The 72,089-nt window shown below is 42.0% G+C and overlaps 1 protein-coding gene across 2 annotated transcripts; it reads right to left on the bottom strand.

The window, feature by feature from the left end:
* Nucleotides 1-37,642: 37,642 nt before the first annotated feature.
* lrrc4.2 (leucine rich repeat containing 4.2) lies at nt 37,643-42,954 on the bottom strand. Of its 2 annotated transcripts, XM_049573883.1 has the most exons (3): nt 41,654-42,954; nt 41,440-41,566; nt 37,643-41,291 (listed from the first exon to the last, which is right to left on the bottom strand). In XM_049573883.1, the coding sequence occupies exon 3, from the start codon at nt 41,168-41,170 to the stop codon at nt 39,170-39,172; it is 2,001 nt and encodes a 666-aa protein (XP_049429840.1). In that variant the 5' UTR covers nt 41,171-41,291; nt 41,440-41,566; nt 41,654-42,954; the 3' UTR covers nt 37,643-39,169. The 2 variants fall into 2 exon arrangements, with proteins under 2 accessions (XP_049429840.1, XP_049429839.1); XM_049573882.1 differs by having other exon boundaries at nt 41,440-42,954.
* Between the last annotated feature and the right edge of the window lie 29,135 nt (nt 42,955-72,089).

The raw sequence follows: 72,089 nt of genomic DNA, 5'->3' as shown, positions 1-72,089 counted from the left end.
AAAAATGGCCCAAAAAATATCTAAAAAAAAGTTGTGTTATGGACTGACACCGCCTGTCCGCGACAGGTGCCGTCCATCCAATTGGCAGCCTATCATATCGCAGCGAACGGCTACGTCCAGCCACATTACATACTAACGCTGCATATCATAGCACCGCCAATGATGGCTTTTGACATCAGGTGTCTGACGCCGAAATCACTGACAAAGCAGCGGTATTTCACAACTCCAGAATAACGGGCTGACTGTACACAAAAATCTTAATTTGTAACTAGTGACTCAGCAGTCACATAACCGTAGTGAAGTAAAAAGTAGAATATTTCACTCTGAAATGTAGTGGAGTTGAAGTATGAAATGGAATGAAAAACAAAGACTCAAGTGAAGTACAAATACCTTAAATTTGTACTTAAGTACATTACTTGAGTAAATGTAATTAGTTTGATCAGCTTACAATGACAGATCTAAGAGACATTCCTTATTTAAAAAGGACATTTGTGGGCCTGTGCAGACCACAACCATGGCACCAACACTTGTGAATAAAGTGATTTATTTGCCTGTGGAGCCAAAAATAGATCATATTTCACTGTGAGATGCTTCAGATTAAAGCCTCCTCTAAATGGCTTACATTATCATAATCATCCAATGTTTTCTTACCTTTCATTGTTTGTGAATAGTGGAGACACATAACACATGAAAGAGTGTTTGTTTTCTGTGATCAAACACATCATTATTTAACAAGTAATAGCTACAAAATGTCTTCAGATACTAAGAATGTTAAGGATGTCTATACCAATGATTTAAACTGGTGCATGCAGTCAGACACTTCTAAAGTAGACTCTGAGAAGTCACCAGGATCAGAGTGACTACAATTTAACATAGTCTGTACCTGCAGACCTGGTTTGAGGCTGAATCTATATGTCCTTCACTCTGTCTGGTCTTTGAGTGTGTGCGTATGTGCACAAACTCAAAAGCCTATTGACCTGATACGTTTGTAAACACCGTCTACAGCTTTTTGTGTTTGTGGGTGTGGAAATGTTTGTGTTCGAGACAGTGAGCATGTGTGTGTGTGTGTGTGTGTCATTGGCAGAGGTCGTGTCGGGGAGGTGATCTTTATCTACTTGTGTGTCTGCCTGATCATGTCCACTTGCCTCTGTTTCTGTGTCACGATTCCAGATAGCGCCTATCTGAGCTAAGGAAGACAATGTGGCTTGGGCTGCATTTATAGATCAGAGAACAGAGGACACTTCAGATTTATCAAGATTTATACAATTACGTAAGCCAACGTTTAACCTTGTTATGTTTGACGTGACAAAACCGGGGCCTAGGGCAGGAGAGAAACATTCTGCAGTTAACGGTTCAGACAGTACATCACAACGGCGAAGCTGCTCTGAGATTGAAGAGTTGTCCCGGGAACACACACACACATGCACACAATTCACAACTCCAATAACAAAAAACAGCCCTCTCTTGTTGGAGGTGTGCCTGCGTGTGTGTGTGTGTGTCTGTCTGTCTCAGGGGTTCTCATGTCCTTGTTAGCAGTAATGAAGAGTTATGAGTGTGTGAGTGGCAGTAATGACTCGCCTACAAACATGGATGTGCTATTAGGCCACCAAATGACCAAGTATAATATGAATACAAATACAGCCATCAGCCCCTTGTTGCCACAGTGTTATGATAATAATCATATTACTACTATATTAAAGAGACAGCAAGCTGCCCTGTCTTCATCAAGCGACCGCTCTCAATGACCAATGTGTGCGGCGGGAAACTCATTATTATTCATAAGAGGAGAGGTCAGCTGGGGCCACAAAACACTATTGAGAAATAGATAGTGAGAGTGGGTGGCGGGACAGAGAGAGAGAGAATGTTTTGAATGAAACAGAGAAGCTAGATTGCAGCTGAGCCTTAGAGTCTGGTGAGTCATATATCTAGACAAATACAGCAGGAGAGAAATGAACAGGGGAGTAAGACAAGGAGACTAAAAGGGAGAGGGAGGAAGGTGGGAGGGTGGAGGTGAGCTGGGGGAGGAGAGAAACCCTATGGACTTTTTAGAAATACAGGCACAGGATTGTCCCTTGGGCAGCATGCTGTAGCAGCGCTCCTCATTTCACAGATCCAAATGGAGGAAACAGTCAAACAAATATGCAAAATGTAGCTGAATTACACACGAGGAGGTTTTCCATCCAAACGGCGTATTTTTAGATCACTGGAAAATAAGATATCTGCTTTCTGTATTTGTTTACTTGTCACAATTACATCCATGCCAGCTCGTACATATTGGAATTATTCAGACTGCAAAACTATAACAATTCACACAATCAAGAACTGGGCAGAAAAATCAAACAGCATTTCATCCCCTTTGAAAAATACAAATAGTAATTGGCAGTTTCATACATGTCATTAGCCCCGTTTGCACCCAGCAGTATGGTACACTACACTTTAATTCTGCATGCATTTGTTACATTTCCACTGTGAAAAGTTGTGGATGGTACCAATGGACCCGTTCTGTACTGTCCCCATTTTTGGTCCCCCCTCTGTTGGGGTACCTAGCACACAGATCTGGTACTAAAAGGTGGAGCTGTAAACACTGCAGTGCGTTGATTGGTCAATAGTGAACAGTCACTCTGCTCAGGGCTGAGTTGTGGCTGGTTATTAGGCTTAATGTAACCACTGCTCATACTGTGGAGAGTTTTATTAGTAAACTGTAACTATAAAATGAAAGGATGTTTTGCTGCCTCTAGCAGCAGCTGGAGTTGGAGAAAAAACGTAATTCACCGGACCGACTGTCGGCGACTTTTAAGGTGGAATGCTATCTTCAGTCAGTTCACACACCTTAAATTACACTAACAACTTTAACCATTACTTTAGTTTTTATATGACATACACTCTTTGTAATGAGTGGATCTTCAAGTGTTTATATTAATTTCAACCGCGTTATGTGAACTGCATATAATCTTATCCTCATTTGGAGAAATAAAAAGCGCCGCAGAGCATTGTTCCTGTGGGCCGCAGCAACACTAAACCCCCAAGCTTGTCTTAGAAGGACCAAATGCACAAGAGAGACTCTCACTGCAGCCTGTTTAATTTTGTTTTGAAGATGTCAGTGTGCAGTTCCATTCTTTGGACGATAAACGAGGTGCAGGCTTCCATCTTTGTCACTGGTAATGAGGAAATACAGTGAGTGCTGGACGCAGCAGTGAGCGACAACAACCCTGCCTACATGAAAGAGTATGGTTTGCAGTGGAAACGCTAAGCAGACCTAGGGTCTAGGTACCATGTCTGCAGGGTTACCTTTTGGTTCCAGTGGTACCATACTGAAATTATTTGGTGGAAACGGGGCTATTGAACAGTTGTTTGTTTCCCCCCCCTGCCAAACAGCCAAAATGCACTCAGTTGTAGCACAGATAAAAGGATCAGGCACAATGCTTGGTCAAGATTGTAAGAGCTACTTCCCTTAAGTTGTTCTGACCAAGCAGCTGGATTTGTGGCGCAGGAGGCACACAAAGTAGTGGTGGGTGAGGAAATACCATCAAATGACCACAAACATGAAAAAGAGCAACAGACTTCTAGTTTTCGATACGTTATATGTGACAATTTGGGGAAATGAGCAAAAAGCTATGACTTCAGGTTTAAGAAGATGACAGGTGAAGTTGAAACAGTGGTTAAAAATATGTCAATAAAATACGTCAAAACCTGTGTCAAAGTTGTGAGGTCACAAGATTTTAGAGCATAAACTGTTGCATCAAATTGCCTCAAAACATTTTGCAGATTTGGTATTTTAGGACTGATACTTAAGAAGGAGTAAATCTGTGTAAAATGTATTCAAACAATAAAGTCACTAACTAACACACAAAGTCTGACAAATGAAATGACTCATCCGTAGTCATTAACTTCAGGTTTCCTGCAGATCACAAGAGGTGCAGTTGAGAGATTTAGACTTCATTCTTTTGGAGAAGGGAGAGAAAACAAGGTAACTGCAGGATTACATTGACTTTGCCAGCAAACATAGTTTGCAAATTGCCAAACTGTGAATCATTTTGCAAAACAATTACTTCACTTGGTTCCAGAAATTTTCTCCCATGCTACATTTAAATTTGCTGCATCACAGAAATATGCTAACACTACAAACTGTCCCTGGTTCCAGGATTTTTGACATATTTTGAGATAATTGTGTAAGTCAGGGTACAGTGGATGCTACATATTCCCCCTTCTATTTCGTTGTCAAGTAAGTTGACAGAATAGTTTCTGTGATGATTATCTTATTGTCAAAGCCATTTTATACAATCATCCATCCCAGAAATGTCCTTTGATAGGAACAAAACTTTGGTTTGGAGTGTGCAGGTGTTTTCTCTTCTTTCTCTTTTCATTAGTGTCGTTATCAAAAAGCCCTGCACCAGACTATTCCACTTCTTGACTTATAACCCAAATCACTGAACCACGGATATGTTGCATTTGCACGTGGAAACTTTACATCTCAACAACACTCAGGTTAACATAGTTAGGTTTAGACACAAAAACCAATGAGTTAAAGTGAGGAAAAGATCGTGTTTTGGGTTAAAATACCCTGTTTGGGGGCACAATCCGGGCAGGAAAAGCAGCAATGAATCTGCTCTTATGTCTGGAACCTCCTGTCTACAATGGGCTTGAGACGTGCTCTTGTCGAGGACTTGACTCAGATTCTGGAGTTAGCCTCTTATCCTGAAGCCTCCTTAAGGAATCTGACCCTGTTTTATTCGGTGGAGGGAACCTCTTGCGACTGTATGCCTTTGCTGACATTGATCCCAGCAGGATTGGAACCCTGGACCTTCCGCATGGAAGACAAGTGCTCTTACCACTACACTAGGGATGCCCCAGGAGAGGCAGCAATGCAATGCACAAAAAGACTTTTTTCTTTTCTTTTGTGGCACTATCCCTGCCGATGATTCGCTACAAAACACCCACGCTTTTCTACCTCTATCTATATGAGTCTATTTTGTGACATGGAGACAGCAACTGGATGCAGGTGACATCTGTTTAGGAAATGAAGTGTCTCTCGATCCTTCCCTCCCTCGTCCTCTCTGTTGATGCTCTGTGCATAAATAAGATCAATAACCTTAATTAACAAAAAGATTTAAATCATTTTCCAGCACTAGATTCATTTGAAAGGCCATGGAAAATGACATTTTAACTCCCCGCTCAGAGATTTTTAATTGTTCTAAACTACATGGATTAAAGCCTGCTTGATACTTTTATACTCATGTTATAGTTTTGTGTCCTGTGCTGCAAACCTTTCAACCTTTGTAGATCCGGTGCTTTGTGCAAAAACGTTAATGTAAAGCCTTGCTATTTATTTTTTATAATTTTTTATCTCAATGTGGTGCAGCTGTATATTTTCAAACAGTGAAAAAATCCCTATCTTTGCATTTTATTTTGATCACAACCTGTTTTTTTAACGTGTGTGTGACTAAATGTGGCTTTGCCTTGCAACTGAAAACATGCTGCCCATTTCGTAGAATCTACCGAGATATATATCATTTATCACCAGTCAGCCTGTAAATACCGAGATACCAAGGATTTTTGACCATATCGCCCAGCCCTAATGTGAGCTTGGCTGTTTTGACTCCGTAAACAATATGGCGGCCAGCTGGTAACAAATGATCTCAAATTACAGATAAACAGTACACTAAAATTTGTTTCTGAATACAGTTTAGCCAAGAAATGCACATCACAGTAAGGTGCGGGTCTGTCGCTTGGTCCGCTCTTGTACTCTGTGTCTGTGGTGGTGGGCAAATAAAAGTGCAGAAGCACAATCTGAAGCTGGAGCAGCAGCCCTAAAACCACCGAAAATCTGATTCGGATTGGAGCTGAGAGAGGAGCAGGGAGGTAAGATGGAGGAAAGTTAACCACAGTTCATTTACACATATTGTTATGATACAAAGTTAGTTGAAAATTAGCAAAATATCCCTTTACCTGACTGCATTCAGCAGCTGTTCATCAACCTGGTAACTTTAGAAAAAGACAAATTGTTACAATTAATAAAACAAACAACTGTAGTGTTCCTCAACTCTGGTTCCTCTTAGCATCAATTTTATCTTCACGATTCTGTTCAGAGTTTTCAAGTCCACCTATTTTTACACACAGCGACATAGCTGCAGCACAGCTCAGACTAGCTGACAAATTTTTATAGACTTGGGCTGAAATATTACTTTGAAAGTTTTATCCTGTGAGTTAAACTTGACACCCAGTTTACTGTAGCACCTAGAAGGGAACCACACAGAAAAATGTCCCAGTATAACTTGGTTTGTGTGTGTGTGTGTGTGTGTGTGTGTGTGTGTGTGTGTGTGTGTGTGTGTGTATATGTGTGTGAGAGAGAGATACTATACTACTATAACTTAGGAAGGTTTGGCCACTTGGTAGGACAAATAGCAATTTATGCCTCCCCAAGATATATAAGTGATATATGGGTGAGAGTTACTTTGTGCTCTCCCATCTCTCTCTGTCTCCCTCTCTCCCGCGCTCCCTCTCTCTTTCCTCGTGATCGTGACTGTACTGACAAAAGCTCTCATCTGGGGAAGTTGGTTGCTCTCCATGTGCAGACACCCTGGTTGCCGGGGAAACCAGTCTAAAGTTGTGAGCAAGAGGCGGCGCAGGCCTCTGCAGTGCAGCAGAAAAACAGCAGCACAAGCCTGAACTTGGAGTGACGGCATACACAGCAGCACTCATCACGATACACACACAGGCGCACGCTTCTCCAAACTCTGCGTCAGTGTCTCTCTCTCTCTCTCTCTCTCCCTCACTCCGTCTCACCTGAAGAAATAAAACACACACTCAACATCTCTGGTCGGTGTGTGGGAGGGTTTCAGTGTGGCTGGAGCTGTTTGCTGGTTAACATCAACAAGTCACTTGGAAATCAGAGTGAGAGGAACTCCTCGAGTAACACTTGATGTTCACCGTTCAGTGTGGAGCTGGAGCGGAAAACGTGCTATTACACAAGAACTAAGCCAGACACAACCTGACAAATATACCAGATAAATATATTTATCCAAGACAAATTGAGCAGCACACAAGAGCAGTTATGAGTTACTTGCTTTGCTTTGATGGTAGCTGCTTCCTGGACCAATTTTTCACACTTGCAGGGAGCACAGCAGGGATTCATATGTACCAACATTCCAGGTTGTACACACAAACATTTATCCGACAAAAAATTATGCACCAAAATTCGTACATATCTGACCTTTTTTGAAAGGTTTTGTCACGTGACCAATGCGCTAACGGTAGTAAACATGGAAGCAGCCCCGAGTGGTCTTGTAAGGAGGCAGGTTGGGGTGGTGGATAGGTACAAAAACCCAAAGTTTCCTCCTCCGGGACTTCCCCCCAGAGATGCATGTTCGGAATAGTGAGAACTTTAAGTCATTTAAAGGTGCGCCCTCACCATGTGTCTTTCCCTATACCTAACCTCCACAAATTTCCGTTAACAACCTAACTGTATGTTCGTTGGGCACGCACGTTGGGTGCATGCATTTTTTGTAGGATATCATACAAACCGTTCTATGAGAATATGTTGCAATATCCAGGTATCGACACTGTCTTGCACAGAAAGACAATTCTCACAACCTCAGACAAGAGCCATAGGCGCAGTGGTGCTTTGCGTCTGCATGCTAACATGTTCACAATTCCAATGCTAACATCGTGATATTTAGCAGGAATAATGTTCACCATGTTCACCATCTTAGTTTAGCATGTCGGCACACTCGTATTTGCTGACTAGTTAGTTAGCTGGTAACATAAGCAGCCAAGTAGGGATTGTAGGGACTTGTAGCTGATGACATAAAATGCAGGCTACAGCTTTCAGAACAGTAATGGTGGCAAGCGCTCTAACATTAGTAGAGTAACCACAGCATAACTGAAGTTATTGCAGAAATAAAGTCGGTAACAACTATTAAACAAGAATAGCAGCATGCACTTGCAGAGTTTTTCAGAGAAAAAGATGTTTTCACTGTTCTTCTGACTGCATTTTGAAAGGCTTGATTTATCAACTGGCTCCACTGGTGATGAAGATGTAAACTCTCATTACGCCTTCGCGCGGCGTATTTAAGGGCGAGGAGAGGGGCTCATGTGATTGGTGTGATGTGAATCGGCTGTGTAAAACCCACTCCACGCCTTCTCTCCACCCTCTTTCCGACTTGCGCAGGTAGGAGGGACGGAGGTGGGAAAGAGGAGTAGCTGCGCCAGCGCGCACGGTGTGCCAAACTTGCAAAATCCGCCTGGCCACACCCAGTTGGCGAAGTGCAGGTGCGCTGCGCCCCCACCTCGCCCGGTCTGCGAAACTAGAGCCTTGTGTCTCATTCTCTGTATCACATTATCAGGATGGTCTTACCAGGATACCAAAAAAACAAGTATTAGAAAAAAAATAAATAAAAAAAATTAAAAAATAAAATTTTAATCTGATAATGGCACTAAAGGAGGTAAAGTGACTATAAAGAGACAATGATGAGGGCAAACAGTCAAAGACAACACAATTTAAATGACATTAATACAGTTAAATAAATATTAATTTAACATAACAGCTATGTGCAATGTAAGAGCATTGCCAGCAGCAGGATTTTTTCCCATCATGTTGCCAGGAAAAGCTTGACCAATATGTTGGGGTGCTAAGAAAATAGTTAATTTTAAGACTTCATCACCACCACACCCATGCAGCCACGATTAATAACGTCACAATACATCCAAACTTGGTGATGATGTTACAGGTTAAATAACTATCACAACGTCAGAAATGAAACGTCAGTGCAGCCAGTACGAGAAATGCAATTACACCCTCTGCCTGTTAACTCTGCACACATGGTGTAAAACAAACTGGCGATCAAGCATGCAGCCAGGGATCGCACTAGAGACAGAACAGCTGAATTTAAAAAAAAAAAAAAAAAAAATGCCAAAATGCTTGAGGGGGCTTAACTGGGGCTACGCAAATTTTTCAATGTGGCTGTAGCTCCAGTGTAGCCCCATGCCTGTGTGAGAGGAGCCCCAGAGTTGGTGCGAGATTCACAAGATCACCAAAGAGAGTAAAATTTCCCCTCTAGGGACGATGAACAGTGGTAAAAAAAAAAAAGGTCAAAGCAATCTATTTAGTAATTTTTTAGGTATTTCGGTCCAGACCAAAATGATGATGATGATGATAAAAATGTTCAAATGTTCCGAAAATTACAACAACACATCACCAGTTGGATAAAACTAACCTGCAGGCCTATGCAACTTTGTCCTGTTGCTCTGATGGACAGCAAACACATTCATCATATTTACCATTCCAAATGTGCAGACATGACAGCCATTCAATAAACTCTCAGACGCAAGCAAATCCATCCATGTAGTATCCTTATACCCACTTTCTGCGTATTCAAGTATGTTGCATCATAAAATATCATATTGATCTTATATTCTAGACACTCACACTCAGAGCACGCAAGCATATTCACCCAAACATGAATCACTGATCTTTTTTCCCTGTTTCAATCCTAACACTTCACAGTGTACAGTAATGTGTGAATAAGTTATGTATACAGTTTATATTTGGTGTCTCACCAGGCTCAGCACAATGGACACTGGAGCCCGTGTGAGATAGAACCAGAGGGTTCAGGTGGCTGCTTGGATGAAGGAGGGATTTGTCATGTATAATGACCGACAGTAGCAGCACAAGTAAAAGCAGTGTGTGCAAACTGAAGCAGCAGCACAGGCATGCAGATTAAAAGAGTGAGCAGCAAATGTCAGCTTTAACAGACCTTATTGCCAGTCGCATACCTGTGAGTGTAGCAGAGCAATTCCAGTCGTCTCCTGAACTGGACTCGCAGGCTTTGGTCCATTTATTGTTGTTTGACTGCACACACACAAACCTTGTGTGTGTGTGTGTGTGTGTGTGTGTGTGTGTGTGTGTGTGTGTGTGTGTGTGTGTGTGCAAGTTCCTGTAAAAACTGTCATCCTTTTTCCTCACAGAGTGTGATGGCAGTAATGGTTTCAGAGAATCATGTTTAATTACACCCTGAGGCTAGATGCATAAATAATATATATGCACAAAAAACAAGCGTGTGCCTTTTTTGACACATAAACTGGTATTAAAAATGTGCGCACCTCACGCAGACTTCAGACCAATCGCACACATGCTTTTAGCTGAGATGACTGCAGGTGAGATGATAACGACAAGATTAAATATAGGCTATGCTGAGAGATGGATAATACTACTTGTTTTTTTATTGTCTTATTATTTTGTAAGCTGCACATCATTCTGTGAAATGTCATTCAAAGACGCATTTATAAAGTTAATTTTTAAATTATTTTTGAGTGATGAATGTCATCATTCTTCAAAACGAGTGCTATGACTTATTGATCATCCTTCTGACGTTTAATAATTAAGATTGACCGCAATGTTTGCAGAAATGTGATGAATTAGTGTTACGGACGCTACAAATTGCCACAGCGGTGCATACCGCTGAAGAACTTCACCGATGCAGCATAGTTGGTGAAATTATATTTTCTTTACCTTATTTCTCATGAACAGGTTTAATGAATGGTGGAGGGCCGCAGGTAACGATATGCAAATGAATGTTTAAGGGTGTTAATACATCCATTTATGGCAAACTGTGAGAGTGGAAATGAAGCTAAAAAGAATGCATATGCATATTTCTGCCTTTGTGCGTGCACAGTTTTAGTCATGAGTCTACACAGACTTTTAAGCATCTGGCTCCTGATGTGTGAAAATGTGACTAGGTAACTCTTAAATTCAGCCAGATGAGTCTTATGATCCTGTGCAGTCATGTGGAATCTAAATGTCCTACTTAGCATTTTCTCAGGTTTCCAGGTTAACTTCGCAGCTTTGTGAGAGACAGTGTACTCCAGCTGACCCTCTCTGTGGAGAACAATACTATTCAATGCAATATTGTGTATTTCTTTTTTTGCATTGTGGTACACAGTATTGGAGAGAAACCAGACACATGTAACAGCATTCTGTAAGTAAATTACAAAATACATGTAATCTGCTACAGTTACTGAGGAAAAAATATGTAACTAAATAGCAGTTACAAATCAACATGATGGATGACATATGGGTTACAAAAAGCTTATACGTATGTAAACTGTGTTTTGTTGCTTTACATCTTCTCATCAGGCAAGAAGAACAACAAAGGTCTGCAGGCTGTTGGGACAAATGTGAGTGTAGCACCATCAAGTGTAGGATGGCTCAAGAGCTGTGTCTACATCCAGACAGGCTCCATTCATTTGGCAGTGTGCACTCACATATTGAGCTTTGTTTTTGATTGGTTCTCTTGTTGAAGTTGCACCACCTCTTGTCCGCCAATCAAATCAATGCACATTGCTCTAAAGCCCCATTTCCACTGAGCAGTATGGTACAGTACACTTTAATTCAGTATGCCTTTGTTACATTTCCACTGTGAAAAGTTGTGAATGGTACCAATGGAACCGTTCCTAACCGTCCCCATTTTTGGTCCCCCCTCTGTTGGGGTACCCAGCACACAGATCTGGTACTAAAAGGTGCAGCTGTAAACACTGCAGTGCATTGATTGGTCAATAGTGGCTGGTCACTCTTGCTCAGGGTGGTTTGGGGCTTATGTAACCACTGTTTATACCATGGAGAGTTTTATTAGTAAACTGTAACTATGAAATGAAAGGATGTTCAGCTGCCTCTCACAGCAGCTGGAGTCTGAGAAAAAATACTTAATTCACTGGGTGACTTTAATAGTAGAACATTAACTTGTAATGCTACTCTATGCATGAGTTGATGACATGAATCCACCTACACACCTAACATTTCAATGTGACCATTTCATTAGTTTTTTTTGTCTCTCTTGGATGACATACACTTTTAGTAATGAGTGGTTCTTCAAACACTTATGCATATTAATTTCGACCAGGTTACGTGAACTGCATATATTCCAACCCTCATTCGGAGAAAAAAAAAAAAAGGATCGTCGAGTGTTGTTCCTGTGGGCTCTGGCAACACTAAACCCCTGAGCTTGCCTGAGAAGGACTAAATGCACAAACCCACAATTTTTAAATATCCCATAGAGAGACTCTCACTGCAGCCTGTTCTGTTTTGTTCTGAAAATGTTGGCGTGCAACCTTGTTCTGTGGACGCTAAATGAGGTGCAGACTTCCATCTGTGTCACCGGTGATAAGGAAATACAGAAGGCGTTTTATGGAGCAGTGAGTGACATCAACCGTACTGTTTGCGGTAGAAACGCTAGGGTCTAGGTACCATGTCTGAAGGGTTGCTTTCAGTTCCAGATACCATACGGAAAGTGTGTGGTGGAAACGGGGCTTAAGTAACCGGAGTTTGCCAGGCCTGCCTGAGGTCAGCTGAACACGCCAAGGCAGGTGGCCATCTCTTCAGACAAGAACGCCTTTCAGTGCTGTAAACTCAACAATATCCTCCTTCTGAAATCAGAAAAGGGACGCTCAGTGTCAAAACTAAAACATCTGTAAGAAAAGTAATGAAGACGTATACTTTTATGAAGTACTTAATAGTAGTAATATTTATTTATTAAATTTCCAATAGGGTAATTATTGCTCTGTAAACTATCACATATCAAAAGTAACCTTCCTAACACTGGTGGTGCACACCTAATGCAGCAAAAATAATGGGCTTATTAGATGTAATGATCTATCCCATTCACTCCCATTGCTTCCTACTTCATCCCTACAAGGCTTTTTTGTCAGTTACACAATTCTCTTTTTTTAAAAACATTTCAAATCTACTGTCTGAGCAACTAATTGCACTTGTCTTCATCTCTCCTGTCAGCGGTGCATCCACGGTGATGTTCCAGTTCCCCATTACGAAGCAGAAAATCCAAAAAAATATCTCAGTTACAGTAGCTTAGAGATATTGTGTCAGCTAAGACTCAAGACCTCCTCTCCTCTGCTCTCCTCTCCTCCTAATGTCTCCTCCCTCCCTGCCTATGTGTGTGTGTGTGTGTGTGTGTGTGTGTGTATGTGTGTGTACATTGTATTGGGCTTTATAATGCTGACGGGCAGAATGAGAGCAGAGGGAAGCTCAGAAAATGAGAGAGAAGGAGAGACAGAAAGGAAGAGAGGGGGGAGAGGATGCAGGGAGGCTGGGTCGCCTGTCAGTCAGAGCCAAAACCTTATCATTTACAAAAAGAGTGAAAGAGAAGGAGTGTGTGTGTGTGTGTGTGCATGTGTGTGTGTAAGTAGGTGAAAGGGAAATTAATAACAAGGCAAAAGAGTTGCATCTAAATTAAGTCTATTTGTCAGCAAATGCCAGTCATTGTGTGTGGCCCCTGGCATTGTTATTGTGAGCAGTGCTGCTTTGCATATTTTAAGCTGAGATTGATATTGTTTGTGGTGATTGAGATACATGAGCCTTGTTAGCAAGGTTGTCTACATGTGGTGCAAAGTTCTGCCTGCCTCTCTCCTTTTCCTTTCTCCTGACGTGATCATACGGTGAGACAACGAGGACTGAAAATCAGACAGCAAAAGAGAAAACTCCAGGCGTGATAAGATAAGAGGTGCTCTTAGCTGGCTTATAATAAGTTGTGTGTGCGCTTTGATTGCTGGATCATGAAACTCAGACATGTATCAGCACTTTTTTTTATTAAAGAGGCAAAGCTATGCACAGTCTCCTCACATTGCTGTTTACAGCAGCCGAAACTCAGGCTTGAATCTCATCCGAGGTGACTAGCCATTTATGTACCTGCCACGCTTTCTTTGCATGCATGCGTCTTACAAAATCTGTGCAGTGCCTGGCTCTTGTTAGCAACTGTTAGCAACTGTCGTCTCTGCTGAAGGTGGTTTGCGGCCTAAGCAGCACATGAGTGTCTGTCCTTGACCTTTTCTTGCCTATTAACATCCTCTCCTCCTCCCATTAAGGGCAGGGGAACGAGATGGAAGAAAGGGCAGCTTGGGGGAAGAGGTTGAGGTGTGGGCGGGTGTGAAATGGGAGACAGAATCAGTGTGTGTGTGTGTGTGTCCTGCTGATCAGCAGTGTTCACTCTGTAGGAGTCCAAAGTGAACAGCGTTGCCTTCAGGAGCAGAGTAATATATTCAGCTGATGAGCTCTGCTGTGCACTGTAAAGTTTTTCCCTCCGACGTGCTCCTGCGAGCTCTCCCAGGGTGCTACATGAATAAACACTCTCAGGGCTCCCATGACTCTTCCTCGCAGAAGCTGAATATTTTATGCTGTGTTTTTAGGAGGGGTAAAATGCTAATCTGATCAGCTGCAGTTTTAGAACAATAAATATTGAACGTAGTAACTTGTTCAGAACAAGTGGGTGAAACGTGTGTTAGCTGTATGGATGTTGCGCGTGTGCATGTGTGTGTCTGACGGACAGACAGACAGACAGACAGAGGCGGACACAAAGGGCTGGCTGTGTTTCATGAGCTGGTCCTTATTTCCTGAAGGTGGCGAGCAGCAACTTGGAATATCAATGACGCTGACTGCAAAGAGAATGAGTTTGTGTGTATATACGTGTGCATGTGCGTGTGTGTGTGTGTGTGTGTGTGTGTGTGTGTGTGGTATACTGTACATTATTCAGCTCTAGCCTGCAGTCTCTGCCCAGTTGCAGCCATGGGCCAAACACCAGTTTACAGTTTATAAACAAAATTACACACATACACACTCTTGCTCGGGGCGAGCTCTTAAATTGGATTGAGACTACAAACTGATCAAAGCAGTTTGTAGCAGGATTGATGCCACTGGGAGTCCTAACCTGCTTATAAGAAAGCTTCCCAAACTCAAACCCACCTCCCCTTCTCCCCAAACACATACACACACACACACACACACACACACACTGTTTGCTAGAATGTTCTTTTCAGGACTGTGTTGGCGTGTGATTCATACACTGTCTGAGCAAAGACTCATACGGCTAAACAAAGAGGGGGTGAGTCTGACTCCGTGTGTGTGTGTGTGTGTGTGTGTGTATGGACATGGTTATGATTAATACTCAAATCAAGCAAGCTGATGTCTGACGCCTTGGGTGTGTGGGTGTGTGTGTGTGTATGTGTGTGTAGGCTTTTGGCTCCATACCTTGGTACACATGTTCCTGATGGATTGTGTTTACATCTATTAGGCTAATGCTTATCTAATGAGGGCATCTGCTTCGTTACCAAGTTCAAGAATCAAACCGTCATTTACATTAAACATTACAGCTGGATAATTACGTATATTATAGACTAATATAAGATGAGCCTCTAGTATTAGTGATGATCTGCTACCATTTTTCCTTCTCGATACAGATTCGAACACCTGGACTTGCATATCAGCTGATACTGTTGCGCTGTATGGAGCTGAAACGATAGCTATCATTGTTGCCAAAGAACTCTCTTTGATCCACGGTGAAATATTGTCGCCAGGGGTGTAAATCATCAGTTGTATTACAATACGATACGATATGATGCGATATGATACTATATGATACAATACCGATTCTTTGGACAGTGATACAGTATTTTACTATATATTACTGTATTATTCTAATTCAATGTGATTTAAGGGCCTGCAATCGATATGAGACAATATCATCTGCCTATTTAACACAATCTGTTACAGAAGACGCAGCTACCCCTTTCGTTTTTAGCTTTCGGCCATAAAAGATAATGACACATAAAGAGAAAGTCCTTTCCGGAATAAATGTTTTCACTTTAAGACAAACTATAATCTTTTTCATAACACTTCAAGACTATCTGGTTTATGCAGCCCTGAAGGCAAACTTGTCCCGAAAGCCATGAAACATGGACTTATAACAAGACTTTACCAAAGGTATCAAATTCAGTAATAACTGTCAAGATTCAGAGACAAAACAATTGTTTTTTGCCAGTCACCCATTATTAGCTTAAGCCTGTTAACACTGCATAAATTAGCCTAGCAGTTAGCAGACTTTATTTCCTCTACTTATAGTTTAACAAATTACATGTAACATCTTTTTTTTGTTTGTTTGTTTGTTTTTTTTACCGTTGCTTTACCACTGCATCTCGTATGCATTTCAGTCTGTATGCATGTTTTTTTGAGGTGAACATTGTTAAAACAGCAGCTAATGTTGCTGGAGTGAGAAGTTAGCAAAATGAGATGCCCATCAGTTCAGGTACGTTATGTTTTATCTCGTAACCGCATTGCTGACTTACACCACGTGCTCTGTACGTTGGCCTGTATTTTCTCTGAAATCGAAAATATTTCCACACTGCTGATTTATTACCGAGTAAATAAGGTTATCCTCGTTGTCTTTCTCTTGGCTGCTTGCTGTCTGCCTGCTGCTGTTTGACAGTGACACAGACTTTCAAAGTAAAAGCTTTATATAGGTCGCTGTTTCAATTTTGCGTCAATGATATTGGATTGTTGATCACTGAATCGATATATCGATCCAGATCGACTGATCATTACATCGCTATTGTTAGTTGTTAGGCCAGGTGGCAAGTATCTTTTGGTGCAGCCTGCAGACAAGTGTCCTGTTTGACAGGGGCTGGCAACAGACTTTGTTTTAGTTTTATCAGTGCAGCTAAGTTAAATTAAAAGAAGTTTTGTTTATGTGTAAAAAGCAGCATTTGGTTTTATACATGAGACTTTGGAGAGACAAGATTTTGGGAAGAGCCCCAAAAAGCTAGAAATGGCCCTGCTGGCTGGACAAGATGCAGCTGTCACAGGAAGAGGTGCAGCATGATGCCATAGTAGTGCCATCAAACAGTCTAATGTCAGCTAATTTGTAATGTTAACATAATACTGGCGAGCCTACCTCCTGGACTTGGGTTGAATTCCCCGTTGGGGCTGTCACAAGGTCAGTGGCTGGTGGCTCTGTGCTGGGTGTGTATATAGTCAGTTTAATTTTTAATCAGTGTTCATTGTAATGTTAGCAGGGGTTTTTCTTTGCTCTCTAGGCTACTGTAAAAACATCTTAAAAATACATTTTGAAAAATTTCCCAATGTGAATGCCAGGAGGACCACATGGTTTGCAATACCTGTTTTCTTCACCCCTCTAAAACAACAGTTTGGAGGAAAACTGATGCTTTATAAGGGTGTGAAACTGCTTTAAGTTTATTAATAAATTATGTGGTACAGGATCTGCGCATAGACTCATGTAACTACCAATAATCGATCCAGCATTTTAGGCAGCATCAAAAGCATTTCAGATCGTGGTATTAGTATCAGAACAACTGTATCTTATATAAATATGTCCTTTATTCTTCACACACTAACCTGCCTACAGATACACACAGGTATACACACACATAATCTCTCCTTTGTTCATTAAAATTGTACCATCACCCGAGCAATATTGCCATGGAGATGGCCGGTCTTATCTCTGTCTGCCCACCTAGACAGCTGTTTACATTGCCGCAGTCATCATGTTATAAGTTGCTAAGAGGACTATTCTGGTGAACATTCCTCAAGCCCACATACAGTATATAACGATGACACAGACTGCTGGGTGTACTGTATAATTTTATAACAGTCTCTGAAGTGATGCCATTGGCCTGATTTCCAGTCTAATTCTAACAGGCCCAAGCCAGCATCTCCCCAGAGAAACCTGGCCAGATCAACCATGAGAGCATGAGCAACAGAGTTAGCCTCTGTGGCATACTGTATGATTCACTGCTAAAGACTCCAGCTCACCTACACAGGCTTAGGAATTATGTCAGTGTGTGTGTAGAGTGATACCTGACTTGTTTTCAGATTGGTGATTACAAAATTCTGTTCTATTCAAACAGTGAGGGCAAAACAATTCACACTCTTTCTGAACAGTGCTTCAGTGCAGCGGGCAGAGAAAACCAAAATGAAGGAGAGGTGAGGTACAATGGAGAGGCAGTCAGCCATTTGTCCATTTGTGGTCCAGATCCTTCCTTCTGGCCAGTTTGCATATTGTTGTCAAAGCGTAATGAACCAAATGTCCACTATGACCAACTCTGTACAGCTTGCAAGCAGCACAGAACATTGGCTTAGAGCATAATGTAACTACCTATTATGTTTCCCTTCACAGTGTAATTGGAAAACAAATTATTATTATTACGATTGTATCTTCATAATTTCAAGAAGACAGAGTTAGATTTAAAAAAAAATGTCAGATGATTTTTTTTCTATTCAGGGCTGTTTTCTTAAAGATATATTTCGGCAGATCTGTGGTGTTAGTCCAATCTTAATTTTTCTCTCAGCTTACTCTAACATAAGTTTATAGGGGAAAAAAAGAGTTATGGCTCTTTCACACCTACCTCATTTGGTCCCGACTTTTGGAGTTTTCACTTTGATCTGAACCAAAATTATGGGTGTGAAGCCTTCCCCCGACCACAATCCAGATCAAATAGCTAAAACTTGGTCTGCCATAAAGAGGTGGTCTTGGTCTGTATCAGACTGTAGCATGGTTTAGGTCATGTGAAATCATTTTTTGGATGGTTTGGACTTTAGGAAAAATTACAGAAAATGATGGCAGGCTAAGTGATAAGAGTAGTGTAGCACGTCTGTGGCTGCCATCAGAGCAAACAGGTGATGGTGATCGGAGCGGAGGAGAAATTAGCAGTAAGGTTGTCACATGGTAGTCAATATACAGTGTAGGTTTCAGTTTGTCCATGAACAGAACCACATAACAAAATGAGCCACAGTAGCACATAGGGAGAGGAGTAGACGACTTAAGAAAGACTTAGTTGGAACAAAAACTACCCTTTTCGATTATTTTCTGAGAGGATAAGAGAGAGGGGATACAGTACAAGAGGACGTCTGCAAACCAATTAGAGGGATAGTGCACCCAAAAATGAAAATTCAGCCATTATCTACACACCTATATGCCGATGGAGGCCCTGGTGAAGTTTTAGAGTCTTCACATCCCTTGTGGCAGACGGCGCCACAGACTAACGTCCAAGAACACAAAACTGAATCCACAAAGTATTTCCATACTGCTCATCTATAGCGATCCAAGTGTGCTGCAGCCCCAACATAAAAAGTTGTTTCAAAAAACGTCATGTGAACTCTGTTTTTAGCCTCACTGTAGCCTGTAGCTCTGACTGCTTTTCTGTGCTCCGCGTTCACGCGTTCTGAATAGCAGCAGTCTCGTCAGTACTGATGTCCAGATTCACAAGTGCAAGCATCGCCAATTCCCAGTCTGAGCAGCAAAGACTTCCCTCATCCGTTGGTATTCTGCGGCTGGCTGAGGGTTAGGCTCATAAGCTGCGGTGGCTGCTTCGTCCAGTAGCCTGAGTTCCGTGCGTATACTCGGGCTCAAACAAATACGGCTCAACAAAGAAACGCTGTTCCTCCTCAGTTTCAAAGTCTTCAGACATGTTGGGCTGCCCTTTGCTAAAAGACTGTAGTGCAAATTATCTTTTAGCTCTGTGGTTACGTTGTCTCTCCCTGCGGTGCACGTGTCATGTGATGTAAACACGGGTGAGCAAAGCTCATGCTTTCGGTGGTCTCGTGCAGGCGCGCACACGTGAGCACGGAGCACAGAAAAGCAGTCAGAGCTACAGGCTACAGTGAGGCTAAAAACAGAGTTCATTTGACGTTTTTCGAAACAACTTTTTATGTCGCGGCTGCAGCACACTTGGATCACGACGGATGAGCAATATGGAGATACTTTGTGGATTCAATTTTGTATTCTTGGACGTTAGTCAGGGGCGCTGGCCGCCATTAGGTGTGCTGGCGCTCCCCCCGCCGATCTCCGCAAGGCATGTGAGGACACTAAAACTTCACCAGGGCCTCCATCGGCATATGAGTGAGTAGATAATGGCTGAATTTTCTTTTTTGGGTGCACTATCCCTTTAATGTCAAGTACAGAGACGCAGCACACATAGGTGATGATGACAGGACATAGTTATGTCATGTACAGTTCTTTAGTGTGCTCGCATAATTGCAAGGTGAAAATAAAACTCGAATGAATACAATGCAAGAAAATATGCACCATCGTTTAAACCTTGGTTCTGATTTTCAGGTGTGAAATGGCCCTTACTGTAAGCCTAAAAAGTTATCCCCCTACCCCAAGGCTAACCCAGAACTAACTTCTATGCTGACATTCAGTGACACCTGCTGACTAGTGGTACCACATAACAAAATAAACAATAAAGTACGGCTTTGAATCTTGGTTTCGTAACATTGTTATGAAATTAGCAATGAGAGGGGGTGGAGTTTTACAGACCTCAGTGATCCGTTGGAAATATACGACAGTGAGGGCGTTGTCGGTGGAAAGAAGGAAACTATCCTGACCTTGACTGACAATTTAGACACCTCAGCTTCTCAGCTCTGCTACAAGTCTGCACTGCGTCAGGATTTTATACTACTGAAAAGTTTTCCAAGAATTTGTGTCCATTTAGTCCTCATTAGGATACTGAGCAACTAGACAGCTTTGTGCAAAGGACGAATTTAGATGTCTCTCCGAAGTCTGACCACTACAGAAGTTTGATCGAAGCCATAGTTAAAGTCTATCTATGTGGAACTGGCCTCAGGTCTCTTCAGGCCTTTACATCTGCTCATCAACACCTACCACCCAGGAGAGATTGGGTGTCTGCAGGCTCTCACCATTTACTCCACCTTGTGAAAGGACCAGTCCCCAAATAAATATGACCCACTGGGTGATGATTATCTCATTTCAGCTCTGTCACCTCCAGGATCGTCCACCTTGGCATCAGTCCGTCCACACTTGTTCCAGTTTCCTCTCACTCCAGCTGCCCTTGTGTATGATGTGATTTTCATATAAACTAGAAGCTATAAGGAATGAGGCATTTGAATAAGGTGTCTCAGTATTTTATTTGATGCCTGCAGTCTGGTGTAATGTAATTTGCATTTCTGCAATTCTGCAGTTGTTTTCTAAGCATGGATACATTTATTATTTGATTTGGTATTCTGACATGGACTAAACATTGTGCTTTCTACAATGCTGTGTTTGGCATTTAAGCGATCAGCTAAAAGCATTCTATTAAAAGTTTGTATGCAGGATTGTCGATTACTGTTAGTGAACACACTCACCAGCAAAAGTGAAAGTAAAAGCCAACCCCAGCTTTACTGTCGTTAGGCATTTCCCTTCACTAAATTTGTGTTTTCTCAGCACTGTGTCTCTTGGTTGCCTGCTGCTTATAGTCTGGCACCTGGTCCCTATCTTTCTATAGAGCCCTGACCTCACCTGAGAGCTGTGGGGGTACACACCTATAAATGTCCTGAACACAGAAAACAAGAAGACAATAAGAAAATACAGGCAGAGGGCAGAGTCTCTTTAGAAAAATAAACCGCCTCACACTTCTGATGGGTCATAAGTGATGACTGAGAGGGATTACTTCTGTATGAGTCAATATCCATCCATCCATCCATCCATCCACTTATCACAGGGGCAGCAGGCCAAGCAAAGCACCCCAGACGTCCCTCTCCCCAGCAACTCTTTCCAGCTCCTCCTGGGGGACCCCAAGGCGTTCCCAGGCCAGATGAGATATGTAGTCCCTCCAACATGTTCTGGGTCTGCCCCAGGGATCCCCGGACGTGCCTAGAATGCCTCTAACGGGAGCAGCCAGGAGGCATTCTGATCAGATGCCCGAACCACCTCAACTGACCCCTTTCAGTGTGAAGGAGCAACGGCTCTACTCCGAGCTCCCTCTGGATGTCTGAGCTCCTTACACTATCTTTAAGGCTGAGCCCAGCCACCCCACAGAAGAAACTCATTTCGGCTGCTTGTATCCGTGATCTCATTCTTTCGGTCACTCACCAGATCTCATGACCATAGGTGAGGGTTGATACGTAGATGGACCAGTAAATCTAAAGCTTTGCCTTCTGGCTCAGCTCCCTCTTCACCACGATGGTCCAAGCAAACTGCTGATCCATCTCACGCTCAATTCTACTCTCAATCATGAACAAGACTCTGAGATACTCGACCTCCCGTGCTTGAGTCGGTAACTCTCTACCAACCCAGAGGGGAAAATCCACTGGTTTCCGACAGAAATTGTTTTCAAGAAAATCCTGCATAGTGTATCTCTGCTGTCTTGTACGGTTTCCTTGAGTGTTCTGAAAGGCACCTATAAATAAAATGTTCCAAATTCCAAACAACCATTGCTTATTTTTTTCTCTAATTTTCACTGAAGACTGTGCAGATACTTTAAAAAGTGCCAACTGGTTTAAAGCATTTTAACAAAGGGTTTACGTCCTAACGCGTCCAAAACTTGTGTTCCCTGTTGTAAGATGCACTGACCCCTCTACAAGCACAGTTCAGAAAATCCTTCAGCAAGACAAAGCGACGAGAAAAATGCAAATGAGTTGCTGATAGTGCACCAGAGACCTTCTATTTTAGTATATGCATGCAAATAGCATATATATATATATGCAAATGGTGGTGTGGGATATATATTTTTTTAAATGTTTTTTTACAGTGAATATTATATTTAAAGTAAACTCCCCTTATTTTTAAAATTAAAGTGAAAATAATGATTACTGTCTACTGCAGCCGGCAGGGACTGACTGAGAGGTACTCATAACTTTATGGTAAATGAATAATTGGGTCTCTGTTGTTTCTCTGTGGCCTCTATCTGTCTGTGCCTCTTATTTTTAGCCCATCTCTCCTTATTGATTCAAGACTGATGATCTCTGATTGAGCATGGAAGTAAATATGCAGAGACGTTCATGCACACACACGTGCAAGCGCTCACACCATGGCATCGGTAAAATGTGGGAGTAGCAGCCGGCAGTGATGTGTATGGTTAGCGTGATTTACTCAGAACTTACCACCCAGAGACATTTTATCTGATTCTGCGACTTAGAGCAGTGCATAGTCACACATTAGCACACAGTACGCCCCATTGCCTCCATTAAAATTTCTGATCTGATGCCATTTAATATCCAGGTGATATGCAATGGAAAATTCGAGGAAGTTTCTTTTTTATTTTTTTGGTAAAGTTTTCTATAAGGAGCGTCAAAGAATCCCAAGAGACTGTTCTGTCAATTAAAGCAGTGCCCAGCTGCCCACACACATGCACACACACACAGACACAGACACACACACACACACACACACACACACACACACACACACATCGTTCCGCCCTTAATTCTCACTGTCTCCCTGCTCTGTGTTAGACAGATGCGTCAGTGGGACAATAATGGAGCGCAGAGGCATATGAGTGAGTCCTGAGATGACAGAGAGCCTGGCGTTCCCAAATCCCCCTCTACTGCACCATGGCTCTTTGTCACGGTATAATCCTTCCTCACTCGCTGAGAGGCCAAGAAGGAGAGAGGAGAGAGGAGAGGGAGGGAGGTGAGAAGAAGAAGACAAGGAATAATAATAAAAACCACATTTAGCAGATATCTCGTCATAGATGATCAACACATGGCAGATGTAGTTAAAAGAAGACTAGAGAATGGATTGCAAGGAGGTGAGCTATGCTGAGAGGGAGTCGCTAAAAGGAAACAGCTTGAAGGAAAGGGTATGACTCAGCTGCATAGGCAATTAGGGCAAGGTGCAATTCTTAGAATCCAAATTATAGAAAGGCGTTTAAAAACTGTGAAACAGAGAGAGTGCAGGGGACAGCGAGACGAGAGAGAGAGTCAGTGGCCGTGGTGAGTGGGTAGAAGAAGAAGAAGAGCAATAGAAAGAGAGGGAGGGAGCCAAAATGAAAATAAGAAAGACTGAAAGACTAAGGCAATTAGCTCATTTGAGTTGACAGAGCCGAACCAGAATGTTTGGAAGTGATAAGGTAGTGAATGTGCAGCACAGGCAGAAGGCGAAACAACTGCATCTTCTCATCCCCCTATTAATACCACTGACACGCCATTGAACACTCTTGTTTCCAACTTAGTCATTTCTAAGCAAACACACACACACATACACACACACTGGCCTGGAGCACATTTGCTGGTGCTAATGGTCTGCGTAATTCAAACACAACAGAATTAGTGTTGGAATAAAAATGCATTTATGCCCCCCATGTTTACCAGCAGTTTATTTCCAAGCCGATAGTTTGAATTTGTGAGAGTGATTTTGAGGGTAATCTTCTGTGTATTAAGATAAATACCTCACCTAAGAGCACATTATTTTCCCGAGTACAGTATAAAACCTGCACTAAGACTTGTAACCTCTCATTCACACTTTTCCTACACCATGAACAAATTGGGCTCCTATGTGTAGTCAGTTAAACAATGTGAATAATTGCCATTCATCATGTTTTCATTCCCTCAAAGACCGTGTGATTGAGCGTCTTTATTGGCTTACTGAAAGAAAATACACACACACCAAGAAATACAAGCATACACACAAACACGTGTGTGTGCTGCGCAGTGGTGATAGACATTTGTACTGTTGCCATACCTACTGAACAAGTTTGTCCTGGTTGTGGGTGGCTTTGTTGTGTGAAGAATATGCTGCTATGATTGAACACAGATGACTAAGGGATGACACTGACCTGTGCTGAACTATGGCCCTGTACAGACACCATCGGCCTTTACTCAGATACAGTGCAATGTGTCATATTTTGAGCACCAAACCGCTCATATGATTCACACATGATCTGTTGTCAAGGCAGCGCATCAAATTCAACAGCTGTCAGAGTAACAATAGAAATTCTCTGTAGCGTGATGGGTGAGTAATCAGCTAGCTCGTTTACTGAAAGAGTTTGTAATAGGTCAGAGATGTACAATGCTCTGCAGCTGCACTCAACAAAGCCGCTAAAAGCAAAAAACACAGCCTTAACAAAGCCTAGATTGTTATTTTTCTCTGCTCAACCGCTCCATTCTGCCTTAAAAAAAAAAAAACGAAGGAATGCAGGTCATACAGTGTATGTCTTCAATCATGTTTTCATAGACTGCTGTACTGCTCCTGAAGTAAAAAGGCAGAGGTAGAAAATGGGGCGTCAAAATTATAGGACAGACGTGTCTGTCAACAGCTTGTAGAGGCATCCGTCACTCCAACTGCTACAGCACACATATCTGCTCTGTAAATCACAAGTTGTGTGTTTTTCTCCGAAAAAAAAAAAAAACAGAAACCAGAACAGAAAAATTGACATTCTGTATTTATTGGTTTCATGATGGAGCCTCCTATCTTTGCATTCATTTGTTGAACCACTGTTAAGTCTCTGTCCACGTAGATGTAGGACTTGTTTCCAAACAGCAAATCAAATCTATGAATAAAGCATTAACGTCAGTGCTCTATCATTGGCAGAGCACACGGTCACACTTTCAGTGCAGGTGGTGACCGACTGATACATGTTTCCCCCTCAGGACTTGTTTGCTGCTGAGACTGTTCAGTGCTAAAGACCTGTAAAGTCGACGCAACCTGACAAGACTGATCTGCTGCTGATGACAGTTCTTGTATATACTCACTGCCTGAGCAAGTAAAACTGCAGCCCATATGCCAAAGGATACCGAAAACTAGAATTATTGCATCGCAGTTGTATGTCTCCGCAAACCAGTCAAGTTGCACTTACAGTTTACATCCATGTCTGTGAAAACATGGATGCTTCACAAGCATCTTCAGCAATCAGCACAGTTTCAAGATGGGCACTGAATATTAGTGTCACCAATTCCATATCTGACCAAATGTTTCCCCTTCTGTTCCTGAATTATGAAGCTAATGACCATTAAAGTGTTTTTGCAGAACATTATGATGTCACAGTGAAGCTGACCTTTGACCTTTTGGATATGAAATGTCATCAATTCATCATTTTATCCTATTAGACATTAGTGTGAAATTAAGTCATAATTAATGCATAAATCCTTGAGTTGCAGCCAAAAACATGTTTTGTGAGGTCACAGTGATCTTGACCTTTGACCACCAAAATCTAATCAGTTCATTCTCGAGTCTAAGTGGATGCTTGTGCCAAATTTCGGGAAATTCCCTTAAGGCCTTCTTGAGATACTGCATTCACAAGAATGAGATGGACGCAAGGTCACAATGACCTTGACCTCTGACCACCAAATTCTAATCAGTTCCCATTTGAGTCCAAGTAGACGTATGTGACAAATTTAAAGAACTTCCCTTGAGTTGTTCTTGAGAGATAGCGTTCACGAGAATGGGACAGACTGACAACCCAAATACTCGGGTTGCTTCAGGACTCATCAGATTGGTTCATGCAACAAAGTATGCTACATTCTTGTTAGCCTGTTAGCCGGTGTAACTGACATCACGTTATCAGTCATATGTAGCCTACAGCTTAACAATTTGAAAAGATACTGACATTTGTATTTGTAACCTTCAACTAACTCAAGATTATTAAAATATAAATTGGATGTAAGTGTTTGACCAAAAGATGTGAGTGACATAATTTTTAAAGTAGAAAAGATATTGATTGATGCCACTTATAATGTTTGAAAACAGGATTAGTAATGTTGATTAATTGCTGCGGCTTCTTAGCTGCGCTATTAAAATGTCATACTGTATCTCGGAGAATAACATTTCTAATGCCCAACTTGTGTTATGATTCAGTACCACATAAAGTATTTTATTTATTTTCTGTGCCCTCAGTTCTGATGTGAGTGGGCATGTTTGCTCAAAAGATGATCTCTGCTTAGTATTGTAGTGGCACTTCACATTGATGCTTTCAATAAACGACATGGTCTCGCAACACATGAGACATACTGGTTTTGAACTGCCAGTGAGAAAAAAGATGTAAGAGTCCATATTTGATCTAAAGCTCTGTTTTGGCTATCTACTTTTGTCTCTTTAGAACACGGCATGTGAAATCACTTTTCACTGACTCACTTATTTCTCTGACTGGTGTGTCTTGTCTCGTCTGCCTTGTGTGTGTATCTTACTGACTCAAGTGGTATTGCTTATCGAAATGTACAGATTTCATCTGCTGAGTTGCATCATGTGAGATGATTAAATGCATTCAATTGGTCTGTGAGTTTGCTAGTTTAAATACGTAAAATGCGCCATCAAAATGTTATGATTCTCAATAGTTTATCAGTTATAGGTCTCGGTCCAGATGGAACGGCGTCTGGGTCAGCAACATGGAGAGAGATGGCAGGTTAACAAGGGGATAATGTCCACCCTCAAACTGCCTAACGACCAAAGGACAGCAAAGAAAAATGCATTTGATAAAGTCTTACTTACCTCAACCCCAGAGAAGCAATTATTTGAGTAAGGTGTTTTAAGTAAATGTGTTCATGTGTTTTGTAAGAAGCCTGCATGTTCTTGTGTCTCCTTTCACTGTGCTAATTTGCTCATGTTTGTTTTTAATGCAAACTCATCACTTCTTTTGTTGGCTTAACATTTAAGCCCTTCCAGTGGTTCAGGGAACAGTGGCCCTTACATAGGGGGACTTTTATTGTGAAATGTCCACAGGGAGTTTTTTCTTTCATTAACAGCAACTTCACAAAGAAAAGCAAAAAGGCAAAGTACAATCGATCCAAATAAATCAATATGTGTATTCCACTGAAAAAAAAGACCACAGCAGTAGAACAGACCTGTGAGCACTGCATGACAGTGTAGGTGTACTGATGGGTTTAATGATATGGGAATATATTTTGTGCTAAATTAACCAAGCAAGCCATTATACTGCAGATATTTGTGGTCATTTTAGTCATGTCTTCACCAGAACTGTATTTAACCCAAAAAGACATGTAGCTAAATCTTAGATCTGTTTGCCGTTTCCATCACAGACAGTTCTCTTATTAATGTAGGTGGGGTTGTGAACAGATGGTAATATCTGTGTCTCTGCTCCATCCAGCTCTTGCTGTATTTCCTCTTCACCAACAATGAAGAGGAACGTCTGCACCTCGCTGATCGTCCACAAAACACAGTTGCGCGACATTTTAGTAGTGCAGCAGAGGCGCACAGGAGCAACACTCCACTGCTCCTTTTCTGCAAGTGAGGAAGTAGTATATTCGCAGTTCACATAATACTGTGTCGACGTAGAGACGTAGAGAGTGTGATTTATCCTTCAGGGATTTATGCTTCAAAATTTATCCTGGCTTCATATGAGCAGAGGAAATCTCCGCTCGTCGCTAGGCTAATTTATACAATGTAACATACCAAAGGCTTGTGCTAACAATGTTAGCGTGTTATATTTGGAAAACACATTTAGTATAACACAGTTGTTTTGTCAGTGAGTTGTACTGAAGCCAAATTGTGTGAGATTACCTTTGTTAAATGTGGCTGTTGTTCCTGGCTTCATATGAGTAGAAGAAAAGTCCACTAGCGCCTAAGCTAATTTATACAATGTAAAATGCCATAGTCTTGTGCTAAAAACATTAGCATGCTGTGTTTGTGGGGAAAATGTGTCCAGTAAAAGACAAGTGCTTTGTCTGTGAATGCAACAAGTTAAAGTGAAGCTGATTTGTTAACTTGTGTTTGAAATTGTCACTATAAAGCCGTGTTTAGTGTGTGTTCAATGTGTGTTTTGAATCAACTAAACTTTACAGTGCTTCACAGAAATCCCACCGCCAACTAGTGTTTTGGAGGTGTAACTGCAGAGTGACACAGACACACCACTGCACAAGTATAAGTGCTCACAACGGTGTGGGTCACGTGTGTAAGCTACGGCATAAGCTCTGCGTAGAGCTAACGCACAAGTGTAAATCCCGCTTACAGTGTATGCCATGCAAGAGAAACTATAAAAACAAATAAGGAATGGTCAGAGTTATTATACTGACATTTAAGGTGCGCTGACTGATTCATGACGTCTGCGAAAACAATCCACCTTAAAAGTTGGCAGTCTCTGACAGTGGCTGCCATTGAGTAGCACAGTAAATTAAATTGTATTATCTAATTTTATCGTCAGCTGTTAACTAGTAAAAATGGAAAGACAGCAGGGGCGTCGGTGGCTTAGTGGTAGAGCAGGCGCCCCATGTACAAGGCTGTTGCCTAAAATGCCCCAAAAAATATCTTTAAAAATAAATAAATAAATAAATAAATGGAAAGGCAGCAAAACATCCTTTCATTTTGTACTTAAAGCTGACTATTGTCTGTAAACTTGCCACAGCAGAGACAAGAGTTTATCTACTGAACAATCAACAGACAGCAATGTTTCTCGCTTCACCTTTTAGCATCAGATCAGTTTGCGAGGTACCCCAACAGAGGGGTGACAAAAAATGAGACTGAATGCAACAGTTCTGTTGGTACCATCCACAACTTTTGACAATGTAAACACAAAAATAACCATTATAATGTTTAACAAACTGAACTCAATTGAACCAAATCGGAAACAAAGCTTATTTGATGAGTGGCTTTTATCTGTGAAATAATAGTAGTTGATATTTCCTGCCAAGAAGCCTTCAGTTTACTTCCTTAGAGATCAGCTCTGTCATTGGTTGGAATGACATCAGGGTTGTATTTGTGCCATTTGGTCTCATCTTTTGTTTGCAACACACCATTTAGGTCTGGTAGTAGAGTAAACCAATGTAGAAAGTGTTTTGTATTTATTTTTTATTAACACAGCGTGTCTTCTGAAATTTGGCCAGGGAAAAGTGATGAAAATTAGCACCTTCTGGAGGCTGACTCATTTACAGTATTTTTGTTGATCAATGGGTCAACCCTGGACAAAATAAACTAAATTACACCAAACATTTTTTGCTTTAGTATCCTCCTCCATGTTGCTATCACAGTGAGGAGTAGGAAGTGTGAAATGTCCTATTAAATAGTGGATATTACAGGTTTTTAGGTACTTTGCACTAAACAAAATGAATATTGTGGAGTACATCTCACCTGCTACATTGTTTCCTGTTGGCTGTAACTGCAAATTGCCAAAGTAATATTCATTCCAAGATCTTAATCATGATCTAATTTTATTTTTTCTTTGTATAAAAAGCAATCTTTAATGTGATTTACCCACCATTAAAGTGTTCAGCCAGATGCAAGAATCTGGGAATTGAAAACCATTTTCAACCAATTCTCTAATTTTTGTAGAGGATAGAGGACTGACAAATGTGTTTGGTATGTAACTGAAGTACACCCCTACTCCCTCCCTGCATTCCTAATTGGGGAAGGGGCTTTTTCCATCGTTCATTGCTTGACGGCACAGAAACATCTTGGAGATTGCCAGCCGAAGGGCTGACTCACACACACAAACACATTATCACTCACATTCACACCTACAAGTAATGTGGAGTCTGCAGCTCACATGGTCAGCTTGTGTTTGGACTGTGAAAGAAAACTGAAGCACCCAGAGGAAGCTCTGAACACGCTGGGGAGAGCATGAAGTGACAAGGGCAAAGGACAAGACAAGACTGCTGCTGTGCTGTCAAAGTTTTCATCCCTGCAAAAGAATTTTGTCAGCACTGAAAAAAATATTTACTATTTAAAATACACACACAAAATATTCCAGATTTTGGAATAGATTTTCTGAAAAAGACGATATTCTCACTAAGCTGTTTACATGGCAAATGAAAAGGTATGGTCCATTAATGTTCCGTTTACATGCAGCTATGCATACTCCGATCGATGTAAAACGCTCAGCTGTGTTTGACAGGGCTTCATGCCCTAAAATGTCATGTCAAAATAAGAGTGGAACGGCTGGAGGCACTTAAACCATTTAGCGTCTTTGCGTCAAATAGAATTTTTCAAAGTTTTCCACTGGTGGCAGACTTGTTTGTCCATGCAAACACAGCCCCCTTCTCATATCCTTCGACCACAATCTCAAAAAGGTCGGCAAAACGTTTTGATAAACAAGTCTTTCATAATGTTTAAAAGCAGGCATGTTTCTCCCTCCTGAAAGAAATGTGGGCTTTTCTTTTGGGCATGCATCTCTATTCGAGAGTTGGAAACTGTTGGCGAGTTTGTCTGTGTCTGTAAACAGGCAAGAGACTGTGTACCGCAAACTGTGGTAAAAACTAGGGAAGCACGAAATTGGATTTTTTGGCGATATCCAATATGCCGATATATCACAACTTATTTGGCCAATAACCAATACCGATATTGATATATCCAGTATGTTCCCCATTTAAGTGATCATCAAGTCTCTACGGTAGTGGAATTAAATACATGCGTACTCTCATCGTGATGGCCCACCAGCAGATGGAGACATGAAATACAATATTTTTCAATGTATGTGATATTCATTCATTGTGAAAAATACGAAAAAGCAAGTTGGCCGATTCTGATAGTTTATTTTAAAGCTGATATTGGCCGATGCCTATGACGTGCATCCCTAGCAAAAACCCCAACTGAGACACATATTTGAATGCACTGTGTACAAGCCCAAAGAATTCTCCCAAGACCGACATAATAGGCATATCAAACATGACTTAATCAAAGAATGCTACATTCAGAGTAGGGCCTGATTTGGAAAATCCAAATGGGAAATGCTTTTTACATGACCTGTATCTTAAATGGTATATTATCATATTCGGAATAATGGTGTAGTAATAACATGCATGTCTATGTGGCCAGTGTCTGACGTCTTGCTGGACCACTTTGCTTACTATTCCAAAAAAATTTGGAAAATACGGCATGAAGCTTCTGAAATAGGACTTCATCATAGTAAATATCAAAAATAAAAAATGACAGCTCAAGGTCAGATAGAGGCTAGAAACCATCAGCATTACAAGTTATTTGTGTTAATGGTTATTATAATTATCACAACTCATAGTTAGGCCAGTTCCCTTTTCACAAAATCAAGATTAAATCAATGATGGCTTAAACAATTTTTCAAATTAAGTCAAACGCATTCTGCACAGTTTAGGTATGTTGAAGGAGTAATGTTGTCTTTAAAAGTCTTTGTTTTCCTCTTTAGCCTACAGTCAACAAAAAGAAAAATTTCACAGTATCCTTTGTTTGCTTCTATGTAGGTGTTCTGGGAATATCTTTATGCCATGTGTGCTGGGCCGCTCAACTGCCAAAATAACACTTTTCCACCATACAGATACAATAAACCCAGACATGAATTGGGTACTGCTTTACCCGATTCATGTACTACAATTACCCAATGTTTATGGTGTGTTTTCCCTTTAAGAAACATTGCATTACTTTATTAAGTTGATGAACTTGAAAGAAATTGCTTCCTCAAATCACTTTTACCATAACAAGGCGTAATTGTTACAGCTCTGCTTTGTGCAATTCGTGAAACAGTATAAATGATTACTTTTTTCCTTTTTCACATCACTCTGGTCCGTCTTCCACAGCATGAACTCAACACATACCAGCCAGTGAATAGGCCCATTGAGCTTTATTTGGAGTGGCTGTCTAACCAAGGTCCTCAAAGTAAATATGAATACAGTACATTCTGTCAGGGTCACAGTTAGCTCCCTATTCACACAGCTCCGTGTCTACCACAATTTCCTCAACAGCCAATCACCATTGCACTGGAATCCAGGGGAACCATAGCAACTGTGAGGCCTTGGATGTTATTGGCAGGGTCAATGGAATGAAAGAGGAAAGAGACGGAAGTCAAGTTTAAAGAAAAAAACCCAACTGAATCTATGCAACTGCCAAAACTGCCACCGAGCTGTGGAGATTTGACAGCGAGTCTGTTGATGAACCTACTATGAGCTCAAATAGAAACAGCTTTAATGGCTCATTGGCTTGATGCAGCTCACAAAGCCCCTATGTACTGTTTAAAATTTCACTGAATTGTCTGTCTCCATCTCTCTCTCTCTCACACACACACACACACACACACACGCACACACACACACACACACACACACACACACACACACACACACACACACACACACACACACACCCTCAATATGTCTGGGGTGGTTGGTGGTGAGTCACCCATCTTGCTCACTCTGAGAGAAGGAGATTGGTGCCAGGTACGTGAATGATAGAGTGTGATGTGCTTGTGATGTTTGCAGATATACTGCCTTTGCTGTATTTGTATTTACAAAGATAAAGAGATAAAGTCAAAGATAAACTTGCGGTTCATAATTTGGACTCGCTAATGCAACAGTGGGAACTTACAGGGGCTAGACACAGCAACAACACCTGTCTTATGTAATGCGGTCTGACACAACAGTGCTCCCAACTACAGCCACAAAACTAAGTCTATGTGACAGAATTCAACACACATTCACAGTACTTCTTGCTGGTATTAAATATGTGACTAATCATGAGCCAAGCAACAGAAAAAAAAACTTTAAACACTTAGCAAATCTGTTTCATCAACACTGTATGGGTGTGGTTTGATCAGGCTTGATTGGCAGTGTTGTGTCTGTTTGGCAACATAACCAAACTTCAGAAATCTGTGATCAGATTGGCATTCAAAAACATTCTGAAATGCAGATTGATGAAAACTCAGAGCCCAGTTAGAAGAGCAAAGACAAAAAAAACAAAGCTTATGTCCAAAATCACTCCCTGCTTAATATTCAGTGCACTTTATTTGCTGTCCTCCATTTTATTTATGTCCGAATTAAATGTATCCGCTATGTCGTGCCCTCATAAATTCCACAATGGAACGAAAAAAGTAGCGTCCGTGACATGTGCGCCACTTTCTGCCAGCAATCCCACAATGCAATGTGCCACATTTTATGGATGCAAAAATTACCACTGTGTGCCTCTTCATCTTTCAGCAATGACGCAAAATGATAGCAATTTACTGCTCACTATAGAGTAAACGATTGAGCGTCTTTTATGTAGGGAGTATTGAATGAGTGAATGAAGGAGTGGTTTCGGATGCAGCCAAAAACAGAAATCTCCCTAATAAAACAACCGGAATGATTCTAACTTTGTTGGATGATGGTACACTCATATAGGACTACATCACTTTTATAGAGCGTGATTAAGAAAATAGGTTTTTGGGGTTCTTTAAACTTCACAAGGTGGAATTTATTAAAGCTTTAGCACCGGATTATAAAGGTGTTTCTGCTCTTGTGTGAACCCCCAGAACAGGGATCTCATCATCACCATAAATGAAAGCGTACATTTAATTAAAGCTACATGGCTTAGCCGCAGCGGCGTCTACTGCAGCCCGTCCTTGATAGTGCATTTGTGCTTCTTTTTGAATTATTTCTTGTGTTTTGTTGTTTTTGTTTGCCTCTCAGCGTGTGTTCCTGCATGCCTTCTGCTTTAACCTCCCCAGCAGTGAGTGGGAGAGGTTAAAATAACAGAACAGTGGCTGTCACTGCTGTGGAGGACACTCGATTCTCTCTCACACACACACACACACACATGCGCGCGCGCACACACTCACGCACACACACACACTGCATGCGAGATAGAGAGAGACAGACTGACTGACAGAGAAAGAGACCTCCAGGAACAACCTCCAGCTGCCACCCCTTATCCGGAGCTGCACTGGTCCAAAGAGAGCACACTGGCCTACATTACAATGACACTGACATATACTGTACACTTCTATACAAGACTGCGTGTCTGCTTTAATGCAGCATAATGGCAGTTTCAGATTTTGCAACACCACCCTAGAAAAGACCATCTTGTTTTATTATTCATGAATCATGTTACGTGGACATGCATACATAAGTGTAATGACTCTGCATGTTTATGATTTAACCCGCAGTGAATGGAGGCAGAGGTGAGCGGCTGGGAGTGAACGTCCTTCCCTATTACAGTAAAGTGAGGTCAGTCTCATACTTTCTCCAGCCTGTGACAGAAACTAGGCATCAGCTATAATTTGTTCATACTCTCAAAGGAATAATATTCTGACAGCATCATTTTTTTGAGTAGAAGGTCACTCACCTGGTGCACACAGTCATGTCGAGGAATTAGGAACGATGCATCTGAGCTGTGATTCACATAATATATAAGTCTGTTTCTGCCTCCTTCCATATTTTGCCGGAGTAATTCAAAGAACTGTTATGCAGTGTAATCAGATGAATTTTCTTTGTTTGCTCTCTAATTCAATTTGCATACAATATTTTCTTTGTTAATTATGTGGAGAAAGTGTTTGGGAAATTGCATCAAAAGGGAAAAAAACATCACTTAACGACGATTTTGTGCGTGTTTACGTGCCTCTGTTGCAGTCACCCCTTTTCTCCCATTAATCTCCTGTCTTTGTTGTCTTATTTTACCTTGACCCAAAAGGACCAGTCTAATTGAAAAGCACACAAAACACACTGTTTTTAAGGCTTTGATTTAAGCTTATTAATGTCCTTCAAACTGACATTTCCAGTGTGTTCACATCCCATTGTTCTTGTTAAACAAATTGGAGTTTATTTTGTTTTATTTCACTTTTATGACTGGCTGTAATGTCAGGGCTGTTTTGTATACTGACAGCAAAAAAAAAAAAAAAGTCCTCCTAATTTGTGCATTTATCATTTGTGGGAGAAGATAAGACAAATTTAAGCTGCTGGACGTTTAAAAATGTGAGCATAAGCTCAGGTCAGGCCAAGGTATAGTGCTATGGTAAAGGGAGTGCAGTCAGGTGTAGGCTGACTAATCAAGCGTTGAGAGAGGGATGAGAATTGAGTCTAGGCCATTTCTCACTTCTAAGAGGACCATGGATCATTTCTTACAATCCCTTTGTGGGCACAAAAAGGCATCAGTCAGTGGAGAAACTGTGACAGAATTGCTGCGGCCCGCCACCTGACCAACACCTCTCACTGCTGGGAACTTCATTAACAGATATGGATCTGAGGCTCAAGGACTTGTTCCCAACAAACCCTTAACCTCATAGAACGCCGGCCGTAGAGCCTTATCCCAAACCCTTTCCTGTTGTCTCTCTGCAGATCCTATCTCGCTGGAGTGAGACATGCTGTATACTGGCAGCTTAGCCATTCTTTTCACCTCTTCCATCCCCTGCCAATATGGATAGCATGAGCCTCTGACATACTGCTTACTTCAAAATGATGCATCACGTCTTTGGCTGAGGCTTTATCAGTGAGCCCATTGGCTGAAAATCAATGGGGGGGGGGGCACAGGAATATTAGCGAGCATGTTCCAAAAGACTATGTAAATCTGCGAGAGTTGCTGTGCCAAACAGATAACACGAGAAAGAAAACGAAAGGAGGAAGGCGAGAGTACGAAGCGGCCTTAAAACAGAGCATCGTCGTGCTATATTGAGGGGGTTTCAGTCGATGATTTTAAGTCAATTAGCAAGTGATAAAAGGGAGGGGACAGAGGAAGGGAGACGGCAGCAGTTATGACAAGACATCTTCACAGCTCATTTGCAACAAGGCAACATACAGCCAAATTCAAAGCATATGACTGACTCAGCTGCTGGAGATAAGACGGCAGCCACCCCAGAGAAAAGATTCATATTAACCCTGCTGATGTTGTCAGGGAAGGACTATTGTCTGGGACCTTGTTTTCAGCAGTAATCACAATGGCCATTCCACTCCAGCCCCCAGCCTCTTCACCCTCGACACTGGTGCAGCAAACCTGAATTGACTGAGTGGCTGATAGTATTATGTTAAATCTGGACCTGCCTCCCCTTTTGATGTTAACACTGAGGAGGAGGAGAAGGAGGAGGAGAGAGGGGGAAAAAAAGAAGAAAGGAAGTAGTTGTCAGTGTTCTTGTATGTGGCTGGTTATCGGGCACATTAAAGGCTTCACAAAGAGCCAATAGCCTCTTATGAAGGCAGTAGCACGGCTGGAGCCACGCTGTGCAGGGGAAATAATAAGAGTCTGCTCTTTTGCAACCCACACATACTGTAACAACCAAGAACACTCACTTTTGTCAAAGCAAAGAGCCACCATCGCATTCTGGCGGCGGCTGAATATTTAGCAGCGTATTGCGCTCACATTTTGAAGGAAATTAAGAAACACTTGACATAGTCATAGGAGTTCCATCTGCTTGTTGAGGCCCACCTGTACTCACACGCTGCCAGGTGTGCTGCCAGAAAATACTAACACCTCTCTATCCGTCCATTCAGAGCTGAGGAAACCTCCAAAACAAAAACACCATTAGAGGAATTTCCTTTGCGCCTGCAAGATGTTACACGCCTTAATTTGTTTGAATGTACAGTACGTCCTATTTGAACAATACATATATTTCAAAAATTAAGACAAAACTCCTGAGAAATATGACTCCCACTCAACCTGTATTCCAGACTGTTACATAATTGCTGTCCCTGTTTTGTTTCACTGCACCGGAGGAGTACCTACTGTAATGCAGTCATCTTATTGTGAATGTCAAAGGACAATATGCACATATACATGTAGTAAATGCCAGTCAGTGTCTACCAGCACATTATTAACTGGCACTTGATGGCACAGGAAGTTCAGCCTGCGGGTTTTAAATGAAGCCTTGGTGTTCCTGTCAACTCACTACGCTCCATAATTATCACAGGGGTCATACTGTAATTTCCTCTTTATCCCCAAATAGCTTCAGCAGATGCACTTTTGCCTTGAAACATAAACCTTTTAAATGACCAGTAATCTGCAGGGTTGAATAGTATTTGTATAAATCCCAACAAAAGAATGAGGAGTGGTGAGTGGGTTGTATGGAGGGCAACAATTTAGGGTCATAGGTAAGGCGTTTCAGTCACTAAAGAGACTCAGCTTGCTTATTTATGAGGGCCGGCCTTTTAACTGCATGACGTCAGGGTAATTCAGATTGTTGAGAAATGCACTGGCACATACTGCATCTGCAGTGAACAGGTAATAAAAATCTGTCTGCTTTCCCATTGTCAGATGATATATTTAGTGTATTCTGGAAGCATTTGGTTTGCTGACGTAGGCCTGTGTCGCACCTCATATCATGGTTAACCACCCACAACTGTTTTTCTTCTCATCAAAAACACAATACATAATATAGATATATGTATATTCCACTTGGTAAATGTCAGATTCTGATAGGAGCTACAACCTGCAGGTGAGCATGTAAGGAAAAGAAACCCACAAACTGTAGAACTGTGGGATACATGTATTTTTTCCCCTTCACAGTCACTGAGAAATCAATGTTAAGAACTAAGCTGAGGCATCAAAGACCAACAGCCTATCTGACCTGCATAGAGCCCCACTGTGGGGTATAATGCAGCATTGTACACCAGTTACTTAAAGACCCATTCATGCAGACACTAAGTAAATGCATAGGACCGTAAGATGGGGGGTTTGGGGTAGGATACGATTTACAATACTGCCTCCAGCCTTTACGATTAAACAACTTACACACAAATGGAAATATATTCAGAGAGAAGAAAAAACATCAGATCAAAGTGTTTCTGATTAGAGAAATACAAACCAAAGGTTTTTATTTTTCATAGCCTCCTTTGTCTCTCCATAAAAATAGTGTTGCTCAAAATAAACTGTTAAAAGAAAAAGAAAGTCATGTTTCAGTGTAGTCCATGGAAAAGCCCCGGTATCAGACATTCATTTGTTTCACTTCAATCCTCTGTTTTTTTTCTCCAAAAGCAGAACGGTCAGCAAAGCCCTGTATCACTGCACCACATGTCTGTTCCTTTTGAAAAGCATCGGAATGAGCCCTTGCAGAGACAAGTCAGGCAACTGCTGTAATGCATTATTAAATTAGCCCTAAACACTACACAAGCCATTAAGAAGCATGTCAAAACCTAAGGGAAAAGAAATAACACAAAATGCAACCAATAACAGAACAAAGTATTTGCAACAACTGTTATTAGCCTGCACTTCATCTTTGCCAGTTAAACCAGTGGGGAATCATGTGCACACTAAATAAACATGTTTAGATACGCTACAACTAAGAAGCACTGGCACTGTCAAATAAACGCAGCTTAGCTCCAGCAAACAGAGGGTTAAACCTTAGCTGCAGAAATTCACTGCAGTCCAAAAGCATTTGGCTGATAGCTACTGAACAGCACATTCTATCTGTGCCATTACGCTGCTATCCTTGGACAAATGTTTCTATCTATCTAGATTTTGCTTGTGTGTCTTTTTGTGTTCCTAAGTCTGGAAATACCATTTTATTGCATATAATATTTGGCACAGTAAAAACTGGAGCTTACATTTGGGGCTGTATTTAGAAACTGGTGCCGGTATAAAGAGTTTTTTCTTTTTTTACTGCATCCTAAATATGGTCAAAAAACAAACTAAATGCCTCTTTTCCTACAGTAGACAGTACCACCTTCTATTATCAATCACAAAAGCAATTCAGTATCTTTGTCTTTTTTAAATAGAAGTCACCAGTTATTAGAAAATAGTTTCAATTTACTTTCTTTTCTAATATAATCTGCATGTCTCACCACTGCCTGACGGTAGTTTCATTTATATATATTTGTATTTTTTTCATATTTATATACTTATGTATAGGCATGTACAAGAAACAAAAAAAACTGTCTCTGATTTGCACTTCTGTACAAAAGAAAGTTACCGTTTTGTTCTTTGTGCATTCTATTGCATGGACTGGTGAGCAGATAGGTGGAGAGGAGAGGTTGGGGCAGAGTCAGAGATAGATCCAGAGGGAGCATTACTCAGATTTGGGTCTCTTGAACCTTCTCCTTGCCGTGAGTAGTCTTAATGACGTAGGGATCAGCAATGGTGCTGATGTGGCTGTGATGCTGTCTGACTGAGCGATGAAGAGAGTTGTTCTGGGTCCAGTGGGCTCCGTAGCCCCCTTGGCGGGATGAGGAGGAGGAGGACACGTACCCAGGCTTAAAGGTGTTGCTGTTGTGTTCCACTAATGTAGGCAGTACCAACCCTGTGTCGTCAGAGCCACTAGATCCGGAGGTGGGTGGTGGAACGGGAGGAACTTCTTCCTCCATCTGTATGATTTCTATGGTCCTGGCTGCCGCCACCGTGCTCCTCTGTTGATGCCGCTTACGCAACTTATAGAATGCTATCAACATGGCTGCTGCCAGCAAGGTAACAGCAACAAAACAGCCAATGATGATTTTGGTGGTTTTCATCACCTCATCCAGGCTGGCGGCTGGCCCACTAGGGATTCTGGCAGTGGGGATTGACACCTGCCTTGGAGTCTGGGTGCTTTGGAACAGCACAGTGGGTGTGGAGATGAAGACGGGCTGAAAGACAGAGGGCGAGGCAGGGATAGTAGGCTTGGGTTTAGGGGTCTCCTCCACTGTGGGCTCCAAAACTTCCACGGTTACGGTGGTAAAATAGGACAGATTAGACGTGTTGAGTTCAGCATTGCTGACGTTTAGGTAGGCCGAGGCATTTGAATTTCCGGCCATGTTGCTCACCATGCAGGTGTAGACCCCCGTGTCTGATGGGAGAACGTTGGAGAAGTTGAGCGTCCCATCGTTGAGGACAGATATCCGTGGGTGAGCCGAGCCATGGGTCAATACAGTCCCATTGGGGAGAAGCCATCGAACTGAGCTCATGGCAGCTGTGCGGCACTTCAGTTCTGCCACCCTCGCTGCCGAGATGTTCAGATCTCTAGGAGCATCGAGTATGAATGGTGCCGAACACTGAAAGGTGGTCTGATCAACTTCCACCAGGTATCGTCCTCTCATGTGGACCGGGGTGTGGCAGCGTCCACAGCAGGTGGAATTTGTAGGAATGTATTCTCTGAGCCACCAGGAGAGCCACACTACATCACAGTCACATCGCCAAGGGTTGTGGTGCAGGTGTAGCTCCACCAGGTACTGTAGAGGGGTGAAGAGGTTATGGGGGAGGGATGACAGGTTATTATGGGCTAAATTCAGCTCTACCAGGGCTGTGATGTCATCAAAAGCATTCCTCTCAATGTTAGTGATGGCAGAGTTCATAATCCACAGTTTACGTAGATTTTTAAGCCCACGGAAGGCCCCGGGCTTCAGGTCAGGGAAAACATTCTCTGATATCTCTAGCTCCTCCAATCCCACCAGTGGTGAAAGATGAGGAAACTCCCTCAGGTTGCACATCCCCAAGTTGAGATACTTGAGGTTTTCAAGGCCCTCAAATGCCCCATCAGAAATGTACTCCAACTTCCTCAGTTCTCCCAAGTCCAGTCTCATGAGGGAGGGGACACGGTTGAAGGCATAAGACGGGATGCTCTCAATGGGATTGTTTCTAAGCCACAACTCTCTCAACTTTGACAGGTACTCAAAAGCCCCACTGGGAATGACTGTCAGTCTGTTGTCGAAGAGCTCCAGAGTATTGAGGCTGGTCAGGCCATTGAAGGCCCCCACTTCAATCTGTCTGATAGCATTTCTGCCCAACTGCAGTACCTCCAGGTGATGCAGGTGCCTGAAGGTATCTGCCTGTATGGTCTCTATGCTGTTTTCCATCAGGTTCAGGTACCTGGTGTTGGGTGGGATGTTCGGGGGAACCCTAACCAGGCCTCGGCGGGTACACACCACCTTGCTGAGCTGGTTAGTGCAGGAGCACACACCTGGACAGTTCTGTGGGTTAGCCGAGCCCAACGCAGGGCCTGTGGACTGGCACATACTGAGAGCAGGCACCATGAGAGAGAGCACGGCGAGCAGGGCTGCGTTCCAGGTAGGCTGCACACTAACCTGGCCCAGAGGACTCATGGTGTGGAGGGCTCATTATTCTGCATGGTGGGGGGAGACGGCACACACCAGAGGACAGACCACCCTAGCCTGGCTGGAGCAACTCAAGGCTCCCAAGTTCCATCGACAGTGCAGGATGATGCTACATCAAAATTGATGTGTGTGAGAGAGAGAAGGGAAAAAAAGAGGGACAGAGACAGAGTGAGAGAAATTAATACAAGAGAAGTAGCAGAGGAAAAGCAGTGCAGCAATGTAAGAAAAAAGGTTGAATAACAGTATCAGTGACGTACCTCATTAGTTTGGAAGTGGTCCTTTTTGCCTCTTTCCAAATGTTAAAAGCAACAGTCATGCATCACGTTCATTTATAATTTCCTTCCATGGAAAGACAGCAGATTGATGTTTTCTTGATTTTCCTCTCTGAAAAAGTGAGGTGGCCCTCTATTAGCCAAGGGTACAAAATGGCTCCTGGTATTAAAGACTGAAAGCAGCATGAAAAGCACTCACAGGCAGAGGTAAGGCCATGAAGGCTTGGCAGGTGCCTGGATCCCTTCTGCCCCCACTAACTGCCCCCCTGCCAGGCTGCAGACTCCAACATGCAGCTCCACTGTGGATAAATCACAATGATCCATAACGCAGTAAAACACGACAGAGGAGGAGAGAAGAAGTGACCAACTGAAATAAATAAAAATCCCCAGTTCTGTCGGCTCCTGATACATGTGTTGGCTCGTCGGCTGGTCGCCTGTTTGGTGGAGAGACCTCCCTCACTGTGACTTTGCCAAGGGCTAGTCAGTCGCTGATTAGCCCCGTTGTGACAGAGACTGAGAGACAGAAAAAGGCTAAAGAACTCCCGGCACAGTCATCCCCCTCTCCTCTCCTCCTCTGTGTTCCTTTTGCTTCCTCCCAACGTTGGGCTGGCCCTGGTCAGAGCAGCTGCAGGCTGCCGTGTGCACAGTTAGCAGTAATCCGTCTATTCCTCCTGGGGGGAGGGGGGGGGTTGGGGGTGGTGGGAGAGATGGTGGCGCTGGGTGGGGGGTGGAGAAGGGGATGCGCTGCACTGTTGGAGCTTCGCAAAAGGCTGTCGGAAGAGAGAGAGAGAGCACTCTTGTCCTCTTCTGCAATGAGAGAAAAGAGAGAGGATGACGCTGGGAGGATGTGTGTGGAAAAGGGCTCCGTATCTGTATCCAAAAACAGAGAAAGGTATTGAGGATTCTTCTCTCCACTCGCTGTTTGTCCCCTGGGCTGTCTCCTGCAGTGTTCTTCTGCTTGCTTATTTGTTAGTTTTTCTCCAGGGCTGAGGTAGTAAGTTGTGGCAGTTAGCCATGTGTGTGGCTGTCAGACTTGCGGCTGGCTGGTGGACTACTGCAGTAGCCAGAGTAGAACAGAGAAAGAGAGAGAGAGAGAGAGAGGGAAAGAGAGACAGAAAGAGAGAGATTGAGAGGGAAGGAGAGAGAGAACCACTGACAGATCAAGAGCAAGAGAAAGATAGAATGCGTGAAGGAGAGAGTGTGTGTGAGAGAGAGATGGAGAGGAGGAGGCACGCGAGCACTCAAACAGGCAGCCCACCGTCACAGAAGCAGCAGGAGCAGCATTCTAATCCACATCTCCTCTTCTTGTTTATTCTCCAATCTCTCTCTTTTCTCTATTCCCCCCCTCCGTGTCGGTGTTGCAGGCAGCTAAGATGCTCGCTCTGCCCCCTCCCTTTGTCCTTCAGTGGGAACGTGAATGTACTGCTGACGCACTCCTCTCAGCTGCTCAGCCAGCCTCAGAGCAGTGCATTGGTTTGATGCAGTGTTCCTGTGTATTAACACATTCAACCTCCCCTCCTCCCGTATCCCTCCTTCTCCCTCCCCTCACTGTAACTATCTTCTCCTCTCTTACTCTCTCTCTTCCTGCCTCCGTTTCTCACGTGTGCCGTTCCTCACCGTTTGTCTTTACTCTCACTCTCTAGATGACTTTACCTGTGTCGATCCTCCCCTCTCCCATGCTGCCTGTCTCCTCCAGCCTATCGTTAAAATGGAAAGTCTCCAAATCCAATGTATCATACAGAGACAAGAGGTCAGACTTTCTGCTCCAACTCCAGAGTGGTTTTGTGCTCTGTCTCTCTGTCTTGTGAGCGCAGCAGTGCGCCAGTGTTTTCCAGTGGAGATGCAGCTTGCTGCTATTCCTCACCTCTCGTAAGGCACAGTTTGGTGAGTGTTTCCCTCATGCATTATTACCATAAGGGACAAACAGAGTTGTTTGTTGTATCTGCATTCCTTATTTTGTCAGTTGTAGAGGATTTATTGTGTGTGTGTGTGTGTGTGTGTGTGTGTGTGTGTGTGTGTGTGAGAGAGGGTTTTGGAGGTGGGGGGGTTGGGTCAGGGGGGTCCGTGACATCATAGAGGACTGAAATGCTGACTCTGCTTCTCTGTGTCTGCTGGGCAGTCTTCTCTTCAGGGAGGAGAAAGATGAAAGAGCTTGCACACAGTTATCTCTTAGAAAGATGAGAGAGAAAGACTGAGAGATAGAGGAAAAGAGACTTACCGAGAGAGTGGGGGGGAGAGAGATGGGGCCGGGTAGGAGGAGATATATCCACGTCCTTGGTGAAATAGGGGGAAAGGAGCCTATAGAAGGAAGAGTGGAATGAGATAAATAGGGATAGAGGGGAAGGATGAGGGAGACAGATGAGGGAACACACTGCATAGTAGCCTCCTCAGTGAAATGGCACAGAAAAGGCAGAGAAAGAGAGGGATGAGGAGTGAGGGGTGAGGAGTAGGAGGGACGAGAGGAGTGTTGATAGTGTTGGATTAAGCATCATTTGAATGCAGGAGAAGGAGTCTCCCACTCTGCCTTCGGTTAATGACCACATTCTCTCCCTCTCCTCGTCCTCTCTCCTGTCACATATATATTTGCCACTGAGGTCGCGGTCTTTAGAAAGAAAGAAAAAATAACATGCAGACAATAAGAAACGTGCCACTGTCAATTCCCCTTTAAATTCTAACTTATGAAACAAACAGGACTGGAATTTTGCATCCCACTAAAGATAATATTGAAAAATGTATGCACCATGTCGACACTGGACCATAAAGTGAAGCTAATCTAAATGGATGCAAGGTATAGTTTACAAAAGCAGAGCATGAAGACTAATGCATTTTTCCTACTGTATGTGATCCATATTTGTGCCAACATATATAAATATGAATAAAATATCACACTAAATAAATAATGCTCAGTATTATCTCTTGGATACTTTTAAATAAAGTAGTAAAGGATGTTACTCTTCTTATTGCATTTCACTTGCAACACATGTGTTTTAAATCTTGCTGCAGTCATGTCACCAGTCAAAAGCAATTATCTGAAGCAACATGGACATTAGATGCTTGAACATGATATCAAATAAATATTAAATGTCCTCTCTTTTAACCATCAGCAGACCAAATTGATTGAGAGAATCCATTCTAGCCTTAATATCCTTTTTTTTGTATCATGTAAAGTTTATGTCCAGACATCAGTGAGTACTTGCATGTATTTCACATTGTAAATGGGTTACATCTTGTGTCATCTTGCGTCAGCTTGGCTTTGCAATAATGATGATTATTTCAAATGAATTATTTGATGGAAATGCTCGTCAAATCCACCATTTGGAATAAATGAAAATAACCTTTGCACGTAAGACACATATTGCGTGTGAAATGAGGGTTCACGGCATGGAATTGAAGAAGAATGAAGACTGACCTTCATTGCCCTACAGTGTTCTGGAGAAATACCACTGTGTAAGCAACAAAGGGAATAAGTGAAGATACAAATATATATATTTATATATCTCACAGATTCTTTTATGCATCAAAGAATGACTTTGAAAGAGCTGAAATAACAGATGAAAACAAGGATGAATGGAAAAAAACTTGCTAACATTGGTGTTTTGCGAGGTAAAATGCCATATAGACAAGAAAGGCATATAAAAAAAAAACATGCCAATTACAGCTCGTGTACCTTTTCTATTCCAATTAGACATGGTGCTTTAAAGTGAAGAGTGGAGGGGAGGAAGACAGACTGAGAGAGGAAGAGCACGGTGGGGAGAATGGGGAGGGTGTGAGAAGAGTGAAGGGGGGATAACTATTAGTTAAGGTGGTGCAGGCAAGGTTGGTCAGATAATTGATGGCCATGGTTGTAGCTGCTGTGTTAATGCTATTACAGGGGGCATGAGCATGGAAAGGTCAGTTAGCACAGTGAATATATGACGTCTCCCCCCGCTGTCTTTATGGCTGTCTCTCTCTCTTTTCACCTCTGACTTTTTTATCTGTCCTCTTTCTGTTTACATGGATCCGTAAAGAATATCAGCTGCAGCTTGTGTCGTCCAGTTCTCCGCTAAAATGTGTCAAATGAGGCTCGGAATGAGGATTTATTGCCGTGTGAAAATTAATATATAGTCTGTGGTAAATCATAAGGCGTTTTATGGAATTACTCCATAGTATGATATAGCATCTTGTGTGTCAATTCCACAGCATTAATAAATCTTAAAAGTGTACCCTCCAATGTCGTATATCATGAGCAGCACAGGTTACATGTTGGGCTAATTTCTGTGTTGGTTATTTCAACTTAAATCATAAATAACACAGTGCTCCCATCAGGGAAATCAGTTGTCAGACTCTGTCCACTGCATACAAACTGCATATTTTTATTCACTTAGGGTGCTTTCACACCTGCCCTGTTTGGTTCAGTTCAGTCGAACTCAAGTCTGTTTGGCCCCGAACTGCGGTTCATTTGGGCAGGTGTGAACACAGCAATCACACTCAGGTGTGCACCAAAACAACCGGATCGAGACCTTCTTGAAGAGGCGGTCTCGATCCAGTTACAAATTAACTCTGATGCAATTTGTTTGTGGTGAGAACGTGTTCCGACCTCGATCCGAATCGAATGCAGTCGCATTACACACTGCAGGGTTTAACAAGCATGAGCATATTACAGTCCCAGAGGATTATTGATGTGCGCCTCCTCCTGTACTGCCTTTATATGCACTAAAATGAACAATGCAAGCAATCAAAGTTGCACGATGTCCAGCACTAAAATCAACTCACATAGTTGTCCCTCTGTTGTGACATTAGAAAGTGTCATATTTATCTTGCAAGTGTACTCTTCTTCAATGTTTCGTTTACTTCTTGCATTTTCCCCACAGGGAAATTCTGACCGATAAAGAGCAGCTTTCTTGCGCAAGGCATTTGATCTGGTCTGCTTGTAAATGCTGCCGTGAGAACATGAACCAACTCTAGACATTTATGCAACTTTGTAACAAAATTAGTCCCTGATTCAGACCAAAGCAAACGAACTGTAGGTCTGAAAGCACCCTTAAGCATGGGTCAATTATAGTACCATTTACTGTAAAAGCTGATCTAGCTTAGGTTTTCTGTGATACATCATCTGCCGTTGCAATGCATTGTCTATATAGCAGCAGAACTAACCTCACAAAGTGCTAAAAATGTTACAGCAATCTCGAGTCTAAATGTCTTGAATATAAATAAAAACACAGTGCCACCAAATATTGAGAGCTGAGCAGATATGATCATGCTCAAGGCAAATTCTCTTATCTATTGTAATCTGAAATAACTGTGTTTGTAAAAAGTGCAACAAACAGCACAGTAAACATATTTCAACCATCTGAGCCACTTATTGAGTACCTCTGATACCTTTAGAACATGGTTGAATATGTAATCAGATTAAATGTGAAACTATGCCTTAAACCGTTTAAACACTACAGGGTGTATCTGAAGCAGAGTCTCTTAGTGGAACTGTTATGATGTGGTCTGAATATGTGCATTCAGGGGATTGAGACCTTATTACAGCACACTTAGTGTGGCCCAACAACCTAATGGCCAGGATAAAAGTTGGCACTGTATGTCTCTGCACGGATATGTTACATTTGCAGGTTGTTAAACTTGTATCTTTTTATTGTAGTGAATATGTTGAAACTTTATGTTTCTTTGTGATCAGATTTACAATTTTTATCACGTAGTTAGGTTTAAGCAAAAAACAACAACAACAAAAAAAATACTTGTTTAGGGTTAGGAAAAGATCATATATTGGCAAACAATGTTGAAAATGTCCCAGTGTGGCATTTAAAAATACCCAGTTTTGTCAACACAAACATGGCTGAAAATGCCCCAATGTGTTGTTAAAAAATACCTAGTTTTGTTACCACAAATACTGCAGGAAATATCCCAATGTGACGTTAAAAAATACCCAGTTTTCTCACAGCCAACACAGCTGGAAATGTCCCAACGTGATGTTAAAAAATATCCAGCTTTGTTGCAACAAACATGGCTGGAAATGTCCTAATGTGTCATTAAAAAATACCTGGCTTTGTTGTCACAAACACAGTTGAAAATGTCCCAATGTGTTGTTAAAACATACCCAGTTCTGTTGCCACAAATACGGCAGGAAATGTCCCACTTTGACATCAAAAAATGCTGTTTTGTCACAACCAACACAGCTGGAAATGTGTCGATGTAGCATTAAAATATAAATGGTTTTGTCACCACAAACACAGCTGAAAGATTCCCAGTGTGGTGTGATATATCCCGTTTTGTCTGGACATGTCCTGACCCATTGTTAAAAATACCTGCTTTTTGTTTACTGGCCTCCATCAGTGGTCTAACTACTGTCTGCTGCCTGTCATGCTGACAGAAGGCCATAGCTACTTCCCTGGAATAAGGGCAATCTTCTGGCCACCACATGCATTTTATTATTTGGCCCAAAAGAGGCAAAAATGACAAGACAAGGCTCAGCACTGCTGAGGTGTTGAGAGTGTGGTTACAATCTTTGGAAGGTGTGGGTCAATACCACACTGGACAGCGTGGTGTTGGAAAGAGTGAGAAAACAGTGGGTCAGGTCAATACTGAGCGAGTGACACCCTGCCCTACTAAGCTGCGTCAGGGTTGGAGGGGAAATTGAATGTTGCAGGAAGTTGAATCTACATCCTGATAAATGATTGTGTGTGTCTGTGTGTGTATGTGTGTGTGTGAGACCCAATTAGCCTGTGTGGGCTGTTACTCCCACTGAGGGTTCAAGCAATACTACCAGTCATCTGTGGTGACTCTGTCGCTTCAGAGGTCTGCTGCTCTTACAGTAGATGGCCCATAATTTACACACGCTACTTTACCTTTTGTGACACTGCTCACTCTCACTGCCGACTGCCGAGCCCAGAAACAACATGATGACTGGTAGCAGCTGTTCCTCCTGAGGTGAGTGAGGGTTAAAAGCTGGAGACAGGCATTGCTAGCTGACCCCGTGGTCACATATCCTATTGAGCCATAAGGGTCAGGACTCCCACAGGCCAAGACTAATATTGCTACTGCCAGCTGCTGAAGCTAGCACTACCACAGCCACATTACGACCTGCGAATGCTAATAGCGCTCTTACAGCTTTTCAGCTGCAGGGCAGGCAAAACAACATCTACTGCTTAGTTACTGTTAGTGACTGTTTCACCAACACAGCTTCTCCTCGTTTTGTAGTTAGAACTGACGGATCTAATTAGCTGCTAGCATTAGCCATTACCTCGCCTTAGCTACTGCTCGATGTCTCCCGGCCCCTGTGGATCCCTCGCCACTCAGCCTGTGCTTAGTGTGGCAGGTCAGCAAAGTGCTGGAGCAGCATTTGGCCTGAGAATAAAGGAGTGGATGGTGAGAGGGAGAGAGAGAGAGAGGAGACCGGTGGAAGCAGATCGATGTGGCCTGTATTCATTAACCCTCGCTCACGGCTCCCTTCCCTCCCCAATCACAACCCCGCCATTTTAGGACGGCAGGAGGTGATTTATTAGCTGTCCTGGCTCAGTCAGCACCATCGACCCACAGTCTGAGGAGAGTTGACTCACACCAGGATATACCGATTCCCTCACTGTGGGCTGAACTCACTCTGTGATCCGACACCATTCAAAGAGGAGCCATGCTGGAGGAAGCAGGATGATTAGCATATATTTATTTCTTTATTTGTATGTGTAAACTTTGTCAGAAGGCGGGAGAGGAAGCTACAGGCCAAGCATGGGTGTTGTATTTGTATAGACTGTGTCTTCATAAGGAGAAGAAAGGATTCTTCCCGAGGTGAGTGTGAAGGCTGGTGACAGGCGTAGCTAGATGACCCTGTGGCCATGGGCCAAACACACATGCTATTAAGCTGTGAGGGTCGAGACTCCCATAGGCAAAGACTCATAATGCTACTGCCAGCTGCTGAAAGCAGAAATACTACTGTAACATAAGGATCTCCCATGCTGCTGAGCACCTGTATAACAGGAGTCTGCAATTAGACATGAAGCTCAGACAGATGTGGAAGTATCAGATGTGATCTCTGATTCATTATTTCTCCTGTAAGGCGAGGCTACAGGTAAAAGTGGAATTAAATAAAATGCATCATGTCTCTCTTAAAACTTTTGCTCCTGGCCTTTTCATCTGGAGAGTTTATCACACTTTATTTCAGCACTAGGAGCTGTCCACAGTCTGACCTGTACAGAGTGACACCCACTGTGTGCTGTGTGCCTCTCTCCTCTTTTAAAGTGGTGATAATTAGATGTTAAATAATAATAATAATGACCAAGACACATACACATGAAAATTGGTTTATTGTTGTCTACCATTTTCATGTTCTTCTGCAGTAATTAACTACCCATTTTTGTTCACTTAATGATCTGTATGTATTTTATTTTCCGTGTCATTCAATCATATTATCCTTAATGCTTTCTCAGTATTGTTCACCTGACTTTAATGCCAATAAAGCATACTGAAACTGAAATCAAAATAACCAGGTCTTGTATTTATATTCATTAATATAAGCTGTATATTTATGAAAGTGCTTTTAACGTGGTGATGTCAAAGGACAACTTTAAAATTGCACTCAAATCATTTTGGTGAAAACACATTTGTTCCATTAGCTGCTGTTTGTCAACACCTAATTGGATTTAAAATGCAAAATGTATTAATTAAACGTAAACCATACGGTACTCTCAATATGAACATTGTCCCATTGTACCTGTGATTTTCTGTGTTCCGATTTTTTTTGCCACAGGCTCTTTTTTACACCTCCAGCGACTGACACTGGTTTCACATTTGCATAAAAAACACTGTGTATTTCAATACACTGAAACGCTATTAACACATTTATGATTTCACACTGGCAAAATATAGATTTTGCAATGAGGATATGCTAAAAAGCAGACATATGGAAAGGTTGGGAAAACGTTTTAGGCCAACACTTAACTGCAGCTGTCATAATTTGAGGCAAAGGTGGTGATGCTGATAGCAGGGGTGTAAATGGTTTCTGGTTTCATCATGATGCAGTATCATATTGAGTCTTTGGACAACGATACGATAATTGCCGATATTACAAAGTCTGCCACAATATGATTTAGATACAATGCAATTCAAGGGCCTGCAATCGATATGAGATGATATTATATGCCCATTTAACACGGTCGATTACAGAAGAAGCTGCCCCCACTTTCTATTTTGCTTTGGACCGTAAAAGATAATAACAACACATAAATAATATAAATAATTGTAACCACTTAAGTGCAGTAAAGTTTACTTTCAACTGACTCCACGAACACACGTAAAACAACATGTTTTCATTTTAACTCAAACTATGATCTTTTTCATAAAACTTCAGGGTGACCTTGCTTAAAATCCTAAAGGCAACCTTCTCCCAACAGCCATAAAACATGGATTAACAACATCATTTAACAAAGGACATCAGTTGTGTTTTGCTAGTTACCAATTATTAGCTCAAGCATGTTTACATTGCATAAATTAGCGTAGCAGCTAGCAGACTTTCCTCCATTTATATCTTATCAAATTAATGTATTATTTATACTTTTTCTTACTTTCCGTTAGTTTAAGTCACTGCATCTCCCAACAGAACAGCACAGTTGAATTTCAGCCTGCACACACATTTTGTCAGCAAAACATTGTAAAAACAGAGCAGCTAATGTTGCCGTAGTGAGAAGTTAGCAGAATGAGATGTCCAACGAGGCAGATAACGTTACATTGTGTTTTATCTCATAACAACATTAGCCCCTTTTACACTGCCAGATTTTCCGCGAATGTTGGGCCATTTTGCCGGCAAGCTGTGAGCGTTTAGACACACAGAGCTGGATTGGCGAGTTGATCCGAAGTGCCCAATTTTCCGCCTCATAGGGTAGTCATATTGGCGGAACCCTTTTAGTTTAAACAGACCAAAGCTGCCATCCGCAACGGGAGGGGCTGTTGATGACTTGTGGGAGGAGCTGTTGATGACACCGCACATGCAAGCCACTGGCAGTGGATAAACAAAAAACAGCTGATAGCAGGAATTAGCGAGCAGCTAGTAGCAAGAGGGAAATGCAAACCTGACGGACGCTGTAAAGATGAGCAACTGGAGAGAAAAGGAACTGCGTGCCCTCCTTGCCCTCGCAAACAAAGAGGCCATTAACTGTCAGATGACAGGAATGGTGAAGAACAGGCCGACTTACAAGAAAATCGCTGAAGGACTGACTAGCCGTGGCTTCCCTTTCACGTCACTGGTTACGTCACATGCTGAGCTACATGTTTTGTTACTTGCTCACGCCCCCCATTGCTCTGAAAAAGGCACATTCTGTATAAACAAAAGTAGGTAGGCGGCATTTTGCTGCACTCCCCAATTTTGTTTTTATACTGCCAATGCTGAAAAAAGACTGACTGGGCTTTCCTGCAAATTTGCATATTTCCTATCTAAAAAGAGCTACTGATTACATACAGCATGTGCTTTGTCTGTTGGTCCCTTTTACTCCAAAACCGAAATCATTTCAACACTGCTGATTTATTCCTGAGTAAATAATATTGTCCTCATCGTCTTCCTCTTGACTGCTTACAATCTGCCTGCTGCTGCTTGACGGCGACACAGACTTTCAAAATAAAAGCTTATCCTAAAGATGACGATATAGATCGATGTTTTTAATTTGCGTTGATAATACTGGATCATTGATCATTGAATCAATATAGCTGATAGTGTGTTAAAAATTCTGTTCACTCAATAAATCCTGCAAAAGTGAAACGTGTAAATGTCTATTCCCCGGATGCAGGCGTGTTTACTTCTGAAAATAAAACATCTGGCTAAAACTCTTGACTTAAACTGTGACTTACAGACATGATAGTGTGATTAACCTCTGTAATATCTGATGGTTGCATCATTAAACTAAATCAACTCGTATTTTGCAAAGGGAGACCCAACAAACACGTTATACATAGACACCTGAGAACTCTATGATATTGAGTGCAAGTCAGACATAATGGAACTATGCAAACGGGTGCATCTGTCAATTATCTTCCTACACACTCTCAGCTGACCATTTTGTTTTATAAATCCATCACTCTGAAGTCAGATCGTGTCTGACAAACGGCTCTTAATAGAAACAATGCAGCTCAATGGATTTTATTGATTTCCCTCGACTGAGAACACAGTAGGTATTCGGTAGTTGGGACACAAGCGGACAGTGAATGGGGTCAGATCCTAATCCCATGCCATTCACACAGGGGGAGTCTGCACATTAGGTGGAAAACACAGACACAGATAAATGAGATGACCGGCAGTCAGCGTTAATTTTTCTAAAATCAGAACACAAGTCAGTGCGCGCTTGTCACAGAACAATTGCTGTCCATTAGTGAAGAATAGCATGCGTACTGTTTACATGATTCTGTTTGCTGTGCTAAAACTCCTTATCAATACACAATTGCTCCACCGCTTCCAATAAATATCGCTAACAATATAGGCTATACTGCTGGTGTATGATCCCTTTGTTTAAAAAAAGTATTAGGTAATGTTAGGGATGCGAGGAACGCTGATAACAGTGATTATGACAGTAAACACTATTAATCAGAGCCACACGCGTCTGTGGAAAATAAATAAATAAAGCCCCTCAGGAAATTAGTCTTCAACAGGTTGCTGTATTTATCTATTTTTGTTTTCACGTCTGGATGCTCAAACCCAGTTAATTATATTTGTGCATCCCATTAGTGCAGTGATTGATTTTGTGAGGTTGAAATAAAACGTGCCCATCCTTACTTCCCATGTGCAATGAGTGCATTCCTGGACAGAGCTCTCATTGTTTGCAGACTGATGACCTCCACCACACACTCGTCTGTATATGTGTGTGTGGGTGGGTGGGTGTGTGTGTATGTGTTGCGCCCTGTCTTTAAAACGGCGATTTGATTTTAGTTAGCACAGATGATCTTGGTCATTAACTGCAGCACCATGTAATGCACAGAGCCCACAGGATAAAGTGTTGCTCATTCAGATTTTAAAAGCCTGGTGAGGCACATTTAAAATGCTCAAACACTCAGAAGTAAAGCTTGTACACTGGGTCACAACCCCAAACCCAAAAACTGTTGCTTGCCATGCAGGACAGGAGAATTAAATCTATTTGCCATGAAAGATTTAACAGCCCCATGTTCTCCTCTGGAAATATTTGTACTGATTTAAAGAGAGTGAAGTTGCTCCTCTCCGATTGTTTTTCAATGGCCAAAAAAAAAGAGAAAAGAAAGACCACTTTTAGGAATGAGTCACAGAGCACATTTTTGCCAGCGTACACCCAAGCGTGCACACAGATACACATCCCACTATGCTGGAGATGTATGAAGGCAGTGTGTTGGAAGGACTCCCTCACCTCTCATATGCAAATAACTTTCCCCCATGCAGCTCTGTGATTGGCTTGCTGTTATTAATATTCTGCCAGCGTGTGACTTCGTTAGCCCGGAGTTACTGTGCCAACAGGCAGCACTAAAAAGGGACTTTGTCAATGTTTGATGTCTCGTGAAGTGATGCAGTGTGTGTGTATGTGTGTGTTTGGGAGTCTCTGTTTTCTAAGGAGATTCAGATTTGGGCAGTGGGAGACACTACTCCCCGCTGACATCAGATTGAGGAGGAAGTGGCTATCTGCTTCTGAATATGATTGTAATAAAATTCTCTGTATGAACACCCAGTTTTGTGCTGCCTCTGTAGAGGAGCCAGCCACGCGGCAGGCTCCTTCCTGTCTCTCGCCGTCTAAGTACAGGTTTGGCTTATGGACTCTGTCAAGGCAAAATCTCAACCTATTACTTTTCATCCATTTAAGTCTGGGCAACTGCCAAGTATGCCTGTGCTTGTAAACAACAAACATCTTTAGTTGAATCATACAAGCCAAACTAAACCATGTATACGGATGTGATGCGATGCCTAAACTAGCTGTGACATATTTGCCTGTGGCCAGCCTTCAGTCACCCGTCGTCACACTAAGTCACTCTGTCACTGTCGTACCTCAACAATGACAGCATGAGCAGTGTGTTCTCAACACAGATCATAGGGTTTGTCATGACAAGTGTAGAAGGGCCTCGCTGCTGTGTGTGTATGTAGGTGTGCAGTGTGGTGTATGTGTGCGTGTGTGTTTTTGTGTGTGCGAGGGTACAGTAAATCCCCTAAACTGGAGCTTGTGACCCTCAGTAATACATTTCCTTTGGCAGAGCGGTTCTGGATTTCCCCCCAGGTGCCCAAGGGTTTCGTAGGGAGAAAAGTGTAGGGCAGCATTTTCTAAATTGAAGTCAATACCAATCGGCCATTTATCTACAAACACCCTGATGCTAAGGGCATCTAAAGGTGTATGTGCACAGAGAGAGAGAGAGAGAGAGAGAGAGAGAGACACACACACACACACACACACACACACACACACACACACACAGCGTTTTCATTCCAGAAGCTGATTAAATGATTTACACCCAACAATAATCTTAAAATGAAACTCATTTTCTTAATCCTAACTCATTCAAATATTGCCCATTCTCTAAAAGACTCCTATTGTGTGCAGGCTTGTTTGTATCAAGCTCCCAGGGCCAAGTTTCTTAGGAGAGGGATTGTTTCTTAGGAAACAAGAGGATTTAACAATACAGAAACTAATTACTCCTCTTCACCCTTGAATTGCACAGACTATTGGAACTACAGCAATAAAAGGGCACATTATGCATACAGCAGCAGTCAGCTTTCATACATCTTTGTAGTCCATACATCCTGAAGATGTTGAGTCATCATGAGTGAGCTCTCTGTCTCTCTCTTACACTCTTCCCCTATCTTTTATTTGACAGTTTATGATGCAATCGGTTTACCTAGGCTGACTACAGCTGATTTATGACAACATAACGTCTCAGTGTATTACAAGACACGATGACATCGGTGGTGTCAGCCTTCTTTGTCTTGAGCAACGTTTTTTGCTGTAATCAGATTTTGAAAATCTGGATCAGAAAGAACAACCAACCAGGTGGTTTCTCATCTTGGCTATTTTTCCTTGGCTTCCCATTCATAGGCAGCTTCCGAGCACAGACTGTATAAAATGATGGACGTAGCCATTGTGACGTCACCTGTTGGTTTGTGGACTCCTGTTTTAAAGTAGCAAGTTTGGCATTTCGGCTGTCGTCATCTTGTCTTTTTTTGGAGCAAGATGTGAGCATATTTTCACTAGGATCTGACTATAGGCTGTGGTGATACCTTAAGAAAATTAAGACTTAAAGTTTAAGGGCTCTAGTTTCCCGGCGCAGCGCAGGGTGGCACAGGGTGGCGAACCCCGCGCAGAGCTAGTTTCGAGCAGCACAACCCAAGGCGCGCTCAGTTTGGTAGTTTGGCAGACCGAGGTGCGCTGAGATGGGTGTGGCGGCGCAGCAGGGGGAGGTGTCAACAGATCCAGCTTGGCGCAATGACAGTTTCGTGCCAAAAGGCTTTGCCGAAGGTGCACTAAAAGCTCGCCATCTGAAACCAGGTCTACTGTCAGCGCAGGGGGAGCGCAGCCAGTGTAAGCCAAAGTTTGGCTGACCGGCGGACAGTGCGCACACGTCACCAAAACCTCACAGGCAGGTTTCCAGAATGTCAGGCACATTAACAATGCCAATAAATAGCCACAAAACCACTCTTCAATGCAACTATCTGCAATCAGCACATAAATGTATCTTTATATCGACTATCCCGTCACATCTGATGTCAGATCAAAGGGGATTGGCACCGTTTGGCATGTTTGGCACACGTAATGGAAACCCAACCTGATTTGATTAACACAGCTGCAAACTAATGAGTTCACATCCCTCTCAGCCAACCACAAACAGCCACAGCATCAGATAGGGAGTATATATTCAGGATCTGTCATCTTAGAAAAGTCAAAAGAAAAGAAACAGAGTGAGACTGCAGAGTGAGCGTGCGCGCACGAGAAAAACACAACATTGATTTACAATTGTGGTGACCTCCTCCCAGGTCACCTTTGCATCATCAGCCCGTGGAGGTCTGCTCGCAGTTCCGTATATTCGGACACTGTGAGCTTGGACCTCCCTCCCGGACCAAAACATAAGTTTCCTCCTAGGAGGAGTCTGGCCGTCTGACGCTGCTGCTCTCTTCTGCCATGGCGAATTGAGTAAACTCTCATTACACCTTTGCGCGGCGCATTTAAGGGCGAGGAGAGGGGCTCATTTGATTGGTGTGATGTGTGTAAAACCCACTCCACGCCTTCTCTCCTCCCTCTTTCCGACTTGCGCAGGTAGGAGGGACGGAGGTGGGAAAGAGGAGTAGCTGCACCAGGGCGCATGGTGTGCCAAACTTGCAAAATCCACCTTGCCACTCCCTGTTGGCGAAGCGCAGGTGCGCTGCGCCCCCGCCTCGCCCGGTCTGCCAAACTAGAGCCCTTAGACTGTTAATATTAGCTATATAGACCAGGTTGTAAACATGTTTATTTCTGCTGCGAAGTTGGGTATTTACCAAGTATTTACTGAGCTAGTCTCAAGCGGCCATTTGCTTCATTTTTTTAGGCCCAAAGGTTGCCACTTCAGAATGAATCAATAAAGGAATGATCAAATCAATGAATAATTTTTATACAGAGTTCCCACACATTTTCATTGACAAAATTTCAAAACTCTTCCATAACTTCTCAAGGTCCCATGATTTTCTTTTCTTGCCCTACTTGCCTGGCGCTTTTCAAACATAACAGATTCAAACTGAATAAATGTGATTTGAGCTTAGCAGGCATACTTAAAGTAGAGATGGAGCATGGGGAGAAAATGAAGAAATGGATGTGATAGTAAACAAAACGTTGTCACACATCAACGTCTATTAGAGCTATGTTATATCATCAGCCCTAGAAAATACATTTGCTGTTCTGCCACATTACGTGAAAGACTTTGCATGGAAGATTACTGTCACAGAACTCTCGTAAGTGCTATACCATCAGAAACTGGACTTGCTTGAGTTTCTTGAAGATGTTTCGCCTCTCATCCAAGGGGCTTCTTCAGTTCTAACTGACTGCACCCGGCTATCATGTGTGTCGTTAGGGTTGGATTGGCCCAGGTGAGAATGGGTGTTAAGTCATCTGGGGAGGGATCCCAAGACTGCATTGTAGGTGGGTGATAAGTGGGTTCGCAGGCCACCTCCTCTGTTTAACGACGATTGTTCCACTTTGACGTACATGGCTTCTTTCACGCCATTTTCAAACCATCTGTCTTCTCTGGCCAAGATGTGCACATTGCTGTCCTCTAAAGAATCTCCCTTCTCCTTTAGATGTGAATGGACAGCTGTGCCATGTACTTGTGAAGTGGTTCTTTTGTTTTACCAATGCACAAATGTGTGCATTCCTGGCTGCATTGAACTGCATACACTACATTACTCTGCTTATGCCTGGGTGTTTTGTCCTTAGGGTGAACAAGCTTCGGTCTCAGTGTGTTGCTGGGTTTGAAGTGTACAGGAATGTGGTGTTTGTTGGAGATCCTCCTGCGTTTGTCAGATACTCCTGCAACATAAGGAATGATGATGTTGTTTCCTTTTTGTGTCTCTTCCTCTCTCTGTCCCCTCTGGGTCTTTTGAGGGTTTTTGTAAAGGCCCAGTTGGGGTAGCCACAGGTTACAAGTGCTCCCCTGGTGTGTTTCTGTTCCTATGACTTTTCCAAAAATGTATAAGATTTCTCCAACTACCATGAGTTTTCCAGGCCTGGAAAATGCTATTCTGAAATACCACGAGTTTCCCAGGCTTTTCATGATGGTGGGAATGTCCAAAAAGTTTTTTAAATAATGTGCATCTTTAATTTCTTTTTTTAATTAAAACAATTCAGCTAAATCCTTTGTTGTTGCATTTACTCTCATTGAGGGTTTAGATTATTTTAGTGAGTTTGTGGTAATTAGAAGGGGAGATTTTGTTTTTGTGGCTTTTAAACAAAGGGATTAGAAGTCACAAAAGGCTTTCAGTCAATTAAATGCCAAAATCCACTGAGACTCATTGTGGCCACCTATACCAGAAATGCACACACTTTCGATGTGAGGGATAATGAATTTAAAAATGCTGCATTGGAAAAAAAGCAATTTGATTGTTGCAGTGAAAAAGACAACAAAAAGGATAAAGAGAAGGAACCAAGAGAACAACCAGGACTCAGCATTTCTCCTTGTATCTTAAAATTCTCCACATTGTTGATCTGATTTTGTTGTCATGCACTAAATTAGAACAGAGGCACTGCTTCTGAGTTCAGTCCAGACTGTGAGTTGTAGCATTTGTATTTTGGCTACACATTGCAGTGCTATATAACAATTAGTACTATGAATGCAGACTAAAGACCCCAAACCTCCTCCTACCTCTTACACAGAGTTTGTCACCAAAACCCCCTGCAGCAATGTGGCGTGTTCTGCATGCCTCATTTAAAATATTGTGTACCGTTTATCCCATTTCATCATGGCTTTAAAATGTCCCCAAATATATGACTGCATGTGTTTACCTGCTTTTCTCCCTGGAGGCAGTTAGCTCAATTTCTCATGTTCAACCCAATGAATAGTCACACAGCTGTCATGCCAGTGACCAGGCCACTGGATACTGAAGCAAAAAAACAACCTGAAACTAAATGTGCAGGTTAAAAATAACCAGTGAAACTAAAAAAGAAACAAATAAGCAGCAAGTTAAAGCAAGATAAAGGATGCATACTGTCTGAATTTTGTACGTCACAAAGAAGTCTTGCAAACCTCAAGCTGAAACTGTCTCTCTAACCATACTGCCCATATAAGAGGAGTGTAAATGAACCATTTTGCAAAAGAATGACTATTGATTGTACGACTGTATTCTGTAGATTTGCCTCGCATGTTTCTGCAGAGTGCTGCTACTTTTGTTGTGTAATTTCTCCATGAGCTCCTTCATTATGAGAGGGACTCTGCATGTTCTACACTGATCTATATTCAGGGCCTAACCCCGCTCTTTGTGATGGGGATTACGCGCTCTGGAGGCAGGGTAATTTGATATCCATTGATTGAGTCAAGAGCCAATCTGAAATTGAGGAATTGTAGTTATTGCTATTGATTTTAATAACTAGGCTGTTACAGTTCATTCAGTGCAGCTCTAGTCGATACAGAAAGTGAACTGTTCCCCCCTTTTCTGAGAAAAAGACGGCGCTTAATCCAGTGGTATTGTGCGTTATTGTGAAATATGTTCTGATACAGTCATAACAGTACGTTGTAGCATGATAACCAATGACAAAAATAGTCACGGCAATTACAGACAATTAAACATTAACACCATTTCAAAAATCACAGTATGTGAAATGAGCTATTATGTGTAATATTAATGGATGTGGTGTGTATGTGAGCCATTATCGCTCCCTGTGCATGCATACCTTTAAGTGCTGCACATATTCTTTGTCAGCCTTTCAATAACCGCACAAAGCCTGTTAATTTAGTTTAGTCCGTGGAGACCTTCGCTCAAAGTTTCTACTGATCCATATTTAACTAGTTATTGGTTTCAGTCTCCCTTAGGAGGTTGTATTCATTACAGATTTCAGTGTACAACTATAGAATATAGGTATCTGATGAAACCATCTGTGAGGAATATTTCAAATCTGACACTGGGCCATGATGTCTTCATTTGAGTAAAAGGTTAATTGTGCTTTAAATATTTTGTGACATGTTCCAACCATTAACTAGTGCACTGGATTTTATTATCATGTTGTTATTATCAAATATCTCATTCCTTGGTTTCCAGTAGTAAACGGACTATTTTTCTAAAGTGACTAGCAGTTTCTGTAAAATATATTTCCTGTACACAGCACATCTTTTCCCTGGTCCAGGAGAGTAGTGGGAGTCTGAGCCTTAGGCAAGAAACTTTGGACCGACAGCGAGGTGTAAGGCTGAATACATATTGGAGATGTTGAAGCCAGTGTTGACTTGGTTTTCAATAATTTTCATAAGAGTGCAGAGAACAATTGACAGGTTGAGACAGGAAGACGAGACAGCAGAGGCAAGAGTAAGTTGTATCAAGTATCAATGGTGAGCGGTCATTTGTTTGTAATAATTTGACATGCAGTCGCAAACATTAACCCTCTGTCATATTTTGGGCAAACATATTTTATAGCAGCTTATCTTCTGATCATACAGATTAGTGGATAGGGAAGTTTCTGCTGATGTTGACAAGCTTTCCACTGTTGGCTTGTTTTCATTCATTTCTACTCAGGAACTTAATTATGTATAAAACTACATAAGAAAACAAAGAGCCTGTACTTAATAGTGATGTAAATGGTTAACGGCCTTGAATATTTTTGACCGGTTATGCATGTCAGTCTATAGGTTCATTTTGCTACTCTTCAGTTTACTGCACTGTGCACCACCCAGGGCTGGTACGAGCTAGCTGAAGGTGCTACTCATTCGGCAATTACTGCTAGAAATGCTGTTCCGATTCTACAGTGTTGCTATGGAAACCTGCCCACCCTCCGGTCTCCCTCCAGGTCACCCCGTTGAGTAAGCAGCCCAGTTCTGAGCTGTAAACCCTTTTTAACATTGTTAGCCGTTATCACTGTTAGCTCTGTTAGCACCCCTAGAAGTGTCAGCACAGCTAGCATTGCTAACATAGTTAGCAATACTGAAGGGGTTGGTTGGCTCAAAATGAAGCTGCTTACTCACTGAGCCTACTAGAAGGTGGGCACAATGTTTCTGCAGCAACTAATGGTAATCGCCAAATGAGAGGGGCCACTAGCTACGTAGCTCCAACCCAACCTGGGCGGTAAGCAGTGCAAAGTGGCCAAGGCTAGCTCACCAGTGGAGACTGGAAGGGGGGTCAATGGGCACTATGTTTTCTTATGTTAACATGACTAACTGACTGTCTGCAAACTGCGATAAACACCAAAAATGAAATAAAAGGCGAGATATTTACATAGCCAAACATTAAAATTTCACCACCTCTAAATGGATAGCGCTGTGAAATGGTGCGCGTAAGCCACATATTTTAATAATAACTAGATACTGGACAGCAAGATTGCACCTATTCATTCCAATGGATGTGCTCAGCTGGCACATATGCCAAAAAGTTTTCTAGCTCCCTGGTTTACTTCCGCGATATGCAGCCCACTGAATATGCACAGTAGTATTTATACCAGTGGCCCCACCCATGAGTTCCCACTCAACTCGTAGACTTTACATTGTTATGACATCACAGATTTTTAAATTGCTTTCCTCGGCTCAAGAAAAGTTTTACCAAAATAAAACCACCAAGGCTCAGAAATTCAAAAAAGAAAGAGTCGTAATTGACTTTGTTTGCAGTTCGAGATGTCCTGTCAACAGTTTTACAGACGTCTCTTTTACAATGGTGGCCTGTGAGGAAAATGCTTTTGGAGCCACAGGGGTTTTTGGTTTTTTGCTGCAATACCGCAAGTGGCCACTGGGAAAAACTTGCTGTAAGGCTGAGTGGCTTTCCTGGGGGCATTGCTAAAGCTCACAGCCTGTTGGACTAAAAGGAAAAGCTTCTTGTGTTTCAGGTAATTTTGCTTTGAGCTGAATGCAAAGGTCAACATGGTTTCATGCTCTTAATAATAATGGCATGCGCTGATGTTTTAAAGGTATAATGTTTACCATCTTAGTTTAGTGTGTTAGCATGGTAACTGGCACTAAACACACAGAGTAGAGACTAATGGGACTGCTGTTAATTTTGCAGATATTTGGTCATAAACCAGTCAGGACGGCTCTGGCTTAGAGGAAGAGTGGGTCGTCTACTAATCACAGAGATGGCAGTTCAATCTATGATACCGCCAAATGATTACCTTTCAACACAGAGGATGTAGGCTACTATATTTTCTACATTAAAACCATGTCAAATACCACAGACACCAGAAAGACATTTCTATTTGTGGACTGGGTGTATTAAGCAATCCTAGTTAAAATAAAAGGTCTCATTTTAACACAATGACAAATATTTAACAAAGAGGGGACTTTTTCATGAATAGCATTCAATCACTACAGCTTTTACACCAACCACAGCCCATAATTATGCTTTTTTTCCATTATTATAATGTTTAATGATGACACAAACGATGATTACTACAGGGTGACAACGGCTGGTGTCAGAGGGATAATGATGTTAAGGATAATTGTGACAGTAATTGTAGACATCAAAGAGGATCAAAGAAAAGTTGGTGGTTCATGCAAAGTGCCATATTTTAATTACTACTATTGCGCATGCAATGTGTCTAATGTTCAGTGTGTCACATTTTTCCAATGACATATCGATCTTTGACTCTCTGAGTTTGAACCTTGGAAACAATATGCACATGTAATGCAGTGATGGAAGAAAAAAACAGCCTTTACTTGAGCCAAGTTCCTATTGTACTTAAGCAATGTCCTAATTTGCATTTAAATCTCACTTGAGTAAAAGTATGCAAATATTATCAGCAAAATGTGGTAAATTTTGCTGATAAGTACCCATTCAGAAACAAGATGGTCCCTATCAGTGTTTACCTTTCATAAATGACATTCGTATAAAGTTCTCACCCCATAAAGGAACACTTTATCCTTAAGTGTATCAGAAAAAAAAAGGAAAAACTGGACAGGGAGGGGTATGAAAATTTGACTTGCATCAAATGGTTTTGGCCTCAAAGTACAGTACTCCAGTGAATGTACTTAGTTACATTCCACTGCCGCTATAATGTGAAGATGGTCATTGTTGGCTGCTCTGCATGGAGCAATGCAGAGCCCGTGGTTGTGCAGTGAGAGGCAATCCTTGCTAAGGAGACGAAGCGTGGCTATTGCAGCTCTAAGTGGGAATGAATGGAGGGCTAATTTGATGGGAGCCACTTTTCTCCCCACCACATTTAAAACCCCATTACACTAACATCCACAGTGAATACCCCACAGGTCCTTCTGACATGAGTGAACTACATAGGTCACACACACACACACACACACACATACAAATGCATATAGTGCATCTCGACAAGCAGTGTTGAAATAAAGGGTGGTATAGAAATTACTGGCTTAAGTAAATGTGCCATGGCATTATGGGCACTAGACCATGAACAATTCTGAGCCTTTCAAAGGTTACAGCACACATGCTCAATCATAACATCTCATCCTTTCAGCCTTTTTGTATTCTCTCTCTCATGCGCACACACACACACACACACACATTCACACCCACACACATATGTCAATGGCGCCCATTCGCACCCCTGCTGAGGTTCTATTTGGCTTTGAGACACAAGCACAGAGGACCCCTGTTAGGGAGAGCACTGTGTCTCACTGCCTCCCCTCCTCAACTGTAAATGGTGAGCGGAGAGACTCAAAAAGATGCTACTCTACCACAGATACCGTATGACTTAACAATATTGTACAAAAATAGTAACTAAGGAACAAGAAAGGAATGGCCTGAAAATTAGAGCTGACCTGAATGCTTCGAAGCTTAGATCGTTGCCATGGTAAACAACATCAAAATCAGTATTTGAATGCTCCATTTATGTATGTGTGAATGAATTACCCACAAATAGCCCATAAACATAAGAAATAGTAATCAACATTAATCATGGTGCATCAACATGAATTATTTTTAGTTATTCTCAGATAAGGACATTTAAACTTTGTGACCACAACTAGCACAATTAGTCACTAGCAGTCCAGCACTACCGAAACTGGGGCAGTTTGACCACATGCGACAGGCTTACCGATAACACTAACAAGATGTCTGAAAAGTTAAGCACCTGGAATGGTTTTAAAATTAGCAAAGACGACCTCAAAAAGTCAAGTTCTCAGACACCAGACACCAAAGGAAACAGGTCACAAATCTGCAATGATCTTGGTAAATCACCTGACAACTTAAAGAAATATCTTAGCTGTCTCATTCTTATTCTGTTTTCTATCTATTATGGCTAATGTTTCTGCGACCTGCATGCTAACAAAGTGGATAATTGTCTTGTTATTTTAGGCGCACTGACTGATGTCCCCATCTCTAATTAACCCCACACACAAACACCTTTTGCTTTGATGAATGCAGCTAAGCAGCACAAACTAGTAACAACAGAATTAGTTTTTTAATAAGAAATCAGAGACATCGAGATTTTCTGATTTTTTCTTATATCCTATTTAGAGCACACACAGATGGGTGACAAATTAAAGGAAAACCTGAATAGATAAGTGGAGAAACATGAGAGCAGATGCTTCCAAAAAGGTGCACTACACGCTAGAGAAAGCAATCAACATCCAATCATGCTCTGTGCCATGAACAGGAATGATTAGTCACCACATCTCAACCCAATTGAACACATATTGGAGATTGCGGACTGATGCGTTAGACAGCGCTCTCCATCACCATCATCAAAACACCAAATGAGAAAATGTCTTTTGGAAGAACGGTCCAATCCCAAGATGCAAAGACACTTTATGGTTATGTTGGTTTTTCCTTTGTCATTCATCTCTACATTACTGATCATACCTACTTGTCATATATGATGCAGCGGACCAGATGCTAAACTTACGATGGTACATCGTAATGGATTCAGCATATTACTTATTTATAATCAAATCAAGAACCATCTCTAAGATGCAGGTGCTTCAGTCAGTCCTCCCTGCTTCATTTCACCTACATCATTTCTTGAGTATCAGCACTTCAACACTGACATTACAGTAGCTCATAACTGGAGATCACTACCACTACCAACTCGTCAAATACCAATGCTTGGCCAGTGGCCATCTACGTCAGATACCGACACACTGAGTCACCTTTTAGCAGCAGTAGGAGATGCATGGACATTTTTTGATGTTCCAAATACTACTGCATTATAAAGAGTAAGAAAGACCACATAGGGCAGGTGTGAGGTGGAAGGGGAACTGGTCAGGTCAAACAAACTCTGGACTTTCACCCTGGAATTTGCTATTCATGTCCCATGTGAAACCAAAATCAATCTAGTTATTTCAGTAACATTTAATGTAATGTCTATTTATGTATTTCAGGTGACACATGTGAAGTATGTCATGTGACCTTACATTACATTCGTAACGAAAGTACTTATTTTTAAGCCGAACCATGATACATGAAACTGTCCTAACTTTCATTTCCAGTCTGGGTGACATTACATACATTAAATGCAATAAAACCTGCCATCTTATTATTGAGTATTATTTATTTGATTCTTATTTTTGATGATGTGATTAAGATATTTTCTGGGTTGTCACTTGTTTATACCTGTTAACTGTGTACAGCTGTAGCTTTTGGAAAATTTCATTTTACTGGTACAGTGACAATAACGGACTTTTATACTATTCTTTTTTCTAAACCTAACCAAGTACTTTTGTTCCATTGGCGTAAGGAAACTGACTTAAAAACAAAGGGTTTTTTTAGACTTGCACCGATTACAATTTTTTGGGCCAATACCGATTTCGGAGTGTTTAGAGGTCTAATTCCGATTTTGGACGATTCCGATTTCATTTTTTTCAAACCACTTAACTGCATACAAGATATTACAATATTTTCTATCTTTGCTTTATTTGAACATTTTAACCAAGATACAACCAGCTTTTCAATAATCATCTCAAACAAACAAACAAAAAACATTTTCCTTTTTGCTCAAATATAACTTCAGGTACAGTATTAAAATGTCGCTCATCAGTTTCAAGCAGCACAGTGCAGCAGTGAGAGCTCCGCAGTTAAGTTTAACACGGACAATTACGGATTGTTTATGTCCTGATTCTGTCTTTGTCTATATGTTTTGTATATGAATGTTTTTGTACTGTTTTTAACCTTGCACACGAACTCTGTTTTAATAGCAAAAGCCTAACCAGGGACAGGGGTTGCGAATTAGCTTCAGTTAGAAACTTGTATGCATGACATCTGTTTTGTATTTTATATGAAATAATGTTTAATGCATTTGTCCCTGATCAATAAACGTCTAAATAAATAAATAACAACTTTCTCCTTCTCTCTTTTGATATGTGTGCATGAATGATTAAGGTGAGAAGCTGCCCATGTTACACTTACAGTAGAGTGAGTTTAATGTGGTTAGCATGTCAACTGTGTGTACTTTCCAGTTTGTCTTTGTTTGTTGTTGTCCGTGGAAATTAAAGTATCCTCTCGAACCTGATTCTCTGGCCAGAATCATTTACTCCATAGTTGTCCTACCCGAACCAGTGTGTCCTCGAGGTCCCCATCCTCACATCGCCCAAGCCATGAGTTGTACATGTGCGTGTGTGCACTACTGATGTTACACGATGTCAATCATGTGGCGCGGCGGGAATTTAACCAGCGCTTTAAATCAGCATATTTTAGACTGACTGGCCGGTCGCAGGTCATGGCCGATCACGTGAAAACCAGCCCGATTCCGAGCACTGCCGATAAATTGGTGCAAGTCTAGTTTTTTTTACCTACTTACTAAGTTTATTTTGAAAAGACACAATGCATATGTACATACAAGCACCTGATGTTGGAGGGGTACCTAGAGCGTCAGAGTCTGACATTTAGGGCACTGACCAAGCATCAGTATTTGACGAGCTGGGAGTGATTTTGTGTTGCTCAACATCTGCAGTACTTGCAGCAACACCAACTGTCCACTAAGAACTAGTGAGTGAAGTGTAGCCAATTTTTGGCAAGTAATTTGCAAACACATATTAAAGCTGATTAGATTACTGCCCTTTCAGAATTATTCCTTTTGACATTTTCTCCAATTCCCATTTTATTTTTAGTCTATTTGGACAATTTTGTTAGATTTTGAGATGTTTTGAAAAATATGTAAGTGCACTTTGTGAGAGCAGTTTGTGTTTAGAATTATTACCTCTCCAATCCAAAGGAGTAACTAATGATTAAGTAATTGCTAATGGATGAGTCATTACTACTTTGTTTAACTCGGTGGCTGCTTCAGAGTTAATTAGGAACTATTAATGAAGAGAGTGGTCCTTATTCTAAATCACAGATCTATTAACAAATCATTACCTAATGATTCATTCATATAACATCTCCCAATCTGTTCACTCGTAACTCATCCTTATCTACTAAATCGTCTTCAATTGAGTTTCTCAGGAACTACTTCATCATCCATTATCAGGTCATCCCTCACTTGGTCCTCACTTTGTCTTTGGTAACTAATCACATTTTTGTATACAGTAGCATAAATACAGTAGCATGCATACATTATGCAGACACACTCACACAGAGCAGCTGCAAGCAGCCCTGCAGTGTGGGATCACCTTCACGGGATTAGAACAGGTTGAACTTGACTGAATTTTCATTTAGCGCTTGCGGACCTCGTGGTGATCGATTCAACAATATTAGGAGTGGCAGAGGGACGCACCAATGGCTCGCTTGCACATGCGCGTTCCTGCACATGCATGTTGGAAAGTGTATTCTTATGTGTGTGTTTGTCTCTGTGCATGTGTGTGTGTGTGTGTGTGTGTGTGTGTGTGTGTGTGGGTCTGCAGTCTTGTCTGCGTGAGATCTCTTGTGTAGGAGTATGTGAGGAGGGAAAATATCAATATGTTACAGGATTCTTATTTTTCTCACCGCTGTTATCTTCGCTTTCCCACCTCCATTACACCCCCATCAGCCTTGGACGGATTAAATCAGCAATAAAGACCTCCATCCATGTCTCAGTAAAAGACATGAGACACATTAACTGCACACACACAATGAGCAGTCTTGTATCTAGAGGCGGGTTTTACAGCATCTATATTTGTTCTGCCTGCCGTTTTGTTGTGCACATCTTAAGGTGTGCGTGTTTGCCTTCTCGTACATGCATCCATGCGTTTGTGTATGTAAAAAGAGCTGAGATGGAGCAGGGAAGACAGGGGAAATGTGTTAGGCACAGCACCTTGGGCAGTGCACATTCAGATGCTCGGCAAATGATTAGAAATGGTTTTTATTGACATTGTAAATGCGTTTTACACAGGCAATAGGCTGCCAAGGGGATAAAAGACTCATGCTATCAAAGCCACGTGTGGCAGGCCTCCCACAACGCAGGACTGCGTGTGTGCGCCAGTGTGTGTGTGTGTGTGTGTGTGTGCCTGAGTTTGAGTGTTTTTCATAGCTTTTCTTTTAATTACCCCCCTTGTGGATTAGCTGAGGAATAGGAGACTGGCTATGCAATGTTAAGTATCTTTGGCTGGGAATTATCTGTTTAGTCTGTTCCGTTTGATCTTCAGGAATAAGTCATTAGTTTGCAAGCAATCTGCTCCCTCTCCATCCCTCCCGTTTACTCCCTTTCTCTTCTTTTACTCCTCCCCTGCGTAGTGTCTTTATTTAGGCAGTTTCTTTGGAGCAGGGTGACTCAAGTTGCCCGGTTACATAACAAAAAAAGGGTAGATGTTGTGAAAAGAAGGCAGGGTTTGGTAAGGACATGGTTAACAGAAAAAGATAGAGAGAACACGTGAAAGATGGAGGATGTGAATCTTTACTTCCAGCTGATCGGGGAAATGAAGGGGTTCATTGTACAGTACATTGCACACAGTTTGAGGAGGCCGCTTCTTCTAGCTGCAAGGCACGAGCAAAGATTAAAAGTGTGAGTGTGTTTGTGTGTGTGCATGTGCTTGTGTGTGGTGCTCAGACAGGGTGCAGATAAGAAGATTGTTAACACTGGATGAAGAGCAACCATTAGATGGTAATTGGCTGACCAGATGCTCTCCTCGCTGCATACAAATTACAGTATTTAACTTCACCATGCCTCTGGCTTACTCCGTGCCATTACTGGTTAGTGTATATACAATTGGAGCCTTCACTCCCAAGTAAAATCCTACTATTTCGGGGACCCATACCGTAACCATCCTCCTAAACCACAACAATCTTGTACTGAAGTTTTTCTCTCTCTCGCTGTGACAGTGAAGTGTTTATCAGCGATTTTCTTGTCTCTGTATTTCAGATAAGATTTTGTTACCCAGTATTTAAAGGAATGTTTCAGAGAAAAAAACAAAACAAACAAACACTAAAATTGAGAGTCTGTCGCTCTCCCTCTTACTCTGGGCTGTTTGGTGTTTCAGGGTTACTCAGAGCACTTTCTAAGTCTTTTTCAGACAGGGTGCCAAACTGTGTCAATGCCAAGAGAAGCATTAGCGGACCCTGCGCAGTCCCCACCCATTCCCCCACCCCCCAAATGGATATTAATAAACCCGGCTCCGTCTAGCATCTACTCTCCGACCAGTCCCACTTCTTCTCCCTCTCCATCCGCTTTAATCCCTTCCTATCTTGCACTCCATCCTCCTTTTCGTTTTCTGTCTCCGGTCCTTTTCCCCTTAAGTGTCAATAACTCTTGCTTGCAACACACACACACACACACACACACACACACACACACGCAGGCAGTAGTTGCAGTGTCAGGGTTTCCACAGGGGCTGGTATAGTTATATAGTAGACTCTGTGGGTTTAGTAAAATCCTCATTAGGACTCAGTGTAGGTGTGAGCATCCCTGCTGCTGTCTCACAACAAACTGCTTACCTCGACAGAACACTCACAAACACACACATACAGCTGCACATGGACCAAACAAAGAGGAGAGTCAGACGCCGATACAAGGCAGGTAACAGTCACGCCTAAGCGTATGCACACTCACACACAATGTATGTTGATTATTCTAATGTATGCTACCACATCTCGAACACACACTCGCTAACAAACACTAAGTGTTGGTGCCGTTGTGTGGCGCCATTTTAATGCAGGATGACGTCTCAGCCTAATTAATGTCAGTCAGGATGGCAAAGTATTCAAAAATAACTCTTTGAATATGAGGCCCAGTACATCCACTGCGGCGCCATCGCCCTGGTAAACCAATTATAATATTCAAAGCTGGCACAGTCTGTTCCTCTGTCCCTCCTCTCCTGCCATAATCCCTATTCCCCAAACCAAAACACTGCTATTCTTCTACCATCCACCAGATGCCCTCGGACTCACCTGACTGCCCCACCCACACACACACCTGTTTACACTTTCTCTCCTCAGCCTGCTGTTTATAACCGGACCTTTTCCACACACTCCTTGCTGTTTAAGTTTCTTTGTTTTCCTGCTGCATGCTTTGGCTTCCAAGCCCTCTGTTCCCCTAATCTGAATTTGTATCTGCCTGACCTTTATGGATTTAGGATTCTTTGCCTAACCCTTATGCCTTGGACTGCCTTCCTGGTTTCAACCCTCGCCTGCTCATGCTTCCATAAGCTCCTGTACCCTTTTCTTTGGTCAATAAAACCCTGTATCCTGTAGCAGTCTGCATTTGGATCCTATTCCTGTTACTCTGCCTATTCCAGCTGCGAAGCAAAATACTGAGCATCATTTTTAATCTGACAGCTTTTGACCTGGATGGTGCTGGCGAAGGTAGCTAGCTGTGTGGTTTTTATTACATCTAGCAATGTGAAAACATTCCAGGCTAAAAGACTAAATGAACCTTGTAAATGCTGCACAGTTTCTGTGTTTGCTGCCATCGTCCAAAACACAGGATGTGATGGTTCTGCATCATGTGTTATTTTCGAGGGAGTAAACCATAGCCTGTGGACAAACTGAGTGGTGGTGGTGGGGGAGTAAAGCAAGTACACTACGTTATTGGCATTAACCAGTGAGCATCTTCCATCACCATTTGTGCAATTAGAAACTTGAAACAGGCAGTGCACTGAGAGTTGTAGACAGAGCCAAGTGACATTAAGTTCATCGTCGTATTGAATGGGAGATGACACATGCTCAGACTTCTTAAAAGAACTCCATACAGAACAGCAGGGCCGTCTTTGGCAGATAGGAGACAGTTAGAAATCCAAAACCTTAGTCTGGATAAAAATCTTGAAAAGAGCTGCAGAGAGTTTAAAGTATTTAGGGACCAAGTCACAAAAAAAATGTCAGCCTTTGTATTCCAACATGATGAATAGGCAAAATGTAAGTATTTGACATATTCCATATATAATGATTTCCAAAGGTTTCCAATGTCTTCGCTGCTTCCAGTTAAGGATTATTTCTGCCCTGCTCAGCATGCTATTGTGTCACTGAGTCCCCCGCTGCTTCTCAAATATGTGAAATGTCCGGCCATTTAAATAAGTGTTTAAAGACTTGATGGCTGTTAAACATCAGTAACACTCTCATTCAGTTTCAGATTTATTTTAAGCCAGAAAATTGTAATTAAATAAAACATTCTGCAGCTCTCCAGTTAACATTTTCAATTCAGTTTTTAGAAGAATGTGTTTTTGTTTCACTGCCTGTTCTTCAGATCACAAGAAACCGATCCCGAATGTACAAGGTCAGCTTATTATAAAATGAAAAGTTTCACACTGAACAAAAATTTAAATGCAGCACTTTTGTTTTGGTTCCCATTATTCACAGTTTAAGTTAAAGATCTAAAACTTTCTGATGCCCTCAATGAATAAATCTCTCACGCACAAGTTTGGTCGCAAATTTGTTAAAATCTGTGTTAGTGAGCACTTCTCCTTCTCCAGGATAATCCATCCACCTGACCGATGTGGCATGTCAAGATGCTGATTAACCAGCATGATTACTACCCAGGTGTGGCTTGAGATGGTCACAATGAAAGGTCACTCTAAAATGTGCAGTTTGATCACACAACACAATGGCGCAGATGTCATGAGTTTTGAGGGAGGGTGTCATGCTGTTTGCAGGCATGACCATAAGCCTTCTCCAATGTTGTTTCCATGAATTTGGCAGTACATCCAACCAGCTTCACAACCGCAGACCACATGTAGCCACACCAGTTCAGGACTTCCACATCCATCTG

The sequence above is a fragment of the Epinephelus fuscoguttatus genome, linkage group LG4, assembly GCF_011397635.1.
Source record: "Epinephelus fuscoguttatus linkage group LG4, E.fuscoguttatus.final_Chr_v1".
Lineage (NCBI taxonomy): Eukaryota > Metazoa > Chordata > Actinopteri > Perciformes > Serranidae > Epinephelus > Epinephelus fuscoguttatus.
The sequence above is the reverse complement of the archived record's forward strand: the minus strand, read 5'-3'. Positions and strand labels throughout refer to the sequence as shown.

Bases quoted from the DNA above. Each gene is read 5' to 3' on its own strand.
- lrrc4.2 (XM_049573882.1), bottom strand. From the start codon at position 41,170: ATGAGTCCTCTGGGCCAGGTTAGTGTGCAGCCTACCTGGAACGCAGCC.